Below are 72,089 nucleotides of genomic sequence, written 5' to 3'. Positions count from 1 at the left end.
CAATATAAAAAAAAAAAAGACTCTTTACTCATATATTTTACTTGACATATTTGTTTTCCATAAGTAAATTAATAAAAAAATTTGAAAAGTATATTAATAGTTTTGTATGTTCTTTTAAAAAACGTAAATTAATAATTTTGTATGTTCTTTTTTAAAAAATATTGTATTTTTATATTTAAAAAAAATAGTGTATATTTATTATACAAAAAATAAAGGCACATTGAAACATAAGCCTTTTTTTTTTTTTTTTTGAAGGAAAGCCCATTTTTCTCTTAAGCCCATTGAAACATAAGCCCTAAAAGCATATTCTTGCAGGTACAACGAGATATTCGACAACATCATTTTGGCTAACGATGTTGACTCACTTAACAAATATGTGAAGAACCTTTCTTGTATTTATCCTTATTTCGTTGGTAATTTAAAAGTCAATTTGTTACTTTTTTTCTCCCAAGCCAGATATGCTTTTAGGTATTCTTAATTCCTTTATGAATGTTGCAATTTGTTTGGTTCAATTTTAAGTTAAAATAAAAAAAGTAAGTAACTTAAATTTTTTCAAGTTAGTGAAAAATTAAGGCTCTGTTTGGTTAACCCCAAAAAAGAGCTTTTAGCTTATAAGCTCGTTTGACAAAAAAAGCTCTGTTTGGTAACACTTTTTCACCATGAGCTTATAGCTTATTTCACGAGCTTATAAGCTATTTTTCAGAAGCTATTCCAAGTAGCGTTTGAGCTTATAGCTTATAGCTTCTCACTTTTTCTTCCAATTTTACCCTTATTATTTCATTTAAATTGTATTTTTATCTATTATAATTTTTATAATAAGCTACGTAATAAAGACTACTATCCCTTTATTCCAATTTTTGTATATATATCAGCTGACCTTTTTTTTTTTTTTTTGAAAAATATATACCTTCATTTTTTTTTTTACGAAACAAAATACTATTATTCTATTAGTGTTACTTTTTTTTTTTGAGGTAAGTGTTATTTTTTTTTATTCTCTGTTATTAGTATTACTCTATTGGTGCTACCTTTTTTTTGTTTTTAAGGTAAATGTTATTTTTTTTATAAAGTGGAAACACTTAAATGATAATAAATATAAGATAAAATTTTAGTGAATAAAATTTAATTTAATTTATAATACATAGGATATATTAAATTAATAAATTTAAAGTATTTTTTTAAAGAAAAATTAGTTTACAAAATTACAAATACTTAAATTAATGATATAATTTTTATTATGAATTAAGAATACCCTTTATGTCATTTTACATTTATCAGCTAGTTGAACCGCTATTTTTACCAAACACTTCAGTTAGCTTATCAGCTAAAAGCTATCAGCTAGCTTATCAGCTAAAAGCTATCAGCTAGCTTATCAGCTATCCGCTATTTTTACCAAACAGAGCCTAAGTATTTATCCTTTCTGATCAAGGTATTAAGGTCTATTTACTTTTATCTCTTTTTATTGAATACGGTTTTAAGGATAGTTCAGGTCTTGGTTGTCATTGTTTAGAAAATGTGTTCAATGTTTGATGGTGAATAACATATGATTTCATACTTATAATTTGCAATGGAAAGCAACTAGTGAGTTTCTATGTGTTGAGTGTGTTGAACTGTTAAACTTTTCTTGTTTTCTTATAATTTGCAATAGAAAGAAAAGAGTGAGTTTCAATATGTTGAGTTGGTTTCACTGTTAAAGATTCCGCTGGGATTAATAAGGCTCACCTATAAATGGTTACATAAGTGAAAATATGTTCATTGAATAATAATTCTGAATTGATTTGTTATCAATGCAGGAGACAATGAATTCTGAATTCAAAATGAGTTCACTAATGAAGATTGTGACAATGAATTTGATGAAGACATTAATGAAGATGACAATAGATTGACGAAGACGACATCACTACTTTTGTTTATACTCTTATAGTACTTAAGATACTTTGTTTAAGACGTGTTTCTTGCATGATAGTACTCAAAAATACTCTTGTGAATATTTTGATGTTTGCCCACCTTTTATTCATGGGTATGGTAAGTAATAAATGTGTATTAGGGATCAAAATGCAGGAATTGATACAATTGAGTTTGTGAGCTGTAAGGCTTGAATGTTTGTGCAACTGTAATCCCTCTAATAATGTTTGATTTTGGACTTTAGATGAAAAAAGAACTTATACAGATATTGAGAAATGGATGATAGGAGACAAGCATGAAAAACTATCCAGACTAGACACTAACATACTGTTATACCCTGATTTTGGACCTAAAAATACTCGTTCAAATTTCTTTTTTAACACTAATATTTGTCAATTCTCTGTTATTTTACTTTGAATCTTTACTCTCTTTTTAAACGTATTTTTACTGCCTCTGTCTTTTCTGACATTACAAGTCATTTAAGAACTCTCTGAAATGTCGCGTTACTTTTCTTGCACTTTATTTCAAAAAATCATACAAAAGGGTATTTTGGTCATTTCCTGCAATGGAACCCATTTTTGTCCCTGTGTTTGCCTCTGAGTCTTTTCAACTTGTCTGTACGAATTATTGTTGAGTCTTTGTTTAAAAAATCATTTCAAAAATTGCATCTGGGTCAGTTTGAGTCAGTTTAGTCCCTAGGGGCATTTTGGTCTTTTCCTGTCAAAATTTCGACAGGGAGGTATTTTGAAATACCTCATGTCAGTATTTGGTTCGTTTTAGTCCTTTTGTTGATTTTATTTTAGGTTTCACTTTACGTTTTGTCAGGTTACCAATTTTATTCCAATTTTATTTTTTATTTTGCATTTTGGTCCTCAAAGAAGTCCAAAATTGCTTTTCAGTCCAGAACTTTTTTTTTTATTTTTTATTTTTACATTTCAGTCCTTTTTGGTTAATTACAGTTTAGTCCTTAAGTTTTTGTTTTTGCAGAAAGGTCCAGAAGCCAAAAGTCCAAGGCAGAGCCAAGCACAGTCTAAGGACAGGTGTCCCTTTCTCATTGGGTCTCAAGTACACATGTCAGCTATAAAAGCAACACAGTGCCACACAGATCCATTAACCACACGCCACATCACAAACAAAAGAAGGATTTCTCTCTCCTTTCTGTTAGGATCAAAAACTCAGAAATCACCAAGAACACAAAAACCCTAGATTTTTCCAGAATCACAATTCAACACAAAATTCAGTGAATCTTTCGCAATTCTCAGAGATTCGCCATTGAATCTTCATCATCGAATCGGTTTCCTTCGCAATTCAAGGTGAGAATTCGCCATTGGCAAACTCCAGCACCGATCACGAAGGATTCAGCGAGAAGAAGAGGAAAAGAAGCAAGGTTGAAACCGGCGAAGAAGATGAAGAAACAGAACCAGTGAAATCACCGGTTTATTTCCGGTCCAGTAACGAAATCAACAACACAGAAAGCGAAGAATCAAGTGTTTCCGAAGAAATTCAACAAAATCTCCATTAAAATTCAGGTAAACACTTAAACTCCAATTTTTCTTTCTCAAAAGCAACAACGAAGCCAAGGCGATGTAGATCCTTGAAAAGGGAAACGTTTTGGTTCAAAAAAGATTGAAAACCTAAAAAACGTAATCAAAAAACCAAAATTCTAAGGATCTACGTCGTTCAAAGCCTCGCTTCCCTTATTTTTCTCTCAAAAAATGCCAACCAGAGACGAATAAACGTAGATCTGTGAAGAACTAGAGGTTTCTCTTTCAAAAAATGTGAAACCCTAATTTTTAAAATCGAAGCAAGAACCTCAGATCTACGTTGATTCAGATGTTATTTGTGAAAATCAGCGTTGAAATTATGTTTGGAGTGAAGAGAGGTTTCGTTTGATGCAAGAGATTTTGAATTCTGGTTTTTTAGTCACCGGAAAGTGCATAATCTCGCCGGAGAAGATGAAGTTTCCGGCGGACCTTCAAGGTCTCCGCCGTTGCTTCATCCTCACCGGCGGTGAGTTTTAGAGAGAAGTCTGAGAGAAGAGAGAAGTTTAGAGAGAGAGAGATGAAAGAAATGAATTGGACCGGTGTCCATATGCTTATATAGACGCCTGGACCGGTCCGGTTCATTTTGTTTTCATCCTGGACCGTAGGATCTAGGGTTTTGTTGTTTGAATGGCTGTGATGCTTTGTTTCCATGTGCTTGATCTGTGTTACCATGCGCTGCTTGTTTTGAACCGTCAGATCTAGGTCTGGATCAATCTAACGCCTCTGAGGCCTTTGGATGATCCAGGCCCAGTCTGTATTGGGTTTTGGGTTGGGCTTAAGGTTCCTTTTACGTTTTTACCTTTTTCTTGCTATCTGTACCCCTACTCTTTGCTATCTGAACCTGTTTCTTGCTCACATATTTTTTACAAAAATTCCTAAAAATCCTAGGTGTTTCTTGATCCATTTTTGGTATTTTTATGGTGTTTTGCATGTAAAAAAAAAAATGGTAAAATGGCATGAATTAATTCCCATGTGTTTTTACATTTTTGGTATTCTTTTGGTTATGTTTTTTGTTCTTGACACTTTGATATGTGACATGGATGAATGATATCCAATATTGTGATGAATGTGCCTCTGATCATGTGTCCTTTTGCTGTTTTTGGATATGATTTTGTAAATTTCTTGTTTTGCAAGCAACAAGTGTTTGTCTTAAGGAATAAAGTGTCAAATTTCTCTATGAATTTGGTGTGATACTTTGCTTGCATGTGTCTCTATTAATTTCATGTCATGGCTTGAAACAAAATCTCTTTCAAAATTGCCATGATATGAGAATTATGGGTCACAAGCACATTTAGGTATCATATCAAATTTTTTAGGTTTTTACCACTTTATTACTTTCTTTTTGCCATTCTTATGCAATTTCTTTCTGTTTATTTCCTACTATTTTGTGCTTTATGATTACTAACCATTTCATTTCATGTGCCATACATTTCATAAGCATTTCACAATTCCATTCCTATTCCTCATAGTTTAGGGTTTATCTCTTTTATTTCAATGTTACTTTGGCATGTAATATTTTAGATAGTTTTAATTTCTTTTAAGATTTTTGCAAGACCATAGAATGTATCTAGGACAATGTAAAGGACTATGGACTCCCTAATGATGTACACAGACACAAAGCACCGACACATGCACACACCTCACATGGATATTCTAGATGCATGATTAGGGAATGTATGTTTAGATGTATGCTTAGGTTTTATAATGTTTAGATAAAAAATCACTCTTTTTTCAAATATACAAATAACCTCACTTGAAAACCCTTTTTCCAAAAAAATAGGAGTCAAAACTCCTCATTTCCCTTTTATTTTCTTAAGTAAAATCTTTAATGAATTTTAATCATACTTAGACTTTATTTTGAAAAAAACTAATTCCACCTCACATTTTCCAAATCTCATGCCCTTGAGGCCTCTCATCTCTATTCTTCAAAATCTCTTTTCAAACTTAAAATCAACCAACAAAAACAAAAAACCATTTTTGAGAACGAACTACGATTGGTTTTGATCCCTTAAAAGGGTACGTAGGCAATGAGTCAAAACTCCTCTAAGCCAAATAAAAATGAGATCTCAATCATCTTCTCTCCCCCATTCTTCACTCAAATAAAACTTCTTTTCTTTCAACAAGTAGGCAATAAAAATAAAGCGTAGAAATAAGCTTAGGAGAACGGTTCTTATGGAGTACCATAATCGCTCCGGGTGCCTAACACCTTCCCGTAGCGAAAACGACCCCCGAACTTAGAATCTAAGGGTTTTTTTTCTCAATTTTGCCCTTCCCAAGAAAAAATAGAGAATATCAAAGATTGAAAGGTTCAAGCCAAATTAATGACTTGACACCCGAAAATCGCGATAACACATACAATTGCCATTTTCAACATATATTAGCATATGAAGTAATTTGCTCCATCAGTTTAATGTTATTGTCGAAAATATGTGTATTATTAGTAGTATGGTTATGAATTGTACTTTTTTGTTCTAAGCTTGAACTTTATTTAGAAGATCTTAGCCTCTCAAAATAGTATTCACATGGTTTTTACATAATTGAATATTTCTCCTAGTAATTTTTGTGTTTGATCAATCATATGGTTTTGTAGATTGAGTCAAAGTTGAAGAAGGCAACGACAAGGCTTGAGAAACAATTGGGAAAAGAGCAAAAGACGGGGCAATTACAAGGCTACAAGACTAAGAGTAGAAGATAGGGCAAAATTACATTGTAGTTTCTTCCATAACATGAATCATGTTCCCTAATATAACTAGAGTGTTTTGTCACAATTTAGTGTTTGTTGAAATGTTTGTTATGCATATTTTACACCTTCATATTGATGGAGACTTATGTATTTTATGACTAATGTCTCTAGATTTTTTACCTCTTATATTTTCTAATAAACTAGTTTATCAATCAAATAATTTAAATTTGATTTTTAATATGGCTTTTGGAATTCATTACTTGAAAATAAACAAAATTTTTGCTCTGGTGTACCAGTAACTTTCCTGTAGATTGTTTCAGTTTCCTAAGGATTTTCCTGCCGAAACAACTTTGTTGTGGAATTACATGTTGAAATATCTGCAGAATTACCTACGGTATGTTTGTAGGAATCATTCACGGGCAGGGGAATGTTTGCCACTCTGACCAAAAGGTTTCCTGCCGATATTGTTCGCTTTTCCTGAGGAAAATTTCCAAAATTTTCCTGCGGTTTCTAAAATCCTCACGAAACAATTACCCACGAAGATATTCCCTGGAGTCCCAATCCTTGGCAAAATCCGCAGGAAAATCGAGAGTTTCTCATATTGTCATCTGTGCTAAGAAATTACATACTATGAAATTTCAAATAAGTAAAATCAGTTCTTCTAATTTTTCACTTATAATCAAATTAGTGTCAGGACAATCTAACTACAATCAAAGGAACATATGAACAATTCCGGGCAAAGTGATCTTTATGATGTGACAATGGTGTGAATGTCACATATGCATTTAACGTCAAACTAATACCCTCCATTGAAAAAACTTGATGTATCACTAATGCAGAAATTGGATTTTAACATTATTTTTAAAGCCCATGTAAGTTGGTTTTATAACAGGCCACCATCTTACTATGTGAAACATCATCTTAAGACGAGTTTCCAACCGGCTTAAAATAAATGTTTATGTCTGGTTGAAAATATTCGTTAAATTAATAGTCAGCTTAAAACATTTTTTTTTTTTACTTTTAAGGTTTTTTTGCTGATACTAAACAATAAATTTACCCATATGATTCATCATCATCGATGGATGGATATGGATGGATAGAAACATCTGTTTGACTAGTCACGACTTCTTCTCCATTAATGTACTCAACAAATTTTCCATGGTCTTCCTCTATTGAAAAATTAATGCTCCACTTTATAGATCATACACTTTCCTAATCATCCTTGTATTTGTTACTAAAAATGACATGTTTCCACTATAATTGGAGTAACACTCCTTAGATGAGCCTGAAATCGGCTTCCAACATCATCATCTAATCATACAAGGTACTCTATCAAGATATTCTTGATAAAATTCCCTAGAAACTCAAGTATAAACAAAAAAAACTAAAAAACAACAACAAAATCAGCTGAATATCAAAATTTTGTGTGTCAAACATAGCAGAGTAGCAAAACAAACAATTATATATTGAAGATGAAACTAACAATTATATCAATAATTATAAATAGAATTGTATATTTATACACAATTTAATATACATGTCTATCGAAAATCATGGATTGCGCTACTAGTAATAAAAGGAATTCTGTAAAAAGTTGGCAAAGCTTTGTAAAATCATTAACCTTAAATTTTGGAATTACACTATGCTCACAGTGCGAGCAAAGGTCATTGCACAGAGCGGGACTAATAGATTATAATCACGAGCTAACAACAAAATTAGGTCTTGATGTCTTCATAAGAAATGTGGGTATGAATGTTAAAAATTTAATGACTTTGGGTTCATCTCAAGATAAGTTGTAAATATCAAGACAAAAAATTACAAAATCTCTATACTTTTCTCCTTGCCTTAAACAAAATTGTAATCAGACTATTGAATTAAAACATTTGTAATCAAATCTTTAAACTTATAAATAAATTGCAATTAGTTAGTCCTAAATTTAGGTATTTTCAATTACAAACTATTTAGGCAGATATTATCATAGACCAACATTATGTTCTCACAGTCTAAAGAGGAGTATTATACGGAGGAGTATTAACTTTTTAGACATAATCTCCCAATAAAAAGTTGCAAATATAAGAGGAGTATTCCAACTCTTGTTATCCAGATGCATAAGGTCAAACACACACAAATTAACATTCGGTAACTCTCCAATATTTTGAGGAACAAGCACCGAACCATCGTCAAGCGATCTCTCATTTCACACTGAAATATCATTCCCATATCAAAATCATCCATTTGTTTCATGCTCTAAGAATAATTTTGGAGTTGAAAATACTCTGACACACATAGCTATAGATTTATGATCCAATATTGAGGAGTCAAGTAAGTTGCAATAGGGAAAATATTTGACTTTATATATCTTAGTAGATATAAGAACATCAAGATTTGTCCTGATTTTCCATCCATGTTTTCCTAACATAGCCATATTAAAAATAGATAAATTTTTAAAGCTCATACCTCCGTCCTCTTTATGCATCAACAACTTGTCCAAAGAAAGCTAGTGTATCCCTCTATTTTGAGCATCGAGGTGACCCCACCAAAAATATTTCATCATTTTCTCAATATCATCACAAAGAGATGATGGGTCTGTTTGGTTAACCCCAAAAAGAGCTTTTAGCTTTTAGTTTATAGCTTATAAGCTCGTTTGACAAAAAAAGCTCTGTTTGGTAACACTTTTTCACCATGAGCTTATAGCTTATTTCACGAGCTTATAAGCTATTTTTCAGAAGCTATTCCAAGTAGCGTTTGAGCTTATAGCTTATAGCTTCTCACTTTTTCTTCCAATTTTACCCTTATTATTTCATTTAAATTGTATTTTTATCGATTATAATTTTTATAATAAGCTACGTAATAAAGACTACTATCTCTTTATTCCAATTTTTGTATATATATCAGCTGGCCTTTTTTTTTTTTTTTTTTTTTGAAAAAATATATACCTTCGTTTTTTTTTTTTACGAAACAAAATACTATTATTCTATTAGTGTTACTTTTTTTTTTTTTGAGGTAAGTGTTATTTTCTTTATTCTCTGTTATTAGTATTACTCTATTAGTGCTACTTTTTTTTTTTTTGAGGTAAATGTTATTTTTTTTATAAAGTGGGAACACTTAAATGATAATAAATATAAGATAAAATTTAATTTAATTTATAATACATAGGATATATTAAATTAATAAATTTAAAGTATTTTTTTAAAGAAAAATTAGTTTACAAAATTACAAATACTTAAATTAATGATATAATTTTTATTATGAATTAAGAATACCCTTTATGTCATTTTACATTTATCAGCTAGTTGAACCGCTATTTTTACCAAACACTTCAGTTAGCTTATCAGCTATAAGCTATCAGCTAGCTTATCAGCTATCCGCTATTTTTACCAAACAGAGCCGATGTTAAAGTAAACATGATCCTAAAATAAATTGGGATAGCTTGAAGCAGAAATTGTATTACAACCTCAAGTCTCTATGTGGAAAGACTTTACTACTCCAAGAATTAATTTTCCTCCAACTTAGATCTTTGATTAAGCTAAAAGTGGACTTCTTACTTCTTCATATAATCGAATGAAAACCCAAATACTTACATGTTCCAAGCACCGAATAATAAACTATTTCTACTTATATAATCCGCTTTTGCGAGAATCCCATTTTGACCATGATGTCGCATAAATAGTTCCAATTAATTCTATCACAAGCTTTCCTACTTTCCGTAATTTAGAGCCAGATCACCGAACTTCCCTTTGACTTTAAATTTGATATGGTGCTACAACTGACTTTTTAGATTTATTGAATAATTGATGTATCCCGTCTAGAGTATCTATAAAAAGTTATACAAAAAAAAATCTGATTTTTGTTTCTTCAAAGCAAATTAAAATAACTTTTTATTTTCAATATAAAAATGTTTTCTTTCAAAAAATGAAAAAAATATTACACACAAATATAAGAAGAAAAATAATTATGATTTTTTATATATAATTTAAAAATAAATAGCAATAAATCAATGATTGAGATCTCACTTTTTCCTATATGTTACATGTCTTCTAGATAAAATATGAAAAATAATGCGACATATGTTCACGCACAAAAGTTTGATTACATCACATCATAATTCATATGACTGCTCATAGATAACTAATAATGCAACATGTGCATGTCTTACCGGAAGTCACTTGGTTGAGAGTTTCTCTCTTCATCCTCGAGAAACTCGGTTCGAGACCCAGCATTTGCTTACACCTATAATGACATTGTTCACGCACATACAAGCGATAATGACATTGTTCATGCACACAATAAATTTGATTACATTTTATCATTCTACTGCTCATAGCTAACAAATAATGATGGAAGCATTTTTTTTGTAACCTAAATAGTGGTCGAAATTAACAGATAGGCGATTTAGAGTTAGTCAAAGTTCCCTCAACCAACAATAGGTTAGGCGAGCAATAACACAACCGAACGATGGTTAACCGAATCTTTCTCGAGTAGTCTAATAAATATATGAAGGTCATGTAGACAACATACTTAGTCAAAACTCAACGGAACTCGATAATTAGGAATTTAACTCGTGATCCATGTTATATAGTGCCTCTAACTGAAGGAAGCGATGAGAATGGAGGAACGTTATGTGGAGAGATGTGCACATGAGGCTTGCGTCAAGAGATCGTTCCATGAAATGGAAAGATGCTAGTGTGTTGCCTCAAAAACGAAAGTTAACACCACATTTAAGTAATATGTTTTTCCTCAATGGTTTTACGTTTTCTTTAGTAAAATAAACCAATTATAATCATGGTTGATCATTTTTTTAATGAAATTTATCATGGTTGGCTACAACATAAAAATAAATTATACAAATTAGTTGAAATATATTTCGTCAATACTATGATTAATAAGTGATATCTCATATATTATCTTCCTATTTATAGTTACCTAGAATAATTGAAAATATTCTCTTCAACCTTAGCGTGTTAGTACAAGAATCGTTCATACAAGTCTTCTTAAGGTTTTGATGATAATAAAGTATCGAAGAACAATTGGAATACTAACATATGTTCAAATGTGCAGATCCAAGAATATATCTATCATGAGGAAATAAAATATGAAAAGCATCAGAAGGAACATGAAAAGCTTAGAAGACTATGGTTAAAGATCTAAAGGAAGGTCAACTAGAAGTCAATGTCCTTAGAAGAAGGATACCTCATAGAAGCTGGAGAGTTATCACAATAGGTTTTGTGTATGACATCAAACACAGAATCTGATTGGCATACTTGGATATGAGGGACCAGGAATCTACGTAAGCTTTTGTCTTATTATGTGAGTTTTCTCTATCATAGTATCTAATAGAGAAGTTTTTTTGTCTTATTCTGTCTACATGTGCAAACAGACAAAGGACCTCAAGAACAAAGAGAATGTAACAAATAATTCTTCTTTTAGCAAAGGAAATTCAAAGGATTTACCAACGGAATTATCCATATCATGCAAAGGGACAACTTTCTTGATTGAAGCTTCTTAACGATTCTATTTTTGTCGGAACGCTTCTCCAACGTCTCTCAAATAACTGCCTATAAAGGGAGTTGAAGACCCGAAGAAGAAGTAACAAGACTCTGCTATTTTTTTGTGCCATTACTCTATCAAATCAAATAATGCAAAACACTTAGGATTTATTTTCAAGTTTATATCTTAGAAATCCTAAGGAGTCTGTTCAATTGTTCAGTTTGCACTATCATTGTTAAATCTAGTGTAAGAACAAATTAACTTGTTTGTAGTTATGCAAACATTTTAGAAAGTATCTCACCTGCATGCTTGAGTAGATAAGTATCTTGCTGAAACCTTGAGCAGCTAGGATGTCTCTTGGAGTTTTCCTTAAGCAAGGGAAAGTCTTAAGCAGTTGTGCTTAAGCAAAGGGAAGTCTATTGGAGTTGTCCTTTAGCAGGAAGTCTTTAGGTAGTGTTCTAGAGCATAAATCTTAAGCAGGTGTGCTTAAGTATAGGAGTCTCTTGCAATTGTGGTTGAGCAAAGAGAAGTTTCTTGGAAGAGTGCTTGAGCATTTTATAATCATGTGTGATTATAGTGAAATCCCTTGGAAGTGCAAGGGGACTGGACTACTCCTGTGTTGTGGGAGGAACCACTATAAAATTGCATTATATCTGCTTTCTTTTCCTTTATCTTTATCTTTATGTTCTGTTCTTAATTTGCTACAATCAGACTATGTGTCAAAATTTGCATACCTCAGATTATGACCAAGTTTTAACACACGGAAAAAGAAGCTGCAAAAAGCCAACATAATTCAACCCCACTTCTTGTGTGTTTTTCTCACCTTAATAGTGAGATGGGTTCGATACTCTAACACAAAACAAAATAGTATCTCCCTTATATTTAGCTCAATAAGTTTAGATAAAATGACCATATAGAATGAAAATTACGGCCCTCGCGAATATAGATAAGATGACATAAACAATGTAATATATATATATATATATATATATATATATATGGGTAAGAGTTTCAATATGGAATTTTTCACTTATTCGTTTTAACATTTATTATTTTAGGTTAAAAAAAGAGTTTTTTTTAAAGGAACATCAAGTCATATATTGATGTTTATCCCAATGGACCTCATTTACACTAAAAGGAGGAATGTCTTCAAGCCAAATCTAATTGTGCTCTGAAATTACATGTTGGGCCAACATACGGGTCGATCTATATCCCAGTATACCTATGTGTTTGAACCCAATAGCACTAAATGACCTACCTTTATCTTGGATACCTGAAATGAAATTTCCTACACACAGATTTGGGATTTTCTTCCTACCAGGAAGAAACCTAATCACAATGTGCTCGAATCATTGAAACAATTCATACTCCAATTCGCTGCGCCTAGCACCTCACCTTCTGAATCTCTACATATCTGATAAGTGCTCAAAAGTAAAATATTTCATGTGTTAACTTAGGAAAATTAGTGACTTGTTTTGCAAGTTATCTAAGGAAAAGCTACCGTTTGAGTGTATTTTTTACCATTTATGCTTTACATACCTGATTCTACCCAATTTATGCAGGAAATGACAAGCAAGGACCAAAAGAAGGAGGCTCCTGAACCAAGGTCAGTTTGCTTAAGCCAACCCCTGTTCGCTTAAGCGAACCAGTTCCAGAGAGCAACCAGTGTAACGCCCCAATTTTATTTAATTATTATTGGTCGATTTAAAGTCTTTTTATATATGATTTTATATTATTATGTGGTGTGTTATATTTTATTATATAGTTTATTTTAATAATAATTAGGTACCGTTTGGCCAGGCTTTTTTTCGGTCTAAAAGCTACTTTAAAACAAAGTTAAAATAAAGCTCTTTAAGAAAAAGGCCAAAGCTATTTGGTTTCTTTATTTTTTTTTAGTTCTAAAGTTATTTTTGAGTTAAAAGCTGTTTGGCAAAAAATTGTACAAAACTTTGAATTTATTATTTTTTGGTGGTGTCTGGGGTTCGAACCCGGGACCTTGCATATATTTATGCATTGTCTATAAATAAAAAAACTTTGAATTCATTATGAATTAACATAATAAATAAAAAAATGTCAAAAATATTTTTTGGAGGGAAAAAATGTTTAAAATATAAAAGATATATTTTTACCAATACTATATTTACTCAATGACGTTTATTTTGTGTAACATGAACACAAATTTGTAGAGTATCTTTTCCAATTATACTCTATAACAAATTTTGTTATAAGAATACCATATTTTTAGTGTTGGTCAAAAAGATAAGAATTTATATTATATAATATTATATTTGTTACATTGTTGGTGTCATTGAAAAAGATATGTTTAATTTTTTTAATAAGAAAAAGATATGCATAGTTTCTTACAATACAAATGTGTAAATTATATATAAGTATAATTTTTTTAGGCAACTACACTTGTACTTTTAATTAAAATCAAAATTTTATAAAAATAATTATACGCATTACACAACACTAACAAAAATTATACGCATTAGCATAACAAAAAAAAAAAACAGAAAGAAGAACATAAAGTATTACTCTAAACGCTAACGTGTGTGTGTATTTCCGTGGTTGAAGAAAGGGAATAAAAATATTCGGTGTCATTCATTGACAGCGTGAATACAAATATTTGCGAGGTTGTGATGATCAAAAGATATTGAAATTAATATATAAGTGATAAAAAGATAATAAAATTCCTTAAAAAAAATAGATAATAAACTTAAATGGAATCTCATTAAAAAATTAAAAAGACCGGTTAAAAAAAAAAATAAATAAAATGGAAGAAAAAAGCATATTGAAAAAATAAAACAAAAGGTTGCCGGCGGGAGTTGAAGAGAGGTGCTTGTGAAATAAATTGGGGAGAAATAGTTTTTTGAAGTAGCATTCAACAACTTTTGGTTAAAGCTCATTCCATTCAATTTTATGCATTCTAAAAAAAGTACTTTTTTTCGAAGGTACTTTATTGATATTGTGTTTGGCGTAGCTTCTCCTTAAAAACTTAAAAAAGCTGGAAAAAAAGCCGGGCCAAACGGTACCTTAGATTAATAGAGAAATTAGTATTATTTTGGATTTTGGGGAATTAATTAGGATTTAATAGAATTAAGGGGGAGTTAAATGAAAATAAAGGGAGTTAAGTAATGGGAAGTTAGAAAAAGAGAAGTCAGAAGCAGTTTACGTGAAAACAGACTTTTGGGAGAAAAGGGAGAGAAGAGCAAGTAGAGCCAAGAACTGATTTTGCTGTGCATTTCTTTCTGCAAAATTAATGTAAGGGTGAGACTATCATTCAGTGATCTTAAGTCTATAATTCTGAAATTGGATTTAACATGTTGTAGGTTATAGTTTTGAGGATTTTGGGAATTAGGGTTGTATGATCATATGGGTAGTGAAGGGTTGTTAGTTTTAATTGTTTTCTAATTCTTTTGACGATTATCTGTTAAATTTGTGTTCTTTCATGATTGTATGGTTGAGTTATCGTGATAACCGTGTTTTATTGGTTTGCTTTTGAGTATTTTTGTTCTCAGTAATTCTGTTTAACAGTATTAAAGAATCAGGAATTTTCAATTTAGTTATCCCAAATCCTTAAGAATTTATGTGTTGAGAAATTTGGTTTATCGATGTGATGTTATGAATTGCAAACAACTTTTAAGTATGATTACTACTATTACCTGTAACCTTTATTTTCATATTCGGGATGCCTATTTTTCTTATTCTTATGTACCTTTGTTTCCGCTAATATATATAGTACTGATAGTGATAGCTTTTCAGCTATATTCCGATCTCTCTATATTTTACCTTGTCCTTAATTGATCCTCTATATTTATTTATTCCAAACAGTTATCAATGGAACTCTTAAAGTAATATACATCTCTATAACTATCTAAATGAAAATTGAGCTACAAGTGTATATAATTCTTTTTGTAAATGAATGAAACTTGTATGTTTAGATTTTTACTTGAGAACTGTTGGAAACCGTGATACTAATTTGAGGGAACAATTATATGCATACTTTTTTTTATTGATGAAGTATTTGTTTTGATGTCAATGAATAACTTATTGCTATATTTATATGCACACCGTATGTATAAATTTAGAAATGGAGGTTGAATATAATATTGCTGATGATGAAAGTAATGTAATATATTTGTATATACATTCTGTGAATTATATAAGATGTTTAAGTTGCTGTTGAATATTGATCAAGTTGTTGATATGGTCTATGTTGTAAGCGTTGTTGCGTTGCCGAATAAGTCATAAGTATGTTATGCAAATTGTCGATGTTGTCATCATCGTTGGTGTTGTTGTTGAAGTCGTAGTTGTAGCTGTTGTTGGTGATTGTTTATGTTCAGATGTTTTATAAGAGGTGATGTACTCTTACGTTGTTGTTGTATAAGGGGTGGTGTACTCTTACGTTGTTGTTTATAAGAGGTGGTGTACTCTTACGTCGTTTTTTTATAAGAGGTGGTGTACTCTTACGTGTCGTCTTTATAAGAGGTGGTGTACTCTTACGTTGTTATTTTATAAGAGGTGGTGTACTCTTACTTTGTTGTTGTCTATAAGAGGTGGTGTACTCTTACTTTGTTTATGTTGATGAGTATGACGAGGTTATGATGATCTTCTATAGTGTTGAATGCGAGGTTGTTATGATATTACATGAGGTTACCTACGAGTTGTTAAATGTACTTGATGAGGGTTATGTTAAGTTGTCTTCTATTCATGAGCACTAAGGGGATGTTAAGGAGAATTATTATTGAGTGTATATGATGATGTCTATGTTGTTAATTGTAATTGATGAATTTTATGCTTATTATTATTGTTTGAGAAATCTCACCCCTTCTGCTTGGAAATGTTGCCCTTTGTATGAGTAACTTGCAGGTATTTGAAGATTAGTAGGAGTGGTGGCTCAAGTGTCTAGGGCTCTGATACGTACGGGATGAGATTTTCTTATTGTTTTTCATTCCTATGTATCAATTTTTGAATATTGCTGATGTAGCCCTATGGTTGTTGAATTTATGTTGATAAGGCTTTTATGCCAAGATTTAATTATGGAGATTTAAATAGTTGCTGTTTTTGTTTTGATGCAAATTTCCGCTGCAAAATTAATGATGATTTTGAAGGATGCTTATTAAATAGATTTTATATTCTATTTAAGAAAATTTAAAAATGTAGTGTGACATACCCGTTTGGGAATTACTCTGATGCATGTTTATTTATTAATTAATTGATTTTGGGAAACGGGGTGTTACAACCAGCATGTTCGCTTACAAGCACGCCTTCAGTTTGCTTAAGCGACCAATGGTTCGCTTAAGCGAACAAGTTCCAGAGAGCTCTAGGAAAGTTCGCTCACAAGTTCGCTTGAGCGAAGTTCATCCAACTTCAGTAAGATAAGAACCACGTGGCAGCTCCTCAATGGTCAACAGAAGATTCCCTGGAGGTTCGCTTAAGCGAACGCTGCTTCACTTAAGCGAACGAGCACGTTTTCAGCCCATATAAATAGTTTCTCTTCTCTTTCCAAGAGATTATTTTACATTGTCTTTTACATTTTTCTGGTTTTAGAGAGAGGTTAGGGCATTTTCTAGAGAGAAACACAAAGCAAGGTAGTTAGGAGTAGATTCAAGCCAAGATTTGTTGAGACATCATGGATCTTGTCATGAAATCTTCATCTTTTCTTCATCCTTTGCAAAGCTATCATAGACATATGTAGCTATATCTACTCTTGTGGTTTTGAGGTATTCAAACAAGCTATTATGTAATCTTTTGATCATTTAATATATGGTTCTAGCTATTTATTCAATATTGTTGATATTCTTGCTTTTATTGTTTTATTGAGATTCAAAATGATATGGACACATACTTTTGAATCTAGAAATAGAATAACAATCTATCTTATAAGTTATCACTCTAGACATGGATGTTAATATTTGATAATCACTTTTAATCTAGGACTTAATGCTTTTGGGTAATTTAATCGGTTGGAAAATCGTCGATTAAACTATCCAATCGACTTTGTGATCGTTTAAATGTTTGGGAAATCGATGTTTAAACGATCCCTTAGAAATAACGATATCATTTGGACACGAATGATATTGTCGAGTGATTGTGATAATATCGTTTAAAAAGATAGAATCTATTAATCGATCGAGAGATTGCAGCTGTTACGCTTGGTTGATGTCTCCGACCGCAAGCTAGATAACCCTATCTCTTCTCGTTTTACTTTTATGTCGAATAGGAAAATAGTTTTACACAAACAAACAATTTATACCCAAACACTTAATGTGACAAATATTGTGAAAATGCTTATGAAATACACAACTCCCTGAGGAAACGATCCTATTATACTTACGTGTAAATAGTTTTATGAGATGTAAAAATCTTACATCAATATCGCACTTAATCCCATGTATTCTCTTGAGATAGATTCAAATTTGTGTTGATTTGATAGACCCTGCATTGGGATTTTCCCAGAATGTTTAGTGATGTATTTTAGTAGATCTATTTATAACCCCATCATGTATACATGTTGTCTTGTTGATAATTTTGTTACATTGAACGAAATTATGTTTTATTTTTTTTATTTTTTCTTGCATTAACAAGAGTGTCTTCGTCCTGAATATCTGTGTTTTGAAGAAAAAAAAATCATATTCCTGGAATGCTAAATTTTATAGGCTATAGAAGCTATATGAGTAATTGTTTCATCATCAGTGTTCAGAGTAACATATTCGAGCTAGTCTTTAAAATCAAATTTTGTACTATCTAAAAATTGTATTGTTAGTTTGAGCCAAACCACACCTTTCTAGCATATTGACCGTCCATGATCACATGGTTAATTGTCTTAACTTTGATGTACAATCTAATAGCACATAAATTCATTAGGTATATCCCTCTGATTTGAGCTCACTTCTAACAACAGAGTGAGTCATTCATAATTCTCAGATTAAATCTTTATATCATCATCACAAGAAAAATTTATTTAATTTTTGTTTCTGAGATTAAAAAAGATTGGAGTTTGAATTTTCTCAATTTATCTACCTTGATTTAATATGAGAGAAACAAACACAAGTAAAAGAGTAATGGGACCACCAATAGAGTTCACTTGTTAAAATGAGTCTTACTAGGCTTCTAGTTGTATATATCTTTCTTACAAAATAATAAATAGATGTATATAAACAATAAAAAACTTGAAATCTAACCCTTCTCTACATTCAATCCATTCAATCCAAATTGATGAAATGTTTTATTTAGTGGAAAATTTATTGTCCTAGTCAACGGTCAAATCCGTTGATACACCACACAAAAAAATGTCATAAATACACTTATTAAATATCATAAAGTATAAAGTTTAAAAATATATATAATAAAGTCGTATCTTTCTTCCCAAATTGACCAAGCGGTATATATATAATTTGCTGATTGAATTTAATTTCTTTTTTTGGTAGTTTTTTTTTTTGATCAATTTTTTTTTGGTAGTTATTCAATTCAATTCAATTTTTTTGACCAATACTCTTTGGTAGTTCATTGATTAGATTCAATTATTTGTTTAAAATACATTGTATGAGTTACCTGGTTTTTCTTATTTCCATTTTGATAAAAGATAGTTATTGATTCAATTCTAACCTTGATGCTTATCTCTTATGATATCTAGTATAATATATGATGATAACTCACAGTAAACTTATTAATTCCATAGCACAACAAACACATCATTTTGTGTTCGAAACTGTGTGGATTCTTCATTCATAATAATGTCTAGGTTAGCTTAACCTTTTTTTCCTGCTCCTTTTCTTTTTATTGGTTTCTCTCGTACATTATTTTTTAACATGTTTGTTGTTTGTTGTCATGTCTCATGCGGGGGAACCATGTTACTTGTGATAGGTTAGCTAACTCACTTGATGAAGTATGAACCATCTTAGGCTACCAAATTTAAATGATGTGTCAACTAAAATTTAAATAATGTTTATAATATTCATTAATCAATCAAAATGTAGATGATCATAAATACACGCTTTGGCTTTTTTGCTAGTGAGGTGTTTGTGTGGGTTTTTTTAGTTCCTATGTTGCATTGCCCAATACTTGAATTGATTTGTGAGTGAGTTCTTGGGGCCATGTATCATGGTCTCTTGAGTTGGTCTATTTTTCTTGTATTTATTTGCTGAGTAAAAAAAATTGTCTAATGTGCTACGATTATATTGTATTATTTTTCTTGGGGAATCGCAATGTTTGCTTGTGTTCCAGAGGAATGATCAAGGTGTCATTTATCATAATCATAATGTCCCTTAAATTTGTTTCTCTAATGAAACGTGAGTATACTTTTCAACTTAGTAATATAATTTTATTGTTACATTCAGACGTCTAACAAGAACATCACAGATTGTGAAAAAGTTCATCATCACCGATATATGATTAATTTACTACTTCCATCTCTTAAACAAATTTTTGAAGAACAATGTCAAGAACAAGAGATTGAAGCAAGGATACAAGGTATAACTTCAGCTTTTGTTTATTTTTTATTATATATAATTATTATTTTTAAGTTTAAACTTATCACTAACAATAAGCTCTCATATCAGGAAAATCATGTTCAAAAATGAAGATACCACAAACTCCATAAGGAGCGTATTTATTGGTATGGTATCTTTACTTTTCCTTTTATACATACTATATAACTTGACACTAACATTTGTGATTACATTCAATTATTTTAAAATTTTCATACTATTACTGGTATATATGTAACCGTGTCGTGTCTGATGTATGTGAGTGTTTTATAGTATAGTTAGCTCATAATTCTTTTATTATGATATTTTGTTTTATCTTTTAATTTGTATTTTGTTTATTTTTGGAGCAGTGATCATTGTGCTACTTCAATTGTTGACCTTTATAGAAGCTGTCCTAAATGTTCCTTTGAAATATGCCTTAGTTATTGCAAAGAAATACGCAACGGAAGTATCACACCACGCTTTGAAATGATGTTTCAATACAAAAATAGAGGTGATGAATACATGCATGGTGGTGATCCTCTACCAATAATAACTTGTGATACAAGTAATTTAGAGGGTCATGTTGAGATATTTACCAAATGGAATGTGAATAGCGATGGAAGTGTTGAATGTGCTCCAAAAGAACTAGGTGGTTGTGGTGGCTGTGTAATGGAGCTGAAACACATTCTTCCAGATGGGAGGATATCAAAATCGGTAACAAAATCTCGTCGTATGAAGAATCATTTTTGCAATATTGAAAAACAAAAGAATGTTGAAAAGAAAGAATCTCGAGTTGCAAGAATTACAATGACATATACCGTCCAATGTCAAGTGACCTTATAGGAAAAAAGCTATTTAAATTCCACAACTATTGGAGGAACGGTGAACCAATTCTAATATCTAACATTCTCAAACAAGGGACATGATTGAGTTGGGAGCCAATCGTTACTTGGAGAGCATTGCGTGTAAATTCATCTTCAAGTGTCAGCTCAAATGATAACTCAAATATAAAGGCTATTGATTGCTTGGCTAGTTGTGAGGTTTGTTTTCTTTGGCTACTTTTGATGATATTTTTTTCAATTTTTATAGCTAGTATCATATAAAATAGTTGAATTTGAATTGTCTAGGTCTAAAGCGTACTAGGTTGATCAAATAAACTAGTAATAGGAGGCCTAAACACAATATGTATTTGGGAGAAAAAAATTCTACTCGCATTTCTAGAAAATCACACATGTTTTCATATCGTAATTTCAGCCAACGCAAAATCGATGTTTTTTTAGATGCGTACATTCAAAGTTATGTTTTGAGTGGAAAAAGTTCCACCCCGTATATTTTGTGAGGTCTAATTTCCCTTAAAGCAAATATGTTTGGATTGCATGAACAAGAGTGAGTCTTTCATCGTTGGTGCTTGAAGGATTTAAAAATGAACGTTGCTGTTTTCACTACCTATGTTTCCTGATAACACATGGAAATGACCAAAAAAACCAGCGGTAGTTAACTAGGAAGTCTTGGATGTTTAAAAAGTAATTTTCTTTAAAAATCGCACAAGATTGGAAGCCCAAATGTGACATATGCTGTCAAACTCATGCATAAATAAATGTATAGTTTTTTTCATAGTTATATTTCCTTTGGTGATGTTCGTACATACACTTTAGAAAAACATGTAGCTTGAATTGCCAATTCGTTCTTAATATTTTAGTACTTTAACTTTGTATGTCATGTATATACTAATTCCAAAATTTAGACCAATATTTATCTCTCTTTGTAAACCTTTGCAGGTAACAATTGACACTCGCCGGTTCTTTGAAGGTTATAAAGAGGGAAGAAGATATATAAATTTCTGGCCAGAGATGCTCAAGCTAAAATACTGGCCACCTTATGATGAGTTTGAAAATGTCCTGCCGCGCCATTGTGACGAGTTTATCCGTTGTTTGCCATTTCAAGAGTATTGCGATCCTCGATCTGGAATTCTCAACCTTGCTGCAAAGTTGCCACCAAATGTCATAAAGCTTGACTTAGGTCCAAAATGTTACATTGCTTATGGAACCAAAGATGACCTTGGCAGAGGAGATTCTGTTACAAAACTCCATTGTGATATGGCAGACGCGGTATGGTACATTATATTATAACTTTTATGTACTTTAAACGTTATATTGGTGCGACAAGTATAAGATGGTACTAAGTTTACTTTATTGTTCAATAATTTTGACAGGTTAATATTTTGACTCATATAACTGAGGTGAAATTAACAGATGAGCAAATTTATGCTATTAAAAAAATAAAAGAGCACATAAGGCATTTCCAAAAAGAATATTGCAATTCTTTTTCTAAACCAGTTATTGACAATGGTTTGCATAAACATACAGATAATGTTGCAAACTTTAATGTTAGGTTCCCATTTGGTGCTCCCATTGATGAAGTGAATGTTGATTTCGAACAACGGCTCCCCAAATACCGTTTCCTGGGGTCAAAATGGTGACTTAGTTAGGCAGCCACCAAGAAACAGGGAAGTTATCGGTTTTTCAACTGACTTCAATAATTTCAAAAGTTCTGCAGAAGGTTTCACTAATAATGTGGAGGATTTATGCTTCCAGAATAAGAGAAGGAAAATTGAAAAGCTAGTTGATTCTATGGGACAAAGGCCTGCAAGTGGAACCTCAAGTATCAAAGAAGACAGTCTTGAGGCTGTCATTAGAGTTCAACGTTCGGCATTTAATCAAGCGGATGATACAAGACAGACACGTATGCCAGCAGATGCAATGGTAGACACCAGGGAAATCAAAGAAATGGAAGGGCCTTCATGGAAAGTGAGAAAAGAAGAGGTAAATCTATTTTGTTTTCATTCTAGAAATAGTTTATTGATGTGTGTTTTGAAAATATAAGCATTCAATAGTAGATACACAATTTAATATCAAATATTGAATGTAATCAATTCCGTTAGCACAAGATATATAAAAAATGTGTATCTACTATTGAATGCTTAAAAATATTTTCAAAACACATCAATTAAAATATTTTTAGAACGAAAACAAAATAGATTTACCTCTTCTTTTCTCACTTTCTATGAAGGCCCTTCCATTTCTTGGATTTCCCTAGCGTCTACCATTGCATCTGCTGGCATATGTGCCTGTCTTGTATCATCCGCTTGATCAAATGTCGAACGTTGAACTCCAATGACAGCCTCAAGACTGTCTTCTTTGATACTTGAGGTTCCACTTGCAGGTCTTTGTGCCATAGAACCAACTTGCTTTTCAATTTTCCTTCTCTTATTCTAAGAGCATAAATCCTCCACATCATTAGTGAAACCTTCTACATAACTTTTGAAATTATTGAAGCCAGTTGAAAAATCGGTAACTTCCCTGTTTCTGAGTAGTGCCTGCCTAACTAAGTCACCATTTTGACCCCAGGAAACGGTAGGGGGCCGTTGTTCGAAATCAACATTCACTTCATCGATGGGAGCACCAAATGGGAACCTAACGTTAAAGTTTGCGACACTGTTGTCTGTATGTTTATGCAAACCATTGTCAATAACTGGTTCAAAAAGAGGGTCTTGTTCAAGATAATGGAGGTCCTTTTAAGATCAAAGGAAAGCTATTTCTAAATGAAGTTCCACCAATCACAGAAGATACATTAGAAACAACTGGTGCACTTTGGGACATATTCCGAAGAGAAGATACTGCAAAGTTAGAAGCATATCTTAGAAAATATTCCAAAGAATTTAGGCATACTTGTTGTTCTCCAGTAAAAGAGGTATTATATTATCACATTTCATCAATATTTCCGCTTATATTTATTTTTACATGTTTGAGTCTCACTAACTTCTTTGTTGCTTAGGTTGTCCATCCTATTCATGACCAATGTTTTTATTTGACTTTTGAGCATAAGAAGAAGCTGGATGAAGAGTTTGGTTAGCACATAGCATTTCAAACTTTCTAGATTAATTAAATCATCATGTGACTAGTTATTTACAAGAATCTTAATCAATTACAGGTGTAGTACCTTGGACTTTTGAGCAGAAGCTTGGTGAAGCACTATTTATACCTGCTGGATGCCCTCACCAAGTTCGAAATCTGAAGGTGAAACATCTCTTATCATATAATCCTCTTTACCTAAATTTAAGTTTAAAAGTACATGTATATCTTTTGATTATTTGACTGAATCTATAGTTAATAACTTTAATCACTATATTGTAAAATCTTGCAGTCATGCACAAAAGTTGCAGTAGACTTTGTGTCACCAGAAAATGTGGATATATGCATGCTTTTAACTGGAGTTTCGTCGCCTTCCTAAGAATCACATGGCAAGAGAAGACAAACTTGAGGTGATTTTAATATTCCTTTTTGTCTTCCTTTCTTTTGATGTGAATTTCAAACTAAGAAAGTTGAAAAGGAGAACATAATTGTAGATAACTTTGCTTTATTTTTGGGGTTAATTGCGATATTTTTCATGAAACAGATAAAAAAAGATGATAATCCATGTTGTTGATCTAGTTGTTCAAGATTTGGAAGCTTTCATTAAATGCTCATCATTAGACTAAATGTTGCTTCAATCAAGCTGATTCATTTTTCCATGACATAGCTGCTGCTGTTTTTATATCGTCAGAACATGATAGTTCTAATTTATTTGGAGTGAAAAATAGAGGATTATTGGTATCATTATTATTATACATTTATTCTCTTGGTATTTAGTCAAATATTTGTGTATTTTCTTTTTTACACACATTATTTATTTCATGTCACAAAACCTCTTAATGGTTCTTAGATGGACCATGACTCCTATGAAATACAAATTGCCTCCCTCAAACTCCATATGTCCTTATAGAATATTGTCAACGACAACAAATAAAAATGCCAACACAAATTCCACAACAACAGCTAACACTTATTCGTCGAAATGCAGACTAGGATTAGGCCACCAATCCTTAAATGCAGGCTAAATAACGCGAATTGGAATCCCACGATATTTTCACGACGTGTTTCCCATGATTGTGAAGGATATGTTCACATATTTCTTCATATTTTTTCTTTGTTGGAATCAACCTCCATTTAGAACAGGAATCACATTGAATGGTGATCGCGCCAACTATTGGCAAAACTCTAGGAGTTGAGTTTGGAGGTTAACACCCAAAGAGGATCAGGGGTTAAATTGATTTCGGTTGTCTCCATTTGTCATATGGTCATAAAGGACTGACTTCTTAGGTGTGTCATCATTAGAGAGGTCACTTTCATCACCTGAAGAAAAAGAATAAATATATATTTGATCTGGAAGAATTCTTTGTTGATTATTAGGAAAACTTGATGTTGGGTGCAAGCCAATATTTAGCACGATGCATTTGATTTTCCTAGAAATCTAGCACCTGATACATTCAAAAAGGGATTGAAGAAATAATAAAACAATAAACCATAATACTGTTAAACATCAAACCTTATGAATATACTTAAGCAGTCAAATTCACTTTCTTGAATAAATTCAAGCACAAGATTTTTTTTTTTTGACATTATTCTTGAGATTGTATATCGATCCACTCAAGATCTTTTTTTTCTATGTCCTTCCACTCAAGATCTTTTTTCTATAGTCAATCCAACAAAAATCTATGCATATCTTCTTTCGATCGAAACTGGCTCGTGCGTTCTGGTCCCTTTTTGGGCTACACCTACAATAGAAAGGATTTGGGTCCCCTCCTTCTGTGTTCTCACGCGCTATCTCTCCTCTCATTCCCTAGTGTCAATTGTTAGATTAATCAAACAAATGGGGGAAAAATCTAACGAATAAAAGATGATAAAATTCAACTTTACTATTAATTACAAAAGTAACAATTCCATTTATGGTTTTAAAAAATTGGTTTTGGAACTACTGAAAACAATACGAAACTCTAGATACAGAAAACAATGTAACATTTATTTAACAAAGTGATAACAAAAAATTAAAACGGAAAGCACACAAATAAATTTCTAAATACAATGGTTGTGATGGTGAAAGTTGATATAACAAAAAAAAGGTTTAAATACACCTTAAATAGGTCTTTAAATTAAAAAATTTGCACTTAAACAAAATTGTAATTAGGCTCTTGAATTAAAACATTTGTAATCAACTCTTTAAATTTATAAATAAATTGCAATTATTCAGTCCCTAAATTTAGACTTACAAATTATTGAAGCAAATATTATCATAGACCAAGATTATGTGCTCACAGTCTATTGCAAAGAGATCACTTATATCATAATCTTAGTCTAACTTTTGTTTGAAACATTTTATTAGTTCAGTTCCATGTACATACAGTTATGAAACATTTTGTTTGTGTAATCGTTAACACCTGGTGTCAACAGATTCGTTGACACCAATTCACAACCATTCATGAGACCATTGGATTCATGTAACCGACACCATTTAGTAGAAAAAGACTTTGGTTGTTGATATTACTTTAATATTCTATTTTTATTGATTAATTTTTATGTGCGATATATCCTTTCAGGTTTTGCTTTATTTGGCCAAATTTTGTTATTTTGTAAATTTAGTGAACTAATTTATTTACTTGCCTAAATGAGAAAATCAATTAAATTATTTTTCTCAATTTAATAGATATATATTTTATCGAGAGTCACGGCATTATTGTACATGATATTCTGCTAACCAGCCGTGTGTCTCGCTGTCATAAAGTGTAAAGCCTTCTCATTCACGGGCTTCAAATGATATACGGAGACATAGTGCGTGAAATGCTTGCGTGACCGAAAGGAGGCGTGCATTACTACAAGTTCAGTCTGGTCGTGCTTAAGGAGAATAGGGCGATTAAAAGAGTAGATTTGAAGAGATATTTGTGAGATTCGTCGTTGGTTGAGTTATTTAGCTAAACATGTGCTGCCTTTCTTCAATGCATTTAAACCTTTAATACTTTTGTGTTTTGTTTGGTGATTATGTTATTGATTTTGAAATGTAGTATTGGATCCACTAAAGCTTTCGTTGTTATATCTGTGAACTTAATTTTTCCTTCTTTCGATAGAGAGTCCAAATTGTTTGATTTTGAATATTAAGAGGTAGGTTTTGCAAGAATCCAATTATGATCTTTCTGATGATAAAATTTCTTCCAAAACCTACCTCCTAATATTCAAAATCAAACAAATTGGATTCTCTCAATCGAACGAAGGAAAAAAATCAAAGATATAACAACCAAAGATTAGTGGATCCAATACTACATTACAAAATCAATACCATAATCACTAAACAAAACACAAAAGTATTAAAGGTTTAAGTGCATTGAAGAAAAGCAACACATGTTTACCTAAATAATTCAGCCAACGGCAAATCTCACAAATATCTCTTTAAATCTTCTCTTTGAATCGCCCTATTCTCCTTAAGCACGGCCATGCAGAACTCGTAGTAATGAACGCCTTCCTTCGGTCACGTGAGCATTTCACGCACTATGTCTCTGTATATCATGTGAAGCCCGTGGATGAGAAGGCTTTACACCTTATGACAGCGAGACACACTACTCGTTAGCAGAATACCATGTACAATAATGTCGTGACTCTCGATAAAATATATATCTATTAAATTGACCAAAATAATTTAATTGATTTTCTCATTTAGGCAACTAAATAAATTAGTTCAATACATCTACAAAATAACAAAATTTGGTCAAATACAGCAAAACCTGAAAGGATATATGCGCACATAAAAATTAATCAATAAAAATAGAATATTAAAATAATATCAACAACCAAAGTATTTTTCTACTAAATGGTGCCGGTTACATGAATCCAACGGTCTCATGATGTCTTTTAATCTAAATGGTGCCATTGACAGAAAGTCATGAGTGAGAGGATCTGTTAACACCAGGTGTCAACAGATTCGTTGACACCAAATCCCAACAATTCAAATCAATTTAATCTAAAGGCTTCAATTTAGGTTACATTTACTGTCATCGTTGTGCTTATAATGTAATTTATTTATTCTGCTGTTATTATTTGAGTTTTTCCTTTCGGATGTTTTGTTTGTAGTTGCTGCAAGACATGACAAATCGATTACAAGTATTTGTTTGTGGTTACTTTATTCATAATTCTACTTGCCTTTCCATTTTTTATGTCATTCACATACAACTCATGTAATTTTATTTGTTTTGTGCAGCTTACTACTATGACTCATAACACTAAACAATTTGATAGAGAAGATTGGATTTGGAAGGAATCAAGATTAGATAGTAAATATATTGTATGATATGATGAGCTAATTGGTCGTCATGTTGTTGGCTCTGCCATTGAGAATATATATGATGGACCATTGTCAATTATTATAATATATAGTTATTGAATTGATTAGGAAAATCAAATTTAGTATTATTGTTAACACATAATTAGGCTACTCATATCATTGCGGTACTAAAATTGCATTCACTAATGTTGGCTAAATGGGAAGCTGTTGTATCAATGCATCATGATCTACACTCAATCAACCATGTGTGCAAGATTTTAGCAAAAATACACTTGTGATCAATGAATAACCTTCTTCATTTTCATTCCTTACTAGATGTTTACCTTCATTAGTGCATACCAACATACAAATATTTTGCTTTGTGAAACGAATACTAACTCCAAAACCTTCTTTCTTGGCAAACGATGTGTAGAATTCCTTTACATCTTCAATGGAGTCGAATTCCATATCAACAATAGGACAAATAGTATTAGTCTCATGTGAATTGGAATTTTCCAAATTTGGTTCTAAATCATTAGACACGTGATCAACTATCTCATGATCTTCCAAACTCTCGACAGCAGAATTTCCGGTACACTCATTATCCATGTACCTATCGGGTATATAAAAAGAAAAGAAGCCAGACATGTAAAAATAGTATAAACACATTATGAGAAATTAACCGGGCATATTTGGACATAAATAGAAGAGCTAAAAAAACATATAATTGAATTCATGAATAATGACTGTTCATGATCATGATCATGAGAAAAACATGGCATCAGTAAAAATAAAAAATTTACATGGTATTAGTGAAAATGTAAAAACAAATATAAGAACATGACGGTGCCAATTCCTATTAACATGTCAAAGGCAAGCATACGGTGGTGCCAATTGCTTTTGACGAAGGTGTGCTCAATTGATTTTAGGGGAAGGGAGCTTTGTCGTTGTCAGTTAAAGCTTACGGAAGAAAGAAAGGTGTTGCAGAAAACTCATGCGTTGTAGAACTTTCGCCACGGCGGCAGCGACTTGCTATGTTATTATCTACACCTCCATTCTTATATTAAAGCACTCATTTGACTTTATTTTTGCCCCTAAATGTAAACTCATTTTCAAATAACTAGACGCATTTATTATTATTTTTCCTAAACACACATACAAACAAAGGAGAATTTGATAATATTAAAGATACAAAACAGACATATTAATTAGACTGACAACTTTTCTTAGGAAATGTGAAAAATGCAAAGGAGGCTTGCATACAGGGAGAGAGGGAGTATCAGACAAGACAAAACAACGAAAAAGACGGTAAATAAAGTCATATGTCAACTTGGATACCTAATTGTTTCCTTTTTTCCAATAAACATTGTAAATTGTATGATTAATAGATTTGAACGGTTGAGATTTGATGTCAATGAATTCGTTAACACCTGATGTCAATCGATCTTAACTCAAGAAGAAGAAGAAGAAGAAGAATAAGAAGAAGAAGAAGAAGACTGCTAGTGTGTTGCCTCAAAATCGAAAGTTAATACGACATCCAAAATCTGTTACTCCATCTTCTTCCTCTCATCTCTCTCTAAAACACCGATTCTCTCTCCAAAACTCTTTGTTCCAAAATCTTGAAGCTTTCTGCCACTGCTTCATCACCACCATGGATTTGCTCTGATTGAATCTCTCTCGTATTCTAATTGTAACCAGAAACACGAGGAAGTAAAGTGGCATTCTAATTTTTCAAACACAGGTAAACTAGTTGTAGCAATCAGGAACAGAGTTGATGAGGAAATATAAATTGAAACTATCATTATACTTTTAATAATGTAAACAGTATGTGATTGTTATGATTTTTTTGGGAGATCATCAAATTGATAATACAGGGAGTTCTTATTCATGCATTCAAGGTAACATGTAGGAGTTATTGTGTCTCAGATGAGGAATTTTAAAACACTTTTTAACTGATTCAAGAATAGATATTCATACTATTAAAGATTATTCTTGCATTATTCATGCTAACACTGATAATATTGCATTTATAACTGCAAATTAACAAATAACTGAGCAATTTATAATAAATATACAGACAGGAAACGACAGAGTAGGGGAGGAAAAAAAGAATTTATATGATAAATATATCAGGCTATTGGATTGTTAGGGAACAATGGAGATGTAATTCTTATTCAAGTTATGTATAAGCAACATGCAACTAATATAGCTGCCTTGTTTTGTGCCCTTTATATATGTCAAAGTGCATTTGATATGCTCCTTTTTCTTTTGATAAAAATGAAACTTTCGTTTCCTTCAATAGAACATTATTTCATTATCGTGCTTGCATTGAGCTACTCATCCTTTTTCCACCTTTTCCATGCTTCTGTCAATGGAGCAGGTTCTTGAATCAGTGTTTTAGAGAGAGATGAGAGGAAGAAGAGTTAGAATCAGATTTTGGAACACAATTTCCTTCCTTTTTTATTCTTTCTTTTTTATTTTTTTAATTATTTGTTGTTTTTTTCATTTATTTAATTCTTTAATTTGTATGTGGCTTTTATTTATTTATTTATGATAAAAACAATGCACACGTGGCGCCTTTGAGGTGTCACGTCAGCGTTGACCGAGTCAAAATTGGTCTAGGGGGCCAAAACTGCCAAAGATCCAATACATAGGGGGCTGTTTTGTATTTTAATTAGTTAGGGGGCCAAAACTGCCAAAGATCCAATACATAGGGGGTTATTTTGTATTTTAATTAGTTAGGGGTCCAAAATCGCAATTTCTTGAAATATAGGGGCCAAAAGTGCAATTAAGCCAACTAATAAACTAGTTAATTTCTTCAAAAGATCAATCCTTTTAAAGTTTTATAACATCATTTTACTTTTCTGGCATCACCAGAGATGACTTTTTGGCAAAAAACTATATTTCACTTTTCTAGTGTAACGCCCTAGTCGATATATTTATTTATTTTGATTTAATTAGAGTCTTATATGTGATTTTAATTAATATTGGTGATTTATGTGGTGTGATATATTTTATTATATGGTTGATTTAATATTAATGTGACTAGGTGATAAATAATAATTATTTTGGGGTTTGGGGAGTTATTTATTATTTAATAGAATTAAAGGGAGTTAAATGAAATGAAGGGAGTTAAGTAAGTGGGAAGTTAGAAAAATAGAAGTTAGAAAGCATTGTACGTGAAAACCAACTTTTGGGAGAAAGGTGGAGAAGAGCAAGTAGAGCCAAGAGTGATTTTGCTGCACATTTCTTCTGCAATTTCTAAGGTAAGGGTGAGGTTTACTTCAGTAGTATAGATTTAATTTCTGAATTTGAGTTTAACAGAGTATTGGAGTGAATTGGGATTTTATGGGTTTTTGTGAGGAAAAGATGATTTTAGGATGGAGATTGTTGTTCTGATGTTAGAATTAGGTTCTGGTTGTAGACAGTACTTAGTTTCACATCTGTAAACTGATTTGGGGAGTGAATGGAAGAAAAATGGGATTTTTGGGAAAAACCTGTTTTCTGCCCGTACAGAAGTTCATCGCTCGCCTCGCGAGGGAGCAACTTCATGGCTCGCCTCGCGAGCAGACCAACTCGCCATGGCGAGCAAGCCAGTTCCAACCCTAGTTGGGAATGAGCAAAACGTGTTGGCAAGTCTTATACATTTTTTATTTTGGTGGCAAAGAAGTCTTATAATTTTCTTTGTTGCAAGGAAGTCTTATATTAAGAGATAAAGACAGTGTAATCATGGGCCTTTGGCCCTCTATTGCACCAAAAAAAAAAGACAGCGTAAATATTTTATTTATTTTTCCCTCCTCAATGGTTAGCTGGATCCATATTGACGACACCGTGGGTAAAAAAAAGTTTAAAGTGGCTTAAATAAGTTACGGTAACATCAAACTAAAAGTTGGTTTATTTTTTTATAAGCGACTTGAAGAAGTAATTCATTAATTATTCGATCAATGTACACAATTTTCAATATATAATGAATAATAGAAGAATGGCTTTTTTTTAAAAAATAAAATAATAGAAGAATTATTTTCCGTAGAAAAATAATAATGAAATAATGCTCAAAGATATAAAATACCAAATCTCTCCAAATTCTCATTCAATATTCAATGAACATGAGTTTGTATAGTTACACATAATAACCAACAACACATTTTTGCAGAGAAATAATAATTTAAACAGATCCAGGTCAATTGTGCCAATAGAATTTTCGCAACATTAAATGGCTTTTATTTTATTTTTGGTTTAGGATTAATAAATAAGTTGAATGATTGTTTAATCAATCTTCATCTTCCGGTACATCAATCTTGTCCAAGCCCAACTCAGTGCCAAGCTTTCCACATTGATCAGAATTAATTCTATTGGCATCGGGACTGAATTGAATGGGATTAACAAAACGTTGCAAAGAAGAGGTAGTTACACCCAGGTTCTTGGTGGGGACAGTCATTTCGTATTCCTTGTCTATGTTATATGTACATGGACCCTTTCCATTTACTTTCACCTTGCAAACCTCTTCCTCGTGAGCACCTTCAATTTGAAAGTTGTAGATACCATTTTCGTGGGTGGTAGTCTCCTTCACCAATGTCACATTTTTCTCACCCTTTGTGCACTCGAAAGTCACTTTAACACCTGCACATCATTTGATCAAGATTAGACCGTCAAAAATGCCAGTTTTGCCGATCAATTTTATCCTTTCCATCTATAATTTCTATATTCATTTCATAAAATTTCTAGCATTAATGATATATTAATATTATATACATATATATGATGAGTAACATAAAAAAATATAGATGCTAAATTATGGTTTACAAAATATAAGTTGTGTGATATTATTGTTGTTATTTACCTCCTAGGGGTTTGCTAATCCTTGTCTGCATGTCGAAGCCGCAAGGATCACAGTAGATCTGGCCATAAACAACGAAAAAATTAACTTTATCTGTTGCAGCCTTTGGTGCAACTTTTGGTGCAGCCAAGACATATGAGAAGCAAAAAGCTGAGACAATGAGAGCAACGATAGGAAATGATCTTGCCATTTTATTTGTTTATTTATTGTTGTTTGTTGATGGTGGTATATTGTTCTGATTTTTATTTCCCCTTGTAATGAAAAACAATGTGATACTACAAAGTCTTATGTAGGAGCATGCAAGAATCTTGGTCCAATCGTTTGTGTGTGGTAATTAACTAATTATGGAGTTTGTTATAATTGGAATGAGAAAGACTTGCTCATATTTATATTTTACACCATTGATTTATTTGACTTAACAAATGAATGAGATAAAACTTCGGAGCCTCTTTCAAATTTGTATTTTCTATTTGGAAAAATAAATATAATTACTATTACTGTCTTGGACATGATTTATTTTAATTTCTTTTATCTCAATTAGAAAAAAGAAACAAAATGTTTGTGTAGTTAAAAAGTTCAAAATTGGAACCAAGGTTTTACATCTTGAGAATTTACCTTAACTCGTTTTGCCTAGGTAAACTCAACTCGAGAACTCGTACAAGTTTACCTAAAATTAAAATTAATAAAATTTATTATTTACAAGACATGTAACACCCCGTTTTCCCAATATACAAATTTCTTAAACATTTATCAGAGTAAAACCATAAACGAGATATCACATAGGAACGTAATCCAAAAACAGTTAAATAATAATTTAACTTCCACATAATATCTTAACATAGCAGCGGAGTATTAGTTCAGAAATCATAAATCAGTTTGGCACGCAGGCCCCAACAAGCATCTCAAAAGAGTTTATCAAGCATAAATTATCATGGCAGTTCACGTAAAAGAATGAAGCATGTTATAGCATTAACCCCATCCCGTTACGTATCAGAGCGACCTAGACGACACAGTGAGGCAAGGCCACTCACAGAAGCAACTGCACACTAAGCACGATCACCTGCAAGTTACCCATACGAAGGGCAACATTTTCAAGCAGAAGGGGTGAGATTTCATAATAAAATAACATTAATCAATGTAATTGCGAATCATAAATTAACATCATAATCATTCCATTATTAACTTTGCATAAATGCTAAACAGTTATCACGTAATCATATATCCAATCATTATAAACAACATAACATAATCAATGAACACTTATCACGTAATCACATATCCATTCATCATCAACAAGGCATCTTAATCATGACAATGTGACATTGCTCCTAGACTCCTTATATGCATGTGGTACCAATCGTCATCATAAGTATTAATATACTTTAATCGTGCGGAGGACAAAGCTCCTATAAAACGTGCGGAGGACAAAGCTCCTAATTTTCGTGGTGAGGACAAAGCTCAATGATATGCTATGCATGGACACATATGAACAAAACAACGTAATCGACTTATCAACATGCATCCAATAATTTGGAGCTAAACTTCATCATATACTTATGCACTTAGTTAAACAACGGAAGCAGCATAAACAAGTCACATATCAAGATGATATCATTATATCAATAGCACATAAATTGCATTATTATCACATCTTCTCATTTTGCATGAATATACAATACAATAGTTCTTAACCAATTAATATTAATATAACTTAAACAACTCTACAGTCTGCATTAAACAACATCACTAGGTCTCATTACCAGTTAGGGGTTCACTCTTGATCAACAAGTGCGACACAGATCGCACAAACACATAATCAAGTTCATCCTGGTTGTACTCGCGAGGCGAGAGCTCTTACTCGCCATGGCGAGTACCACTCAACTCCCAAACTAAGGTCGTTCTGGGTTCCCTCTGATCCTACATTCATTCCTAATCAATACTAGGTATGTTCAGGTACTCAAGGGTATACAAGGTTCAACTAAAAAGGTCGAAACACGAAACATGACGTGCTCTCTGCCTGAGCTCGCGAGGCGAGAAAGGGTTGCTCGCCATGGCGAGTTGGACCAAACAACTCGCGAGGCGAAGGAAAGGGGCTCGCGTGGCGAGCGATGAAGTTCATCACTCGCGAGGCGAGGATCATCACTCGCCGTGGCGAGCGATGAACAGAAGCACGGGCAGACTAGGGTTTTTCTCAAAAATCCATCACACAACATGGTTCAAAGCCTAATTTTGATTCCAGAATTCATCCTAAACATATTCTAAGGTTAAAGGACGGTTTCTACATCAATCTAAACAAGTTTTACCGTTTGATCATCAATTTTTAGGGTTTTAACCTAATTCCAAAACTTTTCTAAATCAATCCTAACTTTGTCAATTAATCATCAGAATTACAACAATCAATGCTATTGAATTACTAGTCTCACCCTTACCTTGAATGAAGAAAATCGCAGCACTCTACCTTGATTCCTCTAAAATATTAGGTCTTCTCCTATTTATATCTTTTTCTAATTACTTATCTTATCTCACTTTCTCCCCCAAAACTATCTAAAATATCAAAACAGCCCTCAACTAAATATTTTATATTATTTTCAAATCTTTATTTTATTTAACAATAAAATAATTCCCATATCATAATCAAATCCTTCAATACTCATAACTTAACACGTCATCGATCAAATCATCAAAACATACCAAAATCATGCATATACTATATAATTATAATATAATTGCCTAATCTCGATTAAATAACGATTAAACGAAGGTGGGCGTTACAACTCTCCCCCACTTAAAAGATTTTCGTCCTCGAAAATTTACCTCAAGCAAACAACTCTGGATAAGACTCCAGCATCTTACTCTCAAGCTCCCACGTCAAGCTTTCACCAGTCGCTCCCGACCAAACGACTCTCACGAGAGGTATCTCCTTGCCTCTCAACGTCTTCACTTTACGATCATCAATCCTCAACGGTAAAGTCTCTACCGTAAGGTTGTCTCTAATTTGCACATCGTCGCTTTGGATTACATGAGATGGATCCGGAACATACTTTCGAAGTTGCGACACATGGAAAACGTTGTGCAAATTCGAAAGATGCGGCGGTAAACCCACTCGGTAAGCCACGGTTCCAACTCTTTCCAATATCTGATACGGACCAATGAACTTCGGGGTCAACTTCTTTGACTTCAAAGCACGTCCTACACCAGTCATAGGAGTGACTCTCAAAAACATGTGGTCTCCTTCCTGAAATTCAAGATCTTTTCTACGCTTATCATGATAACTCTTTTGTCGACTCTGCGACGCCTTCATTTTCTCTTGGATCATCTGAACTTTCTCAGTAGTTTGCTGAACAATCTCTGGTCCTAAGACCACTCTTTCTCCTGATTCAAACCAACACAACGGAGTTCTGCATCTCCGACCATACAAAGCCTCGAACGGTGCCATTCCAATACTAGAATGATAACTATTATTATAAGTGAACTCGATCAACGGAAGATGACTATCCCAAGTTCCTCCTTGCTCAAGAACACAAATTCTCAACAAATCCTCTAGCGACTGAATTGTCCTCTCCGACTGACCATCTGTCTGGGGATGATACGCCGAACTCAATCTCAACTTCGAACCCAAGGCCTCTTGCAAACTTTTCCAAAATCTAGAAGTAAATCTTGGATCTCTATCTGATTCAATGCTCGAAGGAACACCATGCAACTTCACAATCTCTTTGATGTAAATCTCTGCCAACTGGGCAACAGGGAAACTAATATTAATAGGTAGGAAATGAGCTGACTTCGTCAACCTATCAACAATAACCCAAATTGCGTCGCTCCCTCTCGGAGTATTCGGCAAACTCGTCACAAAATCCATCGATATACTATCCCATTTCCATTCTGGCACGTCTAAAGGTACCATCATTCCAGCAGGTTTCTGATGCTCAACTTTCGACTTCTGACAAACTAAACAGGAATACACAAACTGTGCCACATCTCGTTTCAAACCAGACCACCAGAAAATCTTCTTTAAATCATGATACATCTTCGTAGCTCCCGGATGAATACTCAAGCTACTTCTATGACTCTCTTCAAGAATCATCTTCTTAATCTCTTCATTGTCTGGGATACAAATTCTTCCTCGGAATCTCAACACACCTTGATCATCGATTTTAAAATCACTGTCTTCAGTCTGATCTCTAGCAACCAACAAGTCCACAAACTTTACATCAACTTTCTGTGCTTCCTTGATACTTTTCAGAAATTCACTATCAATCTTCAGCATACCCAGTTTCACACTCTGAGGTGACCATTCGCAAACCAAACTCATATCTCTAAACTGTTCAAGCAATTCGAACTCTCTGACCATCATGGCGGACATATGCAATGTCTTCCTACTCAAGGCATCTGCAACAACATTAGCTTTACCTGGATGATAATTCAAACCAAAGTCATAATCCTTCAACAATTCGAGCCATCTTCGCTGTCTCATATTCAATTCCTTCTGATCGAACAAATACCTCAAACTCTTGTGATCACTAAACACCTCAAACCTCGAACCATACAAATAATGTCTCCATATCTTCAATACAAAGACTACAGCCGCCAACTCGAGATCATGCGTAGGATAATTCTTCTCATGAACTCTCAACTGTCTTGAAGCATAAGCTACCACTTTACCTTCTTGCATAAGTACACAATGTACACTAGGTCTCATTACCAGTTAGGGGTTCACTCTTGATCAACAAGTGCGACACAGATCGCACAAACACATAATCAAGTTCATCCTGGTTGTACTCGCGAGGCGAGAGCTCTTACTCGCCATGGCGAGTACCACTCAACTCCCAAACTAAGGTCGTTCTGGGTTCCCTCTGATCCTACATTCATTCCTAATCAATACTAGGTATGTTCAGGTACTCAAGGGTATACAAGTTTCAACTAAAAAGGTCGAAACACGAAACATGACGTGCTCTCTGCCTGAGCTCGCGAGGCGAGAAAGGGTTGCTCGCCATGGCGAGTTGGACCAAACAACTCGCGAGGCGAAGGAAAGGGGCTCGCGTGGCGAGCGATGAAGTTCATCACTCGCGAGGCGAGGATCATCACTCGCCGTGGCGAGCGATGAACAGAAGCACGGGCAGACTAGGGTTTTTCTCAAAAATCCATCACACAACATGGTTCAAAGCCTAATTTTGATTCCAGAATTCATCCTAAACATATTCTAAGGTTAAAGGACGGTTTCTACATCAATCTAAACAAGTTTTACCGTTTGATCATCAATTTTTAGGGTTTTAACCTAATTCCAAAACTTTTCTAAATCAATCCTAACTTTGTCAATTAATCATCAGAATTACAACAATCAATGCTATTGAATTACTAGTCTCACCCTTACCTTGAATGAAGAAAATCGCAGCACTCTACCTTGATTCCTCTAGACTTGGCTTTTCTCCCTTCTTCCAAAAGTTTTCACGTACAATGAGTTTCTAAAATATTAGGTCTTCTCCTATTTATATCTTTTTCTAATTACTTATCTTATCTCACTTTCTCCCCCAAAACTATCTAAAATATCAAAACAGCCCTCAACTAAATATTTTATATTATTTTCAAATCTTTATTTTATTTAACAATAAAATAATTCCCATATCATAATCAAATCCTTCAATACTCATAACTTAACACGTCATCGATCAAATCATCAAAACATACCAAAATCATGCATATACTATATAATTATAATATAATTGCCTAATCTCGATTAAATAACGATTAAACGAAGGTGGGCGTTACAAGACATATGTAAACTAATAAGGCTTAATTGCACTTTTGGCCCCCTATGTTTCAAGAAGTTGCGATTTTGGCCCTCTAACTAATTAAAATACAAAACAGTCCCCTATGTATTGTATCTTTGGCAGTTTTGGCCGCCTAGACCAATTTTGACTCGGTCAACGCTGATGTTGCACTTCAAAGCCGCCACGTGTGCATTGTTTTAATTAAAAATAAATAAAAAAACCACATATAAGTTAAAGAATTAAATAAATGAAAAAAAAACAACAAATAATTAAAAAAAATAAAAAAAGAAAGGAAAAAAAAAGGAAGGAAATCGTGTTCCAAAATCTGTTACTCCATCTTCTTCCTCTCATCTCTCTCTAAAACACCGATTCTCTCTCCAAAACTCTTTGTTCCAAAATCTTGAAGCTTTCTGCCACTACTTCATCACCACCATGGATTTGCTCTGATTGAATCTCTCTCGTATTCTAATTGTAACCAGAAACACGAGGAAGTAAAGTGGCATTCTAATTTTTCAAACACAGGTAAACTAGTTGTAGCAATCAGGAACAGAGTTGATGAGGAAATATAAATTGAAACTATCATTATACTTTTAATAATGTAAACAGTATGTGATTGTTATGATTTTTTTGGGAGATCATCAAATTGATAATACAGGGAGTTCTTATTCATGCATTCAAGGTAACATGTAGGAGTTATTGTGTCTCAGATGAGGAATTTTAAAACACTTTTTAACTGATTCAAGAATAGATATTCATACTATTAAAGATTATTCTTGCATTATTCATGCTAACACTGATAATATTGCATTTATAACTGCAAATTAACAAATAACTGAGCAATTTATAATAAATATACAGACAGGAAACGACAGAGTAGGGGAGGAAAAAAAGAATTTATATGATAAATATATCAGGCTATCGGATTGTTAGGGAACAATGGAGATGTAATTCTTATTCAAGTTATGTATAAGCAACATGCAACTAATATAGCTGCCTTGTTTTGTGCCCTTTATATATGTCAAAGTGCATTTGATATGCTCCTTTTTCTTTTGATAAAAATGAAACTTTCGTTTCCTTCAATAGAACATTATTTCATTATCGTGCTTGCATTGAGCTACTCATCCTTTTTCCACCTTTTCCATGCTTCTGTCAATGGAGCAGGTTCTTGAATCAGTGTTTTAGAGAGAGATGAGAGGAAGAAGAGCTAGAATCAGATTTTGGAACACAATTTCCTTCCTTTTTTATTCTTTCTTTTTTATTTTTTTTAATTATTTGTTGTTTTTTTCATTTATTTAATTCTTTAATTTATATGTGGCTTTTATTTATTTATTTATAATAAAAACAATGCACACGTGGCGCCTTTGAGGTGTCACGTCAGCGTTGACCGAGTCAAAATTGGTCTAGGGGGCCAAAACTGCCAAAGATCCAATACATAGGGGGCTGTTTTGTATTTTAATTAGTTAGGGGGCCAAAACTGCCAAAGATCCAATACATAGGGGGTTATTTTGTATTTTAATTAGTTAGGGGTCCAAAATCGCAATTTCTTGAAATATAGGGGCCAAAAGTGCAATTAAGCCAACTAATAAACTAGTTAATTTCTTCAAAAGATCAATCCTTTTAAAGTTTTATAACATCATTTTACTTTTCTGGCATCACCAGAGATGACTTTTGGCAAAAAACTATATTTCACTTTTCTAGTGTAACGCCCTAGTCGATATATTTATTTATTTTGATTTAATTAGAGTCTTATATGTGATTTTAATTAATATTGGTGATTTATGTGGTGTGATATATTTTATTATATGGTTGATTTAATATTAATGTGACTAGGTGATAAATAATAATTATTTTGGGGTTTGGGGAGTTATTTATTATTTAATAGAATTAAAGGGAGTTAAATGAAATGAAGGGAGTTAAGTAAGTGGGAAGTTAGAAAAATAGAAGTTAGAAAGCATTGTACGTGAAAACCAACTTTTGGGAGAAAGGTAGAGAAGAGCAAGTAGAGCCAAGAGTGATTTTGCTGCACATTTCTTCTGCAATTTCTAAGGTAAGGGTGAGGTTTACTTCAGTAGTATAGATTTAATTTCTGAATTTGAGTTTAACAGAGTATTGGAGTGAATTGGGATTTTATGGGTTTTTGTGAGGAAAAGATGATTTTAGGATGGAGATTGTTGTTCTGATGTTAGAATTAGGTTCTGGTTGTAGACAGTACTTAGTTTCACATCTGTAAACTGATTTGGGGAGTGAATGGAAGAAAAATGGGATTTTTGGGAAAAACCTGTTTTCTGCCCGTACAGAAGTTCATCGCTCGCCTCGCGAGTGAGCAACTTCATGGCTCGCCTCGCGAGCAGACCAACTCGCCATGGCGAGCAAGCCAGTTCCAACCCTAGTTGGGAATGAGCAAAACGTGTTGGCAAGTCTTATACATTTTTTATTTTGGTGGCAAAGAAGTCTTATAATTTTCTTTGTTGCAAGGAAGTCTTATATTAAGAGATAAAGACAGTGTAATCATGGGCCTTTGGCCCTCTATTGTACCAAAAAAAAAAGACAGCGTAAATATTTTATTTATTTTTCCCTCCTCAATGGTTAGGTGGATCCATATTGACGACACCGTGGGTAAAAAAAAGTTTAAAGTGGCTTAAATAAGTTACGGTAACATCAAACTAAAAGTTGGTTTATTTTTTGATAAGCGACTTGAAGAAGTAATTCATTAATTATTCGATCAATGTACACAATTGTCAATATATAATGAATAATAGAAGAATGGCTTTTTTTTTAAAAAATAAAATAATAGAAGAATTATTTTCCGTAGAAAAATAATAATGAAATAATGCTCAAAGATATAAAATACCAAATCTCTCCAAATTCTCATTCAATATTCAATGAACATGAGTTTGTATAGTTACACATAATAACCAACAACACATTTTTGCAGAGAAATAATAATTTAAACAGATCCAGGTCAATTGTGCCAATAGAATTTTCGCAACATTAAATGACTTTTATTTTATTTTTGGTTTAGGATTAATAAATAAGTTGAATGATTGTTTAATCAATCTTCATCTTCCGGTACATCAATCTTGTCCAAGCCCAACTCAGTGCCAAGCTTTCCACATTGATCAGAATTAATTCTATTGGCATCGGGACTGAATTGAATGGGATTAACAAAACGTTGCAAAGAAGAGGTAGTTACACCCAGGTTCTTGGTGGGGACAGTCATTTCGTATTCCTTGTCTATGTTATATGTACATGGACCCTTTCCATTTACTTTCACCTTGCAAACCTCTTCCTCGTGAGCACCTTCAATTTGAAAGTTGTAGATACCATTTTCGTGGGTGGTAGTCTCCTTCACCAATGTCACATTTTTCTCACCCTTTGTGCACTCGAAAGTCACTTTAACACCTGCACATCATTTGATCAAGATTAGACCGTCAAAAATGCCAGTTTTGGCGATCAATTTTATCCTTTCCATCTATAATTTCTATATTCATTTCATAAAATTTCGAGCATTAATGATATATTAATATTATATACATATATATGATGAGTAACAAAAAAAAATATAGATGATAAATTATGGTTTACAAAATATAAGTTGTGTGATATTATTGTTGTTATTTACCTCCTAGGGGTTTGCTAATCCTTGTCTGCATGTCGAAGCCGCAAGGATCACAGTAGATCTGGCCATAAACAACGAAAAAATTAACTTTATCTGTTGCAGCCTTTGGTGCAACTTTTGGTGCAGCCAAGACATATGAGAAGCAAAAAGCTGAGACAATGAGAGCAACGATAGCAAATGATCTTGCCATTTTATTTGTTTATTTATTGTTGTTTGTTGATGGTGGTATATTGTTCTGATTTTTATTTCCCCTTGTAATGAAAAACAATGTGATACTACAAAGTCTTATGTAGGAGCATGCAAGAATCTTGGTCCAATCGTTTGTGTGTGGTAATTAACTAATTATGGAGTTTGTTATAATTGGAATGAGAAAGACTTGCTCATATTTATATTTTACACCATTGATTTATTTGACTTAACAAATGAATGAGATAAAACTTCGGAGCCTCTTTCAAATTTGTATTGTCTATTTGGAAAAATAAATATAATTACTATTACTGTCTTGGACATGATTTATTTTAATTTCTTTTATCTCAATTAGAAAAAAGAAACAAAATGTTTGTGTAGTTAAAAAGTTCAAAATTGGAACCAAGGTTTTACATCTTGAGAATTTACCTTAACTCGTTTTGCCTAGGTAAACTCGACTCGAGAACTCGTACAAGTTTACCTAAAATTAAAATTAATAAAATTTATTATTTACAAGACATATGTAAACTAATAAGGCTTAATTGCACTTTTGGCCCCCTATGTTTCAAGAAGTTGCGATTTTGGCCCTCTAACTAATTAAAATACAAAACAGTCCCCTATGTATTGTATCTTTGGCAGTTTTGGCCCCCTAGACCAATTTTGACTCGGTCAACGCTGATGTTGCACTTCAAAGCCGCCACGTGTGCATTGTTTTAATTAAAAATAAATAAAAAAACCACATATAAGTAAAGAATTAAATAAATGAAAAAAAAAACAACAAATAATTAAAAAAAATAAAAAAAGAAAGGAAAAAAAAAGGAAGGAAATCGTGTTCCAAAATCTGTTACTCCATCTTCTTCCTCTCATCTCTCTCTAAAACACCGATTCTCTCACCAAAACTCTTTGTTCCAAAATCTTGAAGCTTTCTGCCACTGCTTCATCACCACCATGGATTTGCTCTGATTGAATCTCTCTCGTATTCTAATTGTAACCAGAAACACGAGGAAGTAAAGTGGCATTCTAATTTTTCAAACACAGGTAAACTAGTTGTAGCAATCAGAAACAGAGTTGATGAGGAAATATAAATTGAAACTATCATTATACTTTTAATAATGTAAACAGTATGTGATTGTTATGATTTTTTTGGGAGATCATCAAATTGATAATACAGGGAGTTCTTATTCATGCATTCAAGGTAACATGTAGGAGTTATTGTGTCTCAGATGAGGAATTTTAAACCACTTTTTAACTGATTCAATAATTGATTCAAGAATAGATATTCGTACTATTAAAGATTATTCTTGCATTATTCATGCTGACACTGATAATATTGCATTTATAACTGCAAATTAACAAATAACTGAGCAGTTTATAATAAATATACAGACAGGAAACTACAGAGTAGGGGAGGAAAAAAAGAATTTATATGATAAATATATCAGGCTATTGGATTGTTAGGGAACAATGGAGATGTAATTCTTATTCAAGTTATGTATAAGCAACATGCAACTAATATAGCTGCCTTGTTTTGTGCCCTTTATATATGTCAAAGTGCATGTGATATGCTCCTTTTTCTTTTGATAAAAATGAAACTTTCGTTTCCTTCAGTAGAACATTATTTCATTATCGTGCTTGCATTGAGCTGCTCATCCTTTTTCCACCTTTTTCATGCTTCTGTCAATGGAGCAGGTTCTTGAATCAGTGTTTTAGAGAGAGATGAGAGGAAGAAGAGCTAGAATCAGATTTTGGAACACAATTTCCTTCCTTTTTTATTCTTTCTTTTTTATTTTTTTTAATTATTTTTTGTTTTTTTCATTTATTTAATTCTTTAATTTATATGTGGCTTTTATTTATTTATTTTTAATAAAAACAATGCACACGTGGCACCTTTGAAGTGTCACGTCAGCGTTGACCGAGTCAAAATTGGTCTAGGGGGCCAAAACTGCCAAAGATCCAATACATAGGGGGCTGTTTTGTATTTTAATTAGTTAGGGGGCCAAAACTGCCAAAGATCCAATACATAGGGGGTTATTTTGTATTTTAATTAGTTAGGGGTCCAAAATCGCAATTTCTTGAAATATAGGGGCCAAAAGTGCAATTAAGCCAACTAATAAACTAGTTAATTTCTTCAAAAGATCAATCCTTTTAAAGTTTTATAACATCATTTTACTTTTCTGGCATCACCAGAGATGACTTTTTGGCAAAAAACTATATTTCACTGTTCTAGTGTAACGCCCTAGTCGATATATTTATTTATTTTGATTTAATTAGTCTTATATGTGATTTTAATTAATATTGGTGATTTATGTGGTGTGATATATTTTATTATATGGTTGATTTAATATTAATGTGACTAGGTGATAAATAATAATTATTTTGGGGTTTGGGGAGTTATTTATTATTTAATAGAATTAAAGGGAGTTAAATGAAATGAAAGGAGTTAAGTAAGTGGGAAGTTAGAAAAATAGAAGTTAGAAAGCATTGTACGTGAAAACCAACTTTTGGGAGAAAGGTAGAGAAGAGCAAGTAGAGCCAAGAGTGATTTTGCTGCACATTTCTTCTGCAATTTCTAAGGTAAGGGTGAGGTTTACTTCAGTAGTATAGATTTAATTTCTGAATTTGAGTTTAACAGAGTTTTGGAGTGAATTGGGATTTTATGGGTTTTTGTGAGGAAAAGATGATTTTAGGATGGAGATTGTTGTTCTGATGTTAGAATTAGGTTCTGGTTGTAGATAGTACTTAGTTTCACATATGTAAATTGATTTGGGGAGTGAATGGAAGAAAAATGGGATTTTTGGGAAAAACCTGTTTTCTGCCCGTACAGAAGTTCATCGCTCGCCTCGCGAGCAGCTTGTGCTCGCCTCGCGAGGGAGCAACTTCATGGCTCGCCTCGCGAGCAGACCAACTCGCCATGGCGAGCAAGCCAGTTCCAACCCTAGTTGGGAATGAGCAAAACGTGTTGGCAAGTCTTATACATTTTTTATTTTGGTGGCAAAGAAGTCTTATAATTTTCTTTGTTGCAAGGAAGTCTTATATTAAGAGATAAAGACAGTGTAATCATGGGCCTTTGGCCCTCTATTGTACCAAAAAAAAAAGACAGCGTAAATATTTTATTTATTTTTCCCTCCTCAATGGTTAGGTGGATCCATATTGACGACACCGTGGGTAAAAAAAAGTTTAAAGTGGCTTAAATAAGTTACGGTAACATCAAACTAAAAGTTGGTTTATTTTTTGATAAGCGACTTGAAGAAGTAATTCATTAATTATTCGATCAATGTACACAATTGTCAATATATAATGAATAATAGAAGAATGGCTTTTTTTTTTAAAAATAAAATAATAGAAGAATTATTTTCCGTAGAAAAATAATAATGAAATAATGCTCAAAGATATAAAATACCAAATCTCTCCAAATTCTCATTCAATATTCAATGAACATGAGTTTGTATAGTTACACATAATAACCAACAACACATTTTTGCAGAGAAATAATAATTTAAACAGATCCAGGTCAATTGTGCCAATAGAATTTTCGCAACATTAAATGGCTTTTATTTTATTTTTGGTTTAGGATTAATAAATAAGTTGAATGATTGTTTAATCAATCTTCATCTTCCGGTACATCAATCTTGTCCAAGCCCAACTCAGTGCCAAGCTTTCCACAATGATCAGAATTAATTCTATTGGCATCGGGACTGAATTGAATGGGATTAACAAAACGTTGCAAAGAAGAGGTAGTTACACCCAGGTTCTTGGTGGGGACAGTCATTTCGTATTCCTTGTCTATGTTATATGTACATGGACCCTTTCCATTTACTTTCACCTTGCAAACCTCTTCCTCGTGAGCACCTTCAATTTGAAAGTTGTAGATACCATTTTCGTGGGTGGTAGTCTCCTTCACCAATGTCACATTTTTCTCACCCTTTGTGCACTCGAAAGTCACTTTAACACCTGCACATCATTTGATCAAGATTAGACCGTCAAAAATGCCAGTTTTGGCGATCAATTTTATCCTTTCCATCTATAATTTCTATATTCATTTCATAAAATTTCGAGCATTAATGATATATTAATATTATATACATATATATGATGAGTAACAAAAAAAAAATATAGATGATAAATTATGGTTTACAAAATATAAGTTGTGTGATATTATTGTTGTTATTTACCTCCTAGGGGTTTGCTAATCCTTGTCTGCATGTCGAAGCCGCAAGGATCACAGTAGATCTGGCCATAAACAACGAAAAAATTAACTTTATCTGTTGCAGCCTTTGGTGCAACTTTTGGTGCAGCCAAGACATATGAGAAGCAAAAAGCTGAGACAATGAGAGCAACGATAGCAAATGATCTTGCCATTTTATTTGTTTATTTATTGTTGTTTGTTGATGGTGGTATATTGTTCTGATTTTTATTTCCCCTTGTAATGAAAAACAATGTGATACTACAAAGTCTTATGTAGGAGCATGCAAGAATCTTGGTCCAATCGTTTGTGTGTGGTAATTAACTAATTATGGAGTTTGTTATAATTGGAATGAGAAAGACTTGCTCATATTTATATTTTACACCATTGATTTATTTGACTTAACAAATGAATGAGATAAAACTTCGGAGCCTCTTTCAAATTTGTATTGTCTATTTGGAAAAATAAATATAATTACTATTACTGTCTTGGACATGATTTATTTTAATTTCTTTTATCTCAATTAGAAAAAAGAAACAAAATGTTTGTGTAGTTAAAAAGTTCAAAATTGGAACCAAGGTTTTACATCTTGAGAATTTACCTTAACTCGTTTTGCCTAGGTAAACTCGACTCGAGAACTCGTACAAGTTTACCTAAAATTAAAATTAATAAAATTTATTATTTACAAGACATATGTAAACTAATAAGGCTTAATTGCACTTTTGGCCCCCTATGTTTCAAGAAGTTGCGATTTTGGCCCTCTAACTAATTAAAATACAAAACAGTCCCCTATGTATTGTATCTTTGGCAGTTTTGGCCCCCTAGACCAATTTTGACTCGGTCAACGCTGATGTTGCACTTCAAAGCCGCCACGTGTGCATTGTTTTAATTAAAAATAAATAAAAAAACCACATATAAGTAAAGAATTAAATAAATGAAAAAAAAAACAACAAATAATTAAAAAAAATAAAAAAAGAAAGGAAAAAAAAAGGAAGGAAATCGTGTTCCAAAATCTGTTACTCCATCTTCTTCCTCTCATCTCTCTCTAAAACACCGATTCTCTCTCCAAAACTCTTTGTTCCAAAATCTTGAAGCTTTCTGCCACTGCTTCATCACGACCATGGATTTGCTCTGATTGAATCTCTCTCGTATTCTAATTGTAACCAGAAACACGAGGAAGTAAAGTGGCATTCTAATTTTTCAAACACAGGTAAACTAGTTGTAGCAATCAGGAACAGAGTTGATGAGGAAATATAAATTGAAACTATCATTATACTTTTAATAATGTAAACAGTATGTGATTGTTATGATTTTTTTGGGAGATCATCAAATTGATAATACAGGGAGTTCTTATTCATGCATTCAAGGTAACATGTAGGAGTTATTGTGTCTCAGATGAGAAATTTTAAAACACTTTTTAACTGATTCAAGAATTGATTCAAGAATAGATATTCATACTATTAAAGATTATTCTTGCATTATTCATGCTGACACTGATAATATTGCATTTATAACTGCAAATTAACAAATAACTGAGCAGTTTATAATAAATATACGGACAGGAAACGACAGAGTAGGGGAGGAAAAAAAGAATTTATATGATAAATATATCAGACTATTGGATTGTTAGGGAACAATGGTGATGTAATTCTTATTCAAGTTATGTATAAGCAACATGCAACTAATATAGTTGCCTTGTTTTGTGCCCTTTATATATGTCAAAGTGCATGTGATATGCTCCTTTTTCTTTTGATAAAAATGAAACTTTCGTTTCCTTCAATAGAACATTATTTCATTATCGTGCTTGCATTGAGCTACTCATCCTTTTTCCACCTATTCCATGCTTCTGTCAATGGAGCAGGTTCTTGAATCAGTGTTTTAGAGAGAGATGAGAGGAAGAAGAGCTAGAATCAGATTTTGGAACACAATTTCCTTCCTTTTTTATTCTTTCTTTTTTATTTTTTTTATTTATTTGTTGTTTTTTTTTTCATTTATTTAATTCTTTAATTTATATGTGGCTTTTATTTATTTATTTTTAATAAAAACAATGCACACGTGGCGCCTTTGAAGTGTCATGTCAGCGTTGACCGAGTCAAAATTGGTCTAGGGGGCCAAAACTGCCAAAGATCCAATACATAGGGGGCTGTTTTGTATTTTAATTAGTTAGGGGCCAAAACTGCCAAAGATCCAATACATAGGGGGTTATTTTGTATTTTAATTAGTTAGGGGTCCAAAATCGCAATTTCTTGAAATATAGGGGCCAAAAGTGCAATTAAGCCAACCAATAAACTAGTTAATTTCTTCAAAAGATCAATCCTTTTAAAGTTTTATAACATCATTTTACTTTTCTGGCATCACCAGAGATGACTTTTTGGCAAAAAAACTATATTTCACTTTTCTAGTGTAACGCCCTAGTCGATATATTTATTTATTTTGATTTAATTAGAGTCTTATATGTGATTTTAATTAATATTGGTGATTTATGTGGTGTGATATATTTTATTATATGGTTGATTTAATATTAATGTGACTAGGTGATAAATAATAATTATTTTGGGGTTTGGGGAGTTATTTATTATTTAATAGAATTAAAGGGAGTTAAATGAAATGAAGGGAGTTAAGTAAGTGGGAAGTTAGAAAAATAGAAGTTAGAAAGCATTGTACGTGAAAACCAACTTTTGGGAGAAAGGTAGAGAAGAGCAAGTAGAGCCAAGAGTGATTTTGCTGCACATTTCTTCTGCAATTTCTAAGGTAATTAAGGGTGAGGTTTACTTCAGTAGTATAGATTTAATTTCTGAATTTGAGTTTAACAGAGTTTTGGAGTGAATTAGGATTTTATGGGTTTTTGTGAGGAAAAGATGATTTTAGGATGGAGATTGTTGTTCTGATGTTAGAATTAGGTTCTGGTTGTAGACAGTACTTAGTTTCACATCTGTAAACTGATTTGGGGAGTGAATGGAAAAAAAATGGGATTTTTGGGAAAAACCTGTTTTCTGCCCGTACAGAAGTTCATCGCTCGCCTCGCGAGGGAGCAACTTCATGGCTCGCCTCGCGAGCAGACCAACTCGCCATGGCGAGCAAGCCAGTTCAAAACTTGATTTTCAAATTGTTGTTATAAGATGTTTTGGGGATGGTTTAATGTACCTAAATGATTTTAATGATGACTGGAGCAAGTTTTAGGTTAAAAAGATGAATAGGGAGCTTAGAATTGAGGTTTGGGTGAGAAAAATGTCAAAACTCCCAAGAGCACCTATTTTTCACTCGCCTTGAACTCGCCATGGCGAGCAACCAGTTTTGTGAACTCGCCATAGCGAGCAGATGTGCTCGCGAGGCGAGCTACCCAGTTTTGAGTGCTGTTTTGCTTACATGAATGGTAGTGATTAATGTTGTTGTGTTGAGCATAGTTTTATGTAATTATGCATTATTCTGAATGGTTGGATTGCTAAATTGTTGAATGTTGCTGATGGCTGTGATGTATGATTTATTATTTAACCATACATGTTGTAAAAGTGGAGTCATATGGAGTATGTATGCATGGTCAAGTTGTATGTAGATATACACAAGTAGGTCCATTGCATATGCATAAACAGCGGAGAGGACTCATGTCCTGGAGCACTAGTTGTTCACAGCGGTGAGGGCTTCGGTCCTGATGAATGCTTTAACCATTCAAAAGTGTAACACCCCGTTTTCCCAATATACAAATTTCTTAAACATTTATCAGAGTAAAAACCATAAACGGGATATCACATAGAAACGTAATCCAAAAACAGTTAAATAATAATTTAACTTCCACATAATATCTTAATATAGCAGCGGAATATTAGTTCATAAACCATAAATCAGTTTGGCACGCAGGCCCCAATAAAGTATCTCAAAAGAGTTAATCAAAACAGAAATTATCATAGTAGTTCACGTAAAAGAATGAAGCATGTTATAGCATATAACCCCATCCCGTTACGTATCAGAGCGACCTAGACGACACAGAGAAGGCAAGGCCACTCACGACGACAACTGCACACTAAGCACGATCACCTGCAAGTTACCCATACGAATGGCAACATTTTCAAGCAGAAGGGGTGAGATTTCATAATCAAATAACATTAATCAATGTAATTGCGAATCATAAATTAACATCATAATCATTCCTTAAATAACATTGCATAATTGCTAAGCAGTTATAACATAATCATATATCCAATTATCATGAACAACATAACATATTTGATAAACACTTATCACATAATCACGTAATCAATCATTATCAACAAGGCATCTTAATCATGACAATGCGACAATGCTCTTAGACTCCTTATATGCATGTGGTACCAATCGTCATCATAAGTATTAATATACTTTAATCGTGCGGAGGACAAAGCTCCTATAAAACGTGCGGAGGACAAAGCTCCTAATAAACGTGGTGAGGACTAAGCTCAATGATATGCTATGCATGGACTCTTAACAACAAAACACGTAATCATCGTAATCAACATGCATCCAATAATTTGGAGCTAAACGTCATCTTATTCATTACACACAATCATCATGCACGTAGTTAAATAACAGCAGCAGCAGCATAATCAAGTTACATAACAGAATGATATCATTATATCATCAGCAAATCATTTGCATCATAATTAAACTTCATATCTTACACAATTGCACAATACAATAATCATGTTCAATTAATGACAATATGTCTTAAAGGCTTTACAGATTGCATTAGACTTCATCATTAGGTTTCATTACCAAATAGGGGTTCACTCTTGGTCAAAACGTGCGACACAGATCGCACTACACTCAAACAAACTACATTCTGGGCTAGCTCGCGAGGCGAGAGTTCTCACTCGCCATGGCGAGTACCACTCATCTCCCAAACTAATGTTGTTCTGGGTTCCCTCTGATCCTACATTCATTCCTAATCAATACTAGGTATGTTCAGGCACTCAAAGGCACTCAAGGTCCAACTAAAAAGGTCGTAACACAAAATCTAACATGCTCTCTGCCTAAGCTCGCGAGGCGAGGAAAGGTTGCTCGCAAAGGCGAGCTGCATCACACAACTCGCGAGGCGAAGGGCGTTGCTCGCCATGGCGAGTTGCACCAAACAACTCGTGAGGCAAAGGGAAAGGGGCTCGCGTGGCGAGCGATGAAGTTCATCACTCGCGAGGCGAGGATCATCCCTCGCCGTGGCGAGCGATGAACAGAAGCACGGGCAGGCTACGGGTTTTCTCGAAAATCCAACAAACAACATGGTTCAAAGCCTAATATTGATTCCATAATCCATCCTAGACATGTTCTAAGGTTATAGGACGGTTTCTACATCAATCTAATCAAGTTTTACCGTTTGATCATCAATTTTTAGGGTTTTGACCTAATTCCAAAACTTTTCTAAATCAATCCTAACTTTGTCAATTAATCATCAGAATCACAACAATCAACGCTATTGAATTATTAGTCTCACCCTTACCTTGTTTGAAGAAAATCGCAGCACTCTTCCTTGGTTTCTCTAGACTTGGCTTTTTCTCCCTTTTTCTCCAAAACAGTCGTACGTACAATGTTTTTCTAAAACTAGGTCTAACCTTTATATACCTCTTCTTAATTACTTATCTTATCTCACTTTCTCCCCCAAAACTATCTAAAATATCAAAACAGTCCTCAACTAAATATTTTATATTATTTTCAAATCTATATTTTATTTAACAATAAAATAATTCTCTTATCCTTATCAAATCTTCCAAAACTCATAACTCATCACGTCATCGATCAAATCATCATAAATCATCAAAACATACCAAAATCATGCATATATTATATAATTATAATATAATCACCTAAACTCGATTAAATAAACGATTAAACGAAAGTGGGTGTTACAACTCTCCCCCACTTAAAAGATTTTCGTCCTCGAAAATTTACCTCAAGTAAACAACTCTGGATAAGACTCCAGCATCTTACTCTCAAGCTCCCACGTCAAGCTTTCACCAGTCGCTCCCGTCCAAACGACTCTCACGAGAGGTATCTCCTTGCCTCTCAACGTCTTCACTTTACGATCATCAATCCTCACCGGTAAAGTCTCTACCGTAAGGTTGTCTCTAACTTACACATCGTCACTTTGGATTACATGAGATGGATCCGGAACATACTTTCGAAGTTGCGACACATGGAAAACGTTGTGCAAATTCGAAAGATGCGGCGGTAAACCCACTCGGTAAGCCACCGTTCCAACTCTTTCCAATATCTGATACGGACCAATGAACTTCGGGGTCAACTTCTTTGACTTCAAAGCACGTCCTACACTAGTCATAGGAGTGACTCTCAAAAACACGTGGTCTCCTTCTTGAAACTCAAGATCTTTTCTACGCTTATCATGATAACTCTTTTGTCGATTTTGCGACGCCTTCATTTTCTCTTGGATCATCCGAACTTTCTCAGTAGTCTGCTGAACAATCTCTGGTCCTAAGACCACTCTTTCACCTGACTCAAACCAGCACAACGGGGTTCTGCATCTCCGACCATACAAAACCTCGAAAGGTGCCATTCCAATACTTGAATGATAACTATTATTGTATGTGAACTCGATCAACGGAAGATGACTATCCCAAGTTCCTCCTTGCTCAAGAACACAAATTCTCAACAAATCCTCTAGCGACTAAATTGTCCTCTCCGACTGACCATCTGTCTGCGGATGATATGCCGAACTCAACCTCAACTTCGAACCCAAAGCCTCTTGCAAACTTTTCCAAAATCTAGAAGTAAATCTTGGATCTCTATCTGACACAATGCACGAAGGAACACCATGCAACCTCACGATCTCCTTGATATAAATCTCTGCCAACTGGGCAACAGGGAAACTAATATTAATCGGTAGAAAATGAGCCGACTTCGTCAATCTATCCACAATAACCCAAATTGCGTCGTTCCCTCTAGGTGTATTTGGCAAACTCGTCACAAAATCCATGGATATACTATCCCATTTCCATTCTGGCACATCTAAAGGTACCATCATTCCAGCAGGTTTCTGATGCTCAACTTTCGATTTCTGACAAACTAAACAGGAATACACAAACTGTGCCACATCTCGTTTCAAACCAGACCACCAGAAAATCTTCTTTAAATCATGATACATCTTCGTAGCTCCCGGGTGAATACTCAAGCTACTTCTATGACTCTCTTCAAGAATCATCTTCTTAATCTCTTCATTGTCTGGGATACAAATTCTTCCTCGGAATCTCAACACACCTTGATCATCGATTTTAAAATCACTATCTTCAGTCTGATCTCTAGCAACCAACAAGTCTACAAACTTGACATCAACTCTCTGCGCTTCCTTGATACTTTTCAGGAATTCACTATCAATCTTCAGCATACCCAATTTCACACTCTGAGGTGACCATTCGCAAACCAAACTCATATCTCTAAACTGTTCAAGCAATTCGAACTCTCTGACCATCATAGCGGACATATGCAATGTCTTCCTACTCAAGGCATCTGCAACAACATTAGCTTTACCTGAATGATAATTCAAACCAAAGTCATAATCTTTCAACAATTCAAGCCATCTTCGCTGTCTCATATTCAATTCCTTCTGATCGAACAAATACTTCAAACTCTTGTGATCACTAAACACCTCAAATCTCGAACCATACAAGTAATGTCTCCATATCTTCAATACAAAGACTACGGCCGCTAACTCGAGATCATGCGTAGGATAATTCTTCTCATGAATTCTCAACTGTCTTGAAGCATAAGCTACCACTTTACCTTCTTGCATAAGTACACCTCCTAAACCCAGTTTGGACGCATCACAATAAACCACAAAAGGTTCATCTGACTTCGGCAAAATTAACACTGGAGCAGTCGTCAAACACTTCTTCAATTCACTGAAACTGTTCTCACAATGGACGTCCCACACAAAAGTTTTACCTTTACAAGTCAACTGCGTTAGCGGAAGAGCTAACTTAGAAAACCCTTCAATAAACCTTCTATAGTAACCAGCTAAACCCAAGAAACTTCTAATCTCAGTAACTGACTTAGGAGTCTCCCACTGTGATACCGCTTCAACTTTAGACGGATCCACTGCAATACCATCACCAGAAATAACATGGCCTAGAAAACTCACTTCTTTCAACCAGAATTCACACTTAGACAATTTAGCATAAAGCTTCTTCTCTTTCAACACTTGCAAAGCAATCTTCAGATGCTCAGCATGTTCTTCTTCAGTCTTGGAGTAAATCAAAATATCGTCGATAAACACAACCACAAACCGATCCAAAAATGCATGGAAGATGCGATTCATTTACTCCATAAACACTCCAGGTGCATTGGTAACACCAAAAGGCATAACTTTATATTCATAGTGACCATAACGCGTTCTGAAAGCTGTCTTCTGCATATCTTCATCCTTTACTTTAATCTGGTGATAACCTGACCTCAAATCAATCTTGCTAAAAACACGTGCACCCACTAACTGATCCATCAAATCATCAATTCTCGGAAGTGGTTACCTATTCTTGATAGTTACCTTGTTCAACTACCGATAATCAATACATAACCGCATACTACCATCTTTCTTCTTTACTAACAAAACCGGCGCTCCCCAAGGTGAAACACTTGGTCTAACAAACTTCTTCTCAAGCAAGTCTTCCAACTGTTTCTTCAACTCAGATAACTCGGAAGAAGACATACGATAAGGTGCCATCGAGACCGGCTTCGTTCCAGGAACAAGATCAATAGAAAACTCAACTTCTCTCTCTGGAGGCACATCAGGAATCTCATCTGGAAAAACTTCAGGAAAATCACACACCACCGGTAACCTATCAATCACCGCTTGATTCTCAAAAGATAAAGTAGCCATTAACGAAAACATCAAGATACCGTCGTGTTCCAATTGCTTCAGCTGCTTAGTAGATAAAAACTCTGCACCACTTTCCTCTTCGACGGAAGAGAAATGCACTGACTTGCTAAAATAATTAATAAGAACGTGGTTGTACTCTAACCAGTTCATACCCAGAATCACATCCATACCTCTCAAAGGTAGATAAACTAAATCCATTTCGAAATCACGACCAAACATAGACAAAGGACATTTCAAACATACGAGAGAAGTAGTCACCGAACCCTTAGCTGGAGTTTCGACAACCATCTCTCCATTCATATCGGACAAATCAAGACCCAAAGCAGAAACACAATCGAAAGCAATAAAACAATGCGTAGCACCAGTATCAATAATAGCAACTAAAGGAGTATTATTAATATAGCAAGTACCTCTGATCAAACGATCCTCATTCTCTGTCTGAGTACCAGTCAAAGCAAAGACTCTACCAGTAGTCGGCGCCCTCTTAGGCTGAGTACACTGTGAACTAATGTGACCCTCTCCATTGCAGTTAAAACACACAATGTCCGTACGCTTGCATTCAGCTACAATATGACCTTTCTTGCCACACCGAACACACTTCTTGATTTCTTCAGGGCAGACGTTGCTTTTGTGGCCTTTCCCACCACAATTGAAACACACAAACTCTGTAGCATCCTTCTTCTTAGGCCGCCTATCATCGACCATCCTCTGTTTCCCTTTATCAGCGGGGGCACTGTACGGCTTAGGACGACTCTGCTGTCCCTTGCCCTTCCTCTCATTCACTACCTTGTAGTGAGCCTTTGTATCCTCTTCATAGATCCTGCAGCTATTAACCAAATCCGGAAAAACTCTCAGTTGTTGATACCCAATCGCCCTCTTGATGTCGGGCCTCAAACCGTTCTCGAACTTGATGCATCTCGAGAACTCAGCATTCTCAGCAGTATAGTGCGGGTAGAACTTTGACAGCTCCACAAACTTGGCAGCATACTCTGTCACAGACATGTTTCCTTGCTTCAACTCAAGGAACTCGATCTCCTTCTTCCCGCGAACATCTTCCGGAAAGTATCTTCTCAGGAACTCTCTCCTGAAAACAGCCCAAGTCACAACAACTCCCTCCTGCCCAAGGGTTGGCAGAAGAGCAACCCACCAGTCATCAGCTTCCTCGGCTAGCTGATGAGTACCAAACCGCACTTTCTGATCCTCAGTGCACTGCATAACCCGGAAAATCCTCTCAATCTCCCTAAGGCACGTCTGGGCTCCATCAGGGTCATAACGTCCTTCGAAAGTTGGAGGGTTCTTCTTCATGAAAGTCTCCAACATCCTAGCTTCAGCATTCGCACCAGCATTTGCGTTAGGTTGTTGTCCCACAGCTTGGGCAACAGCTTGTAGAGCAGCAGCTAACGCAACATCGTTTCTTCCAGCCATTCCTGATATTCTACAAAAGTAGCAACAACAACATAAGATAGTAATATAAATATTACTAAAACTCGACACGACTCTTTAATTGACCGGACGGACCAACCTGCTCTGATACCAATTGTAACACCCCGTTTTCCCAATATACAAATTTCTTAAACATTTATCAGAGTAAAAACCATAAACGGGATATCACATAGAAACGTAATCCAAAAACAGTTAAATAATAATTTAACTTCCACATAATATCTTAACATAGCAGCGGAATATTAGTTCATAAACCATAAATCAGTTTGGCACGCAGGCCCCAATAGAATATCTCAAAAGAGTTAATCAAAACTGAAATTATCATCGCATTTCATGTAAAAGAATGAAGCATGTTATAGCATATAACCCCATCCCGTTACGTATCAGAGCGACCTAGACGACACAGAGAAGGCAAGGCCACTCACGACGACAACTGCACACTAAGCACGATCACCTGCAAGTTACCCATACGAAGGGCAACATTTTCAAGCAGAAGGGGTGAGATTTCATAATCAAATAACATTAATCAATGTAATTGCGAATCATAAATTAACATCATAATCATTCCTTAAATAACATTGCATAATTGCTAAGCAGTTATAACATAATCATATATCCAATTATCATGAACAACATAACATATTTGATAAACACTTATCACATAATCACGTAATCAATCATTATCAACAAGGCATCTTAATCATGACAATGCGACAATGCTCTTAGACTCCTTATATGCATGTGGTACCAATCGTCATCATAAGTATTAATATACTTTAATCGTGCGGAGGACAAAGCTCCTATAAAACGTGCGGAGGACAAAGCTCCTAATAAACGTGGTGAGGACTAAGCTCAATGATATGCTATGCATGGACTCTTAACAACAAAACACGTAATCATCGTAATCAACATGCATCCAATAATTTGGAGCTAAACGTCATCTTATTCATTACACACAATCATCATGCACTTAGTTAAATAACAGCAGCAGCAGCATAATCAAGTTACATAACAGAATGATATCATTATATCATCAGCAAATCATTTGCATCATAATTAAACTTCATATCTTACACAATTGCACAATACAATAATCATGTTCAATTAATGACAATATGTCTTAAAGGCTTTACAGATTGCATTAGACTTCATCATTAGGCTTCATTACCAAATAGGGGTTCACTCTTGGTCAAAACGTGCGACACAGATCGCACTACACTCAAACAAACTACATTCTGGGCTAGCTCGCGAGGCGAGAGTTCTCACTCGCCATGGCGAGTACCACTTGTTATACCCTGATTTTGGACCTAAAAATACTCGTTCAAATTTCTTTTTTAACATTGATGTTTGTCAATTCTCTGTTATTTTTCTCTGAATCTTTACTCTCTTTTTAAAACATATTTTACTGCCTCTGTCTGTCTTTTCTTGCATTACAAGTCATTTAAGAACTCTCTGAAACGTCGCATTACATTTTCTTGCATTTTATTTCAAAAATCATACAAAAGGGTATTTTGGTCATTTCCTGCAGTGGAACCCATTTTAATCCCTGTGTTTGTCTCTGAGTCTTTTCAATTTGTTTGTACAAATCTTTGTTGAGTCTTTGTTTAAAAATCATTTCAAAAATTGCATCTGAGTCAGTTTGAGTCAGTTTAGTCCCTAGGGGCATTTTGGTCTTTTCCTGTCAAAATTTCGGCAGAGAGGTATTTTAAAATACCTCATTTTTGGAACTGGTTCATTTTAGTCCTTTTGTTGATTTTATTTTTGGTTTCACTTTACGTTTTGCCCAATTTACCAATTTTAATTCAATTTTATTTTTTAATTACATTTTAGTCCATCAAACAATTTCCAGAATTGCATTTCAGTCCACTACTCTTTAAAAATTGCATTCTTAGTCCTTTTTTCTTATTTACTGTCCAGTCCTTTAATTTCATTTTTTTTGCAGAAAGGTCCCAAAACAGATGTCCTTTTCTCATTGGTCCAGAATCACACATGGCAGTCTATAAATAGACTTTTTCTGCACAGATCCAAAAAAGAAAAAAATTGCAATACACATCACCAAAAAGAAAAAACAGATTCTCACTTTCTCTCTCTTTTCTGTTAGATCAAAACAAAAAATTTTCTCAAGAACACAAAGAACCCTAACCGAAATTCATCATCAATTCTCAGAGATTCGTGTACGAATCTTCATCATTGAATCGATTCCACCGCAATACAAGGTGCGAATTCCTCACCGGAAGTGAAGAACTCAAGCACCGATCACGGTGGGAGAAGAAGAAGGGAAAATCGAATCTGTACAGAGGAAGGAGAAGAGGACAGAATCGAAAAAACGCAAGCAATCGAAGCCAGCAACAAAAACGCAAGCAATCGAAGCCAGCAACAGAAACGCAAGCACACGAAGCTGAAGCAACAGCAATCGAAGCCGAAGCAACTGCAACGAAGCGCACACGCGAAGAACACGAAGCAACAACGCCAAGCCAAGAGCCGCTGCAATCGTGAGTTCGAAGTGCCAAAGAGGTAACCGCCGTCGTTCTCCCTCTCTTCTTTTCCGTTTTCTTAAATTTTTTTTTTTTTTTCTTTTTCATCAAGGTTCAAGTTTAGATCTACTCCGATTCAAAACTCTTTTGAAAAATCTAAGCTCGGATTCGAGTAGTATACAAAAAAGGATGTTCAAAAACGTAAAAAGTTTTTTGAATCGAAGAAGTTTCGAACTCCGGCGCGGAGGCGCCACCGCCGTCCGCCGCGCCGGAAAAGCCATGTGAATCGGAGAAGGTGACCGGAAATCCTAGAGAGAAGTGAGAGCTTCTCTCACTAGATTGAGGGAAGAAAGAGAAAGAGGAGAAGAAAAATGAGAAAAACCGGTTTTCACACCTATATATAGGCTGCTGAACCGAACCGGTTTATTCTTGGTTCTTTCCTTTCTTTCTCATCCGTTGGATCTAGATTTTGATTCCTGGATCGATCCAACGGTCCCTGTGCTCTCCACCTGATCCGTTTCCAGCAGCATGGGTTTGGGCCTAGTTTTTTTTTCGTTTTTTTGTTATTTTTTTGCTATCTGCACCCCGTTTCTTTACTAATTGAACCTCTGCATGTTTGAAAAATACTCTAAAAATTGCACAAAAAATATCACATGATTCTTGGTGGATTCTCATATCTTTGTGATGCTTTTCAACTAAAAAAAAATGATAAAGATCACATGTGATATTTTTGTTCAATTAGTGTATTTTTGGTCCATGTATGTGCATTTTTAGTGCAATATTCCTCATGAAGCGTTGACATGTGATATGACTTCTTGGAGTGCAATTTTGTGATGATTTTGCTGCTGATTATATGTGCAATTTGCTGCTTTTGTATATCAATTTTAATTCCCTCTTCACCTTGCAATTTGTATGCACTTTCATTAGTGAATAAAGTGTCAAAATGTTTTGAAAGTGCGCCATAAATTCTAGCATAAAATATGTCCCATCTTTTTCATTTTTTTTTACACAAAGCAAGACCTCTAAAAACGCCAAAATAAAGGGATTATGGGTCATACATGTGCTAGAGTTTTATGTCCATTTTCACACACATTTTGCCACTTTATTTGCTTCTTTTATGTCTTTCCTTTCAATATTATTTCTTGTGCACTTCTATTATTCTATGCTTTGTTTTACTAATCATCTCACCCTTTGTTTCATTCATCTCATGAGCATTTCACCATTCCATTTCTATTTCCACTAGTTTAGCCATTTTTTTTACTTTTATTCATATGATAAATGGTGTAACATTTTAGATAGTTTAGTTTCCATTTTAATTTTCGCAAGACCATAGAATGTATACTAGGACAAAATGTAACGGACTATGGACTATCCCTAATAATGTACACCGACACAAGCACCGACACTCGCACACACGTTGCATGATTATCGATTTAGGTGTATGTTTAGGAATTCGACGCCTAGCGAAATTTCTTCTTCGAAATAGGCTAAATTTTTCAAACAAACTTTGGAGTCAATACTCCAATGCCCTTTTGTGAAATAAAAATAAAGATCAAATTCGACATTTTTCTTCTATGCCTTACGGCTTCTCTCCTCCTCTTCAAAAATCATTTTTCAAATAAAATCAAACTCAACTATCTCTCCCTCCATTCTTGATAAACAACATTCCTTTCATAAATATAAAAGGTAAAGCATAGGCAAAATTAGAAAACGGTTCCTATAGGATACTATAGTCACGACGGGTGCCTAACACCTTCCCGTAACGAAATCGACCCCCGAACCTAGAACTTTTTAAGGGTTTCTCTCCATTTACCCTTCCCCAAAAAAAAAACAGAGAACATCGAGGATTGAAAGGTTCAAGTCCAATCAATGGCTTGACACCCTAAAATCAAGATAACAGAAATGGCGACTTCACTGGGGAATTTTTTTTTAGAGCGGGTCACACCTAGTTTTCTTTTTGCTTATGTTTTACTTTATTTATACATGTGAATATTTTGTTTACTTTCATTTGACGTGTGGGGTGAGAATATCAAAAGTCCTATACCCGGGCTGAGTGAACTTATGTTTAGGTAGAGATATAATCGACAATTCGATCCGGGGGTTGCCTCGTGTATTGGATTATGTGATCAATCTCACATAGCTGAGGCATTTTGAAGGTGATATTGTCGGCGTGTGTTGTCATGCTTAGGCACTTCACTTTCAATTGTTCGACGAAGCTATGAACCGTAGTTACCAAACCCATCCTGGCCTTTTTAGGACGTAGTGCGGTGGCTAAATTGAGTGTTGTTATCGCGATTTTCGGGTGTCAAGCCATTGATTGGACTTGAACCTTTCAATCCTCGATGTTCTCTATTTTTTGGGGAAGGGTAAATGGAGAGAAACCCTTAAAAAGTTCTAGGTTCGGGGGTCGTTTTCGCTACGGGAAGGTGTTAGGCACCCGGAACGATTATGGTATTCCATAAGAACCGTTCTCCTAAGTTTATACGCGCGCTTTACTTTTAGAGACTATTTGTAAAAATAATGAAGGTGTGATTAGTGAAGAATGGGGGTGAGAAGAAGTAGAATTTGATTTTTATTTCGGCTTGGAGGTGTTAAAGTCCCTTGCCTACGTACCGTTTTACGGGATCAAAACCGGCGTAGTTCTTGCTAAAAAGACTTGTTGTTTTTTTTGTTTGATTTTAAATTTGAAAAATGCTTTTGAAGAAGGGGATTGAGAGGCTTCATGAGCATTAGAGTATGAAAAAGTGGGGGTTTATTTAGTGATTTTGCAAAAAGGTCTAAATGATTAGATTTATTTGAGAATTTTATTAAGAAAATAAAAGGTGAAAAATTGTTGGAGTTTTGACTCCATTTTTATGAAAAATATTTGAAGCGAATTTGTTTGCATATTTTTTTGGAAAAAATTGGATTTTCTCTAAGTGTTTAAAACTAAGCATTCATCTAACCATGCAATCCTAGCCATACATCTACACATGCAATCCTAGGCATACATCTAGGGTGAGTGTGTGCGTGCCGGTGCGCCATAGTGTCCATAGTCCATATTACAAAGATTGCCTAAATACATTCTATGGCCTCTTTGCCAAGCTACAAACCAATGATAACAAATTACATCACCGAATGAATTAAAATTTGCAAAAATAAATGCTAAGCTAAAGAAAGTGGAGGAGATAGTGAAATGCTATGAGTGAAGTCACATAAGGAACAAAATGTTAGTGAAACAAGGAAAAATATAATGGGAATGATGAAAAATGCACCAAATGAATATGCAATAAAAAGGAGTAAAAACATGAGAATTTATCAAGCACAATGTGTAACAAATGGCCTATAATGCAAGAACAAGTACAAACCAAATGAAAACAGTGGCACAATCATTGGATTATCATCACATCTATCATGAAAATGCATTCTAATTAGCCATGCTATGCACCAAAATTCTTAGGACAAGAATCAACCTAAAAATCATGAAAAAGCTAACTAGAGAAGTAAATTGAACAAGAGACCTATGCACATATTTTTACCAGTTATTTGCAAGCAAAATATCATTAAAAATCATCAAGAAAGTGGTAAAAACATGTAGTAATTTTTTGGAATTTTTTGTAAAAAAAGTGAGCAAGAAACAGGTTCAGATAGCAAAAAGAATGGTGTAGATAGCAAGAAAAGGAGCAGAAACGCACAAGAAACCTAGGCCCAACCCAAAGCCCAACACCAAAACACAGGAAAGTACAGGGACCGTTAGATTGATCCAGGAGATGGAACCCTAGATCCAACGGTCTAGATTGAGGGAAAACGAACCAGAGCTGGGCCGGTCCGGTTCAGCTGGTTATAAAAGGGTTAGGGGACCGGTCCAGTCCATTCTTCCTTCTCCTCTCTCTCTCTACCCTAAACCTAGTGAGAGAAGCTCTCACCTCTCTCCTCTCCTCCGGTCTTCTTCTCCAGTGAGCTTCACCGCTCCGGTGTGGTGGTTTGCCGGCCCAACAGGGCGGCGGCGCCGCACCGGAGATGAGAAACTCCTCCGTTTTCAAAATTTTTTGCAGATTAATATATCCTTTTTCGTTCTAAGCAAGAATATGGCATTAGATTTTGCATGCAAGGTCTGAATCGTTGTAGATCTGAAGTTTTATGTTACGGTTTTGAAAATCTTTTTGGATTTGAAACTTTCCTGGATCAAATCCTTTTTTATCCTTCTTGATCTGTAACGATTCACTTGCGTTGATGCTTTTTGAGAAGAGAAAAGTGAAATTTACGTGTTTACCTCTGGTTTAGTTGGAGATTTCGAACTGGAGATCTTTGAGAAACTTGAATCTTTGATGCTGCACGTTGATTTCTTGCTTTGAACCGAAAATAAATCGGTGTCGTTCCTTCTTCTTCTTCACCGGTCCAGATTCTGCTTCTTTCCTTCTTCTTCTCAAGCTCTCGAATCCTTCGTGATCGGTGTTGGAGTTCGCCAATGGCGAATTCTCACCTTGAATTGCGAAGGAAATCAATTCGATGATGAAGATTCGATGAAGAATCTCTGAGAATTGCAAAAGATCTTGTTGATTCTGTACTGATTTGTGATGTTCTGTGTTGATTTGAGTTGATTTGGATTGGTTTAGAAACGGTTAGGGTTTGAATGTTCTTGATGATTCTGGAAAATTGTTAAGTTTTGATCTTTGAGAACAGAAAGAGAAAAGTTGGAAAGTGTTTGTGATGTGGCGTGTGATCCCTGGATCTGTGTGGCACTGTACACCTTTTATAGCTGACATGTGTTCATTGGAACCAATAGAAATGCGACACCTGTTAAAAGGACTGAATTGCTCGGCCTTGGCAAATTTGGCTTCTGGACCTTTCTGCAAAAACAAAGAACTTAAGGACTAAACTGCAATTAACAAAAAGGACTAAAACGCGAAATTAAAAAAAATGGGACTGAAATGTAATTTTTTTAAAAAAGGTTATGGACTGAAAAGCAATTTTGGACCTCTTTGAGGACCAAAATGCAAAATAAAAATAAAATTGAAATAAGATTGGTAACCTGACAAAACGTAAAGTGAAACCTAAAATAAAATCAACAAAAGGACTAAAACGAACCAAATACTGACATGAGGTATTTCAAAATACCTCCCTGTCAAAATTTTGACAGGAAAAGACCAAAATGCCCCTAGGGACTAAACTGACTCAAATTGACTCAAATGCAACTTTGAAATGATTTTTAAACAAAGACTCAACAATGATTTGTACAGACAAATTGAAAAGACTCAGAGGCAAACACAGGGACTAAAAATGGGTTCCACTGTAGGAAATGACCAAAATACCCTTTTTGTATGATTTTTGAAACAAAATGCAAGTAATGCGACGTTTCAGAGAGTTCTTAAATGACTTGTAATGCAAGAAAAAACAGAGGCAGTAAAATTCGTTTTAAAAAGAGAGTAAAGATTCAGAGAAAAATAACAGCGAACCGACAAGTACCAGTGTTAGAAAAGAAATTTGAACGAGTATTTTTAGGTCCAAAATCAGGGTATAACAAGTGTTGTCTCAAACTTTAGTCGCCACGCGATACTACACTCAAACTAGACCTTCTCACAAATAATCATGGAACGGGTGTCGTCCTGTACTACCATGATATATGTGAGAGAGGTTGCAGTTTGGGAACTGTGTTAGAACCTTGGTTACTACTATCCAAAGCCTTAGTTCACCGGACGCCGTGTCCATCCGTGGCCCTGTTACTTTGAATCTCAACCCACCTTGTTCTTTGTAACTAAACAACACAATCATGCATACATGCATTCATGCATAAACATTTTTCATGCATTCATCGAAGGGCTTAAACAAATGGAAATTTTTGTAAATAATCACAGGTATGAAGAAGACTAAGTGCTACAAGTTCAAGGAAGTGGATTTGGTCAGTTTAAGAGAGTTGGCACTCAAGGTCAAGAATCAAACAGGGTTCCGACTCCGGTATGGGGGATTGCTTACTTTGCTCCGAACCGATGTGGAAGAGAAGCTAGTGCACACTCTAGTGCAATTTTATGATCCGAGCTTCCGTTGCTACACTTTCCCGGACTTCCAGTTGGTTCCTACTCTCGAGGCTTACTCCAATCTAGTGGGTTTACCTATAGCCGAGAAGACGCCTTTCACCGGTCCCGGGACTTCTCTTACTCCTCTGGTTATTGCTAAGGATCTCTACCTCAAGACTTCCGACGTCTCCAACCATCTTATTACCAAGTCTCACATCCGGGGGTTCACTTCGAAGTATCTTCTTGAGCAGGCTAATCTCAGTACTACTTGTCAGGATACACTCGAGGCTATTCTTGCTTTGCTTATCTACGGGCTCATTCTCTTTCCGAACCTCGACAACTTCGTGGACATGAATGCTATCGAGGTCTTCCATTCCAAGAACCCGGTTCCTACTTTGCTAGCGGATACCTACCACGCCATTCATGACAGGACTCTCAAGGGCCGTGGGTATATTCTTTGCTGCATATCTCTTTTGTATAGGTGGTTTATTTCGCACCTTCCGAGTTCCTTCCATGACAACTCGGAGAACTGGTCCTACTCGCAGCGGATTATGGCCCTCACTCCTAATGAGGTCGTCTGGCTCACTCCTGCCGCTCAGGTGAAGGAAATCATTATGGGTTGTGGGGACTTTCTCAATATACCTCTTCTTGGTACTCGTGGAGGAATTAACTACAACCCCGAGCTTGCTATGAGACAGTTTGGTTTCCCTATGAAGTCGAAGCCCATCAATCTTGCTACATCTCCAGAGTTCTTCTTCTACACGAATGCTCCTACCGGACAAAGGAAAGCTTTCATGGATGCTTGGTCCAAGGTTCGAAGGAAGAGTGTGAAGCATCTAGGTGTGAGATCCGGTGTTGCTCATGAGGCCTATACTCAGTGGGTGATAGATCGAGCTGAGGAGATTGGTATGCCTTATCCAGCTATGAGATACGTGTCTTCATCTGCTCCATCTATGCCTCTACCTCTACTCCCCACGACTCAGGATATGTATCAGGAGCATCTAGCTATGGAGAGTCGTGAGAAGCAAGTGTGGAAAGCTCGGTACAATCAAGCTGAGAATCTAATCATGACTTTGGATGGTAGAGATGAGCAGAAGACTTATGAGAACCTGATGTTGAAGAAGGAACTAGCTAAGGTCCGGAGGGAATTGGAAGAGAAAGACGAGCTGCTTATGAGGGATTCCAAGAGAGCCAGAGGACGACGAGACTTCTTTGCCAGATACTGTGATTCAGATTCCGAGTCCGATGATTCTCCGACTACTTCCTATGCTTGAGGGCTTCATTTGTTTATCTTGCTGAAATTTCAAAGTCTTCCTTTTGAAAATACTATGTAGTTTTGATTATTTGCAAGATTTCTAATTTGTTTAAAAATCCTTCGATGAAAAAAGAAGTCTTTTGCATTTGCATTTGCATATCATGCATCATATGCATCATGCATTGGTCACAAAGGCTTCCAAGTGCTCACTACCTCCTGGTTCCTCTGCCACAGTTTGAAAAGTGGCTCGTGCTCAGAAGGTCTACGAACCTGACAGAATCGATCGAACTAGAGAATACAGAAGAAGGAAAAAGGCTATGGAAGAAGAGAACACGCAGCTCCGTACCGAATTGGCATCTCTAAGGGAGGAATTGGCCAAAGCTCATGATGCTATGACTGCTCTGTTGGCTGCTCAAGAACAACCAGCTCCTGTAGTTTCTGCAGCTGCAAATGTGATTCCTACTGCAACAACTGATCCCCGCTTCACCATGCCACCTGGGCTCCCTTACGAACTTCCACCGTTTTCCACTCCTAGTACTGCAGCTGGCGTTTCTGGTACTGTCAATAATGGCCAGATTCCTGGGAAGAACCCTGTCTCTGTCAATACCACCTTGCCTCAGACAACGGCCACTCTGGATCAATTGAGCTGTTGGGGAACTCCCTTGGGAAGGAGCACCCTTCTGGTTAAAGCCTTCGACGGATCCCGTAAGAACATTCTTGGGGAGATAGATCTGCCAATAACTATCTGTCCCGAAACCTTTCTGATCACGTTCCAGGTCATGGACATCAATGCTGCTCAGCTACCTCCGTCGTACACGTATGCGCAATACTCTCAGCATCCCTTCTTTCCACCATTCTATCATCAGTATCCTTTGCCATCGGGTCAACCTCAGGTACCCGTTAATGCCGTCGTCCAGCGAATGCAACAACAGCCTCCAGCTCAACAACGACAGCAGCAACAGGCTAGACCTACCTTTCCTCTGATACCAATGTTATATGCTGAATTACTCCCGACTCTACTTCTCAAAGGGCGCTGCACAACCAGACAGGGCAAGCCTCCACCTGACCCGTCGCCTCCTAAGTTCCGTTCGGACCTCAAGTGTGATTTCCATCAAGGTGCGCTGGGTCATGATGTCGAAGGATGCTACGCGTTGAGGTACATTGTAAAAAAACTCATAGACCAAGGAAAATTGACCTTTGAGAATAACGTTCCGCATGTCCTCGACAATCCTCTTCCGAACCACGCTGCTGTAAACATGATTGAGGTATATGAGGAAGCTCCCAGACCGGACGTTCGTAACGTTGCAACTCCTCTGGTGCCACTACACATCAAGTTATGCCAAGCCTCTCTGTTTGACCATGATCATGCTAGTTGCCCAGAATGCTTCCATAATCCTTGGGGTTGCTACATTGTTCAGAATGACATCCAGAGCCTGATCAACGACAATTATCTGACTGTCAATGACATCCAAGAAGGACAGGCTGCCGGCTGGGGCAAGTTAATACAACTCCGCGAGAATAAGCACAAAGAGGGTCTCGGATATTCCCCAACTTCAGGAGTCTCCACAGGAACCTTCTACAGTGCTGGGTTTGTCAATGCAATTACTGAAGAGGCGACTGGATTTGGTCCTAGGCCTATGTTTGTTATACCAGGAAGCATTGCGAGAAATTGGGATGCCATCATCATTCATTCAATCATGCATGTTTCCGAGTAATGTGTCTTGTTGCTTAAAGTGTTTTGTTTTTCAAAATAACAATCCTCTCGCTCTGCCCAAAGCGAAAGTCATATTTTCGGAAAGGGCATGTTTGTTTCGGCATCGCCGTTATTAATAACAATTGTCGTTTCTTTCACGACTTTTATTTTTTAGTGTTTTTTTTTTTTCTCTTGGAAATAATGGTAATGCCAGAAAAAACCAAAACATCTGTATTTTCTTATTAATTTCAAAAAATCTGCATAAAAACCTCTTTCTAAAATCATCCAACCATTTTACGCAGATTGAGCCATAATAAACCCGTTGAACACAGTAACCCTACGGTTCTTCCAAATTTTGAATTCCCAGTGTATGAGGCCGAAGATGAGGAAGGTGATGACATACCATATGAGATCACTCGGCTACTTATGTAACACCCCGTTTTCCCAACGTGAAAATTCCATTTATTTAATCAGAGTAATTCACCTAAACGGAATGTCACATTCTTTTCTTAAAATCATAAACTGTATAAATAACTATTTATCCTTTAAAATTCAATAACTAAAAAGTCTTTAATACTTCGCAGCGGAAATTATTCAATAATCAGAACAGTCTTTGGCACTAAAGCCTCTTTACAATTATGTCATAAAAATCCATTCTAAAAACATAGTCATAATTCTTCAAAAACAATACGTAAGGAATAGAAAGCAATAACAAAGTTCCCATCCCGTTACGTATCAGAGCACCTAAAGACACTTGAGCCACCACTCCTACTAATCATTAATACCTGCAAGTTACTCATACGAAGAGCAACATTTTCAAGCAGAAGGGGTGAGATTTCACAAAACAATAATATCAAGCATATAATTCAATAATTATATTTAACAACACAAATAACTTCATCTATTAGCAATAATACTTCTTAATGTATAACTCTTAATAATCCAACTAACCTCTAATTATCATTTACTTTATATTCATCACATCATAGTCATAGTTCATATATAGCATAACAACATCTTAATCCTAATTCATATACAACATAACAACATCATTAATTCATAATAATAATTATTCATCAAACACCTCATTATCAATTCATTAATAAAAGACAACTTATCAATTTAACATAAACATCATCAAGTACACTTAACAACTCATAGATATCATCATGTAATCATCATCACTAATAACTTTAAAACAACACAATATAATCATCTCTTATTAATAGTAATAATTATCTACATCATAACATAAACATCTTCTTATAATAATATAACAACAACGTAACATGATATTCACTTAATAATAATAATAATTATATATACATCATCTCGTCATAATATAATAATATAACAACAACATATTCATCTTCTTGTATTAATATAACAACAACGTATTCATCATCTTATGAAAATATAATCAACACATACTAACACCAAAATCAACATCATAAATCTTCAACATAAACATCTTAAACAATATCATCTTAAACATCATAGCATCTTTGATAAACAATTACCAAGTAATCACAACATTCGATCATCATCAATAACATAACATAATATTCACTTAATAATATTAATCATATATAGAACAACATATTCATCACTTAATAGTAACAATTATACACAACATCATAACAACTTAACAATATCATAATCATTATCTTAAACAACATAGCAACGTAACAATATCATAATCAATATCTTAAACAACGTAGCAACATAACAATATCATAATCAACATGTTAAACAACATAGCAATATTTTGGTCAACATCATATAATTCACATCGTATAATCTTCGTAGGTACTTCTTTAACAACACATGGGTAGAACACAACTCGACAAACTCATGGATGATAATTCATCAACAACGACCTTGACTCGACATATGCGACAATGCAACTTAGACACTTATATGCATGTGGTACCAATCGTCATCATAAGTATTAATATACTTTTATCGTGCGGAGGACAAAGCTCCTAAAACGTGCGGAGGACAAAGCTCCTAATCGTGGTGAGGACAAAGCTCAATGAAATGCTATGCATGGACTCTTAACAACAAAACACCGTAATCATCGAAATCAACATATCATCATGCATCCAATAATTTGGAGCTAAACGTCATCATTTCATAATATATATATAGACATCATGCACTTAGTTAAATAACAGCAGTAGCACAGTCAAATCACACAACAATAGAGAGATATCAATATATCAATTGCAATTCACAACATAACAATATTAATGTGAAGCATCAACAACTTAAACATCAAACATCTTCCACATAAGGCATATAAATATTTCACATAACCAACATCAGCAACATAGGCGACACATAAACATCTCAGGATATAACAATATCAAATGATAATCAACAACAACTCATGCAACTTAGTTAAATAACAATAGCAGCATAATCAGATCATATCAACAGCTTAATACCAATTCATTTTCAACAACTTCCTGATCATTCAATAATAATTCAAGTAATGAAATCAATCAATAAATCACATTATAAACACTTAGCATTTCAATATAGCTTCACAAATAACAGTTAACATCTTAGATAGGTCTCATTAGTACCTAAAGTTCCATTCCTAATCCAATCAAACGACTCAGGTCTCAAATTCCTCAAAAGCACTCAATTCTGGATGTGCTCGCGAGGCGAGAGTTCTTACTCGCCATGGCGAGTACCACTCATCTCCCAAACTAGTGTTGTTATGGGTTCAATCTGATCCTACATTCAATCCTAATCAATACTAGGTATGTTCAGGCGCTCTAAGGCATCCAAGGTCCAACTAAAAAGGTCGAAACACAAAATATAACATGCTCTCTGCCTGAGCTCGTGAGGCGAGGAAGGGTTGTTCGCCGTGGCGAGCGATGCCAAAAACGCTCGCGAGGCGAAAGGAAAGGGCTCGCGAGGCGAGCGATGAAGATCATCACTCGTGAGGCGAGGTTCATAGCTCGCCGTGGCGAGCGATGAATGTCGCTACGGCCAGGCTTCCTATTTTCACAAAAACTCGACGATTCACATGGTTCTAAGCTTGTTCTTGATTCCAAAGTTCGTCCTAAACATTATCTAAGGTCTAGGAACACTTTCTACATCAATTAAACCAATTATCACCGTTTGATCATCAATTCTAAGGTTTTGACCTAGTTTTCGTTTTCTCCAATTCAATCCTTTCTCAAGGTTTTAAGCCTAATTTCAATTCCATAATTCATCTAAATCATTATCTAAGGTCTAAGGACAGTTTCTACATCTTTTTAACAAGTTTCCACCGTTTAATCATCAATTCTATCAATTTGACCTAATTTCCGATTCTTCTTAAACTCATCCTAATTCATGTTAAACTTAACCATTGATTCACATACTTAATAGAATTGCAAAGTTAGTCTCACCCTTACCTTATAATCAGGAAATCGCAGCCCCTCTAGGTCTCTCCCTCTTCTCTTGGCTTTTCTCCCTTTTCTCCAAAAGTAGTCGTACGTACGTTACGTTTTTCTAAAC

General features: G+C 34.5%; 3 protein-coding genes and 1 pseudogene across 3 annotated transcripts; 1 reads left to right on the top strand and 3 right to left on the bottom strand.

Annotated features, from left to right (window-relative positions):
- The first annotated feature begins 16,908 nt into the window (after window positions 1-16,908).
- Window positions 16,909-24,627, top strand: LOC25486222 (lysine-specific demethylase JMJ25-like; annotated as a pseudogene).
- A 7,708-nt stretch (window positions 24,628-32,335) lies between these two features.
- On the bottom strand, window positions 32,336-33,414 carry LOC25481759 (olee1-like protein). The gene is made up of 2 exons (XM_013585756.3): window positions 33,115-33,414; window positions 32,336-32,894 (listed from the first exon to the last, which is right to left on the bottom strand). The coding sequence occupies exons 1-2, from the start codon at window positions 33,299-33,301 to the stop codon at window positions 32,545-32,547; spliced, it is 537 nt and encodes a 178-aa protein (XP_013441210.2). The 5' UTR covers window positions 33,302-33,414; the 3' UTR covers window positions 32,336-32,544.
- An 8,305-nt stretch (window positions 33,415-41,719) lies between these two features.
- On the bottom strand, window positions 41,720-42,796 carry LOC120578033 (olee1-like protein). Its single transcript, XM_039830109.1, has 2 exons — window positions 42,499-42,796; window positions 41,720-42,278 (listed from the first exon to the last, which is right to left on the bottom strand). The coding sequence occupies exons 1-2, from the start codon at window positions 42,683-42,685 to the stop codon at window positions 41,929-41,931; spliced, it is 537 nt and encodes a 178-aa protein (XP_039686043.1). The 5' UTR covers window positions 42,686-42,796; the 3' UTR covers window positions 41,720-41,928.
- A 3,277-nt stretch (window positions 42,797-46,073) lies between these two features.
- LOC120578039 (olee1-like protein) lies at window positions 46,074-47,154 on the bottom strand. The gene is made up of 2 exons (XM_039830114.1): window positions 46,854-47,154; window positions 46,074-46,632 (listed from the first exon to the last, which is right to left on the bottom strand). The coding sequence occupies exons 1-2, from the start codon at window positions 47,038-47,040 to the stop codon at window positions 46,283-46,285; spliced, it is 537 nt and encodes a 178-aa protein (XP_039686048.1). The 5' UTR covers window positions 47,041-47,154; the 3' UTR covers window positions 46,074-46,282.
- Between the last annotated feature and the right edge of the window lie 24,935 nt (window positions 47,155-72,089).

This window comes from Medicago truncatula, chromosome 2 (assembly GCF_003473485.1).
Source record: "Medicago truncatula cultivar Jemalong A17 chromosome 2, MtrunA17r5.0-ANR, whole genome shotgun sequence".
NCBI classification, from domain to species: domain Eukaryota; kingdom Viridiplantae; phylum Streptophyta; class Magnoliopsida; order Fabales; family Fabaceae; genus Medicago; species Medicago truncatula.
Note: the sequence above shows the minus strand (reverse complement) of the source record. Positions and strands in the feature narration are given on the sequence as shown.

Excerpts from the sequence above, each read along its gene's own strand:
- LOC120578039 (XM_039830114.1), bottom strand. The coding sequence starts at position 47,040 with ATGGCAAGATCATTTGCTATCGTTGCTCTCATTGTCTCAGCTTTTTGC. Across the intron at positions 46,633-46,853 it reads GATTAGCAAACCCCTAGGAG|GTGTTAAAGTGACTTTCGAG; the intron begins GTAAATAACAAC and ends AATGATGTGCAG.
- LOC120578033 (XM_039830109.1), bottom strand. The coding sequence starts at position 42,685 with ATGGCAAGATCATTTGCTATCGTTGCTCTCATTGTCTCAGCTTTTTGC. Across the intron at positions 42,279-42,498 it reads GATTAGCAAACCCCTAGGAG|GTGTTAAAGTGACTTTCGAG; the intron begins GTAAATAACAAC and ends AATGATGTGCAG.
- LOC25481759 (XM_013585756.3), bottom strand. The coding sequence starts at position 33,301 with ATGGCAAGATCATTTCCTATCGTTGCTCTCATTGTCTCAGCTTTTTGC. Across the intron at positions 32,895-33,114 it reads GATTAGCAAACCCCTAGGAG|GTGTTAAAGTGACTTTCGAG; the intron begins GTAAATAACAAC and ends AATGATGTGCAG.